General features: G+C 39.3%; 1 protein-coding gene and 2 long non-coding RNA genes across 6 annotated transcripts; 2 read left to right on the top strand and 1 right to left on the bottom strand.

The window, feature by feature from the left end:
- Nucleotides 1-14840: 14840 nt before the first annotated feature.
- On the bottom strand, nucleotides 14841-17413 carry LOC113430652 (uncharacterized). Its single transcript, XR_003373208.2, has 3 exons — nucleotides 17342-17413; nucleotides 16978-17058; nucleotides 14841-15013 (listed from the first exon to the last, which is right to left on the bottom strand). It is a non-coding gene; the product is annotated as an uncharacterized LOC113430652 (long non-coding RNA).
- Nucleotides 14985-16846, top strand: LOC148130235 (uncharacterized). The gene is made up of 2 exons (XR_015750137.1): nucleotides 14985-15036; nucleotides 16599-16846. It is a non-coding gene; the product is annotated as an uncharacterized LOC148130235 (long non-coding RNA).
- Nucleotides 17414-23858: 6445 nt separating the features above from the next.
- Nucleotides 23859-54801, top strand: DRAM1 (DNA damage regulated autophagy modulator 1). 4 transcript variants are annotated; one of them, XR_015750134.1, is made up of 8 exons: nucleotides 23859-25078; nucleotides 34377-34444; nucleotides 43211-43353; nucleotides 46813-46990; nucleotides 48372-48430; nucleotides 49638-49754; nucleotides 52639-52731; nucleotides 54478-54801. XR_015750134.1 is itself a non-coding variant. In XM_087968434.1 (7 exons), the coding sequence occupies exons 1-7, from the start codon at nucleotides 24825-24827 to the stop codon at nucleotides 54520-54522; spliced, it is 840 nt and encodes a 279-aa protein (XP_087824560.1). In that variant the 5' UTR covers nucleotides 23865-24824; the 3' UTR covers nucleotides 54523-54801. The 4 variants fall into 4 exon arrangements, 1 of the variants encoding a protein (XP_087824560.1); XR_015750135.1 differs by having other exon boundaries at nucleotides 23860-25078; nucleotides 48372-48445; XR_015750136.1 differs by lacking the exon at nucleotides 49638-49754 and having other exon boundaries at nucleotides 23862-25078; nucleotides 48372-48445.
- Nucleotides 54802-55070: the final 269 nt, after the last annotated feature.

Raw genomic sequence — 55070 nt, 5'->3', positions numbered from 1 at the left:
CCATTTCCGACAAGAGACCATCCAGTCTCTTCTTTAAAACCTCCAGGGATGAAGCACCCACAACGCCTGAAGGCAAACTGTTCCATTGGTTAATTGTCCCCGCCGTTCAGAAGTTTCCCCTTAATTCCAAGTTGCTTCTCTCCTTGATTAGTTTCCATCCATTTGTTTCTTGTCCTGCCCTCGGGTGCTTTGGAAGATAAATGGACTCTCCCCCTCCTCTTTATGGCAGCCTCTCATATACTGGAATACAGCTATCATGTCGTTGTGTCCCCACCCCGGTCCTTCTTTTCTCTTCTAGGCTAGTTACTGTTAATCTTCTCATCACTCCTTATCGCCCATCCCCTCCCACTTGTGACTGTAGGACTGTAACTTTGTCGCTTGTATCCTTACAATTTATATTGACCGTTTTCTCGTATGATTTGATTGCTTATTGTATTGTTGGAAGAAATATCCTTCTGGGTTCAGTTCCAAGTGGGAAAAAAGACACTGGAAACACGGAGGCTGTTTGGAAGGTTTAATATCAGGATCACATGGCTTGGAGCTCCAGAATGAAAAGGAAGAAATCAATAAAAGGGCTGAGGTGCTGAGAGTGCCTGGGTTTTATACGCTCTGTTGGGATTTGAACTGGAGCTTGTAGTCTAATTGTTGTCGGACCCCCATGCAGGGGCAACTCTGTAGGCTGTCCTGAGTTCCAGGCTTGGTTGAGCCTTGCTGGATGATTTATGCCCTTAAAAGCGCTATTGGCAATTGCTATAGCTTTACTTGGAGATTTTTGTTATGTAAAGTATTCTGGCCCAGGCCTTAATGGCCCACCTATTAACAAAGGTGGGGGTGAATTTAACAAAGGTGGGGGTGAGCTTCTGCTGAGTTTCTACTCTTTTTAGAGGAACTATTCTGCCTTTTTAATATTTCCTAGGCCAGGGGTCCCCAACCGCCGGTCCGCGGACGTCCCGGGCGCGGAACAAGCCTTACCGGGCCGCTGGTTGCTGGGCGCCGCCATCTTTTTTGGTAAAAAGCGCTTCTGGTGAGCTTTTCCGGGTAGAAGGCTCACCGGAAGCGCTGTTTCGTCATAAAAAGATGGCGGCGCCAAGCGCTCGGTGAGCTTTTCCGGGTAGAAAGCCATTTCTACCCGAAAAAGCTCACCAGAAAGCGCTAGCGCCGCTCATCTTTTATGCGAAACAGCGCTCCGATGACGTCACCGAAAGCGCCTTTTCGTCATAAAAGATGGCGGCGCCCAGTTGACGCTGGTACCGGTCAGCGGCGCCCAGCTGATGTCGGAACCGGGCCGCGGCGTCGAAAGGTTGGGGATCCCTGTCCTAGGCTATTTCAATTTTCTAGGAGAGGGTGGGTGCTAACTTCCTACAGTACCCAATCAATAAGTGTTGCACGTTATGATTCTTGATTCTTAACAAATGTATCTTTTATGTATATTAGTATTTATAGTATTATTGAGAGTATATATAGGGGGCGTGCATAAGCGCACCAACGTGCCTACCGTCCCTGTCCTATTGTTTCTCTTATTCTTTTATTTTTCTTATATGTACCCATTTCATGTATTCACAACTATGTATACATTTATACTTATTATCTTGTAAACAATTGGCAAATCAAATAAATAAATAAATAAATAAAATAAATATTTACACCAAGACAAATTTCTTGTGTGTCCAATCACACTTGGCCAATAAAGAAATCTATTCTATTCTATCGAAACCCAAATCCTGCAACAGGTCTTCTTACATTTTAGTCTCCAGGCCTTTAATCGTTTTAGTTGTTCTTCTTTGCACTTTTTCCAAAGTCTCAACATCTTTTTTGTAATGTGGTGAACAAAACTGGATGCAGTAGTCCAGGTGTGGCCTTCCTAAGGCTAAAGGAGAGAGAGAAGGGAAAGGATTAGGTTTTTTTTTTCTTCCCTTCCTTATACTGACAGCTAAGAGACTTAAGCAAGAAATTGAAAAAAAATCCACTTTGACATTAATTAGGCATCTAAGCTGAAAATAAAAGTCAAAAGGGATAATAAAGATTTCTGGATATTTAAAAGTTTTTAAAAGCAGGAAAGGAGGGGGGGGAAAGAATAAAAGGGCAGGATCTGGAAAAATGGAGGAGACTGCCTGGAACTAAAGAATGGAACTGTAACTAAAAGGAACTTACAGTGAAATTTTAACAAGATTCCTCAAAGATACATTTTAACTGAAACTTGGTAACAAAATAATAGGACCCCAGGAAGAGAAAGTAAGGAAAGGAAAAAAGAAGCAAGAAGAAACAGCCTTGGGTTATTTGGATTACTTGGTGATTTTTGGTTTTTGCATCTAGATGACTAAAATTAACCAGGTGGTTGTCTTTAAAATGGTATCACTCTTAGAAGAACTGAAAATGGAACTTAAAAAAATGGAAAGAAGATGCACAAGAAGGGAGAGGTTCTTTTGGTTTTGTATTTCAATTCTTAGAAAAGGAGATCTGGAACTATGAGAAACAAGAAGAAACACTTGCAGAACAAGAAGATTGGGACAAAGAAGAAACCATCTTTAATGATCAAACAATTTTAAGTGGGGGAAAAGAAGAAAAAGGGGGAAAGAGAGTGAAAGGTTTAAGACTAGAAAAAAACAACCAAAAAGAAGAACAATTTGAAAGATAAGTATAATATTAGAAAGCAACAGAAGAGGGGATTACAGATGAGAGAGTTAGAAGTAGAGATGAGGGGGTAAAAAGGGAGGGAGAAGAAGAGGAAGAGGAAGAGGGGGAAGAAGGCAAGGAAAAGAAGTTGTAAAAGACAGAAACAAATAGAGAAACAGGGAAAAGATATAAGGATTGTAACCATAAGCTTGTTTAGAGATAATGGGTGAAAATTTAATTGTAAAAGGGATTCTGCAAAGGTACATAAGATAGCATTGTTATATTACAAACAGAAATAATTTTAGAAAATATGACTAAAATGATGGATAAAATATATACTGTAATGTAGTGGAATGTTTGTTAATAAATAAATGAATTAAAGTGATTGAGATAATTAAATGGGAACATTTTAATCATTAGTAATGATTTATAAAAATATAAGTGAAAAATATGGGGGGGGGGGAGAATTAACTATGGAAAGTTTATAAGTGTTCCCAAGGAAGTATGATATTTAATTGAAAAGAAATGTTAAAGATGTTAAGATTTTAATGAATAACGATAGAATTGAATTGGAATGGAATGTGTGTTTTATTTACACACACACACACACACACACACATACATATATATATATATATATATATATATATATATATATATATATATATATATATATATATATATAATTTTTTCTTTTTAAGAATATAGTGTGTATTTTAAGAATGTACCAAGCAGAATTCGATTGGAAGTTATGTATTATATTGAATGCTATAATCTTAAAGGTATACATTGAAGCTTAAATAAGAGTTTGAATGGATAAAATTAAAAGATATAAAGGTGTCATACTCCAATTGGTAACTACAGGGAAAATTTGTTTAATGAAAAAAGATAATATGAAATTGAAACAGGACAGACAAAAGTATAAATATAATGATTTGAATTGAGATGAGATAATTAAAATAAAGTTGAGAAAATTAAAAGAGGGGAAAAACTATGTAGAAAATATAAAACGGTAATAAGATATGGAATAGAATATAAAAATGAGCATAATATTGAGTTTTGTGTCTGTATGAAGAAGTGATAACCTGCAACCATGCTATTTTTAAAAAAAGATGTTTTATTTGTGTTTTGTTTTTGTGAAAACCCAAATAAAATTTTCAAAAAAATAAATAAAAAAGAAATGGTTATGCCATTGCCTCCTTTCTAGGGTTGAAAGAGAGTGACTGGCCCAAGATCACACATCTGGTTTTGTGACAAAGGCAGGACTAGAACTCACAGTCTCCTGTTGCTAGTCTGATGTCTTAACCACTATAACAAACTTGCTCTTGTTTTTACTGTGGAGATTGTAATTCCATTTTTATTTGAAATATTTGTGCCTATGGGACAAACAGTCATTTACTATCAAATAAGCTCAGAGGAATTGCAGTCAGTTTCATCAGATAACAAACCTCTTTAAGATGCTCTTTGTTGTATTTGTTGCCCAACTCAGGTGGTAACCTATATGGCGGATGTATTGTGTGTAAAGTTTAGAGTGATGAAATGTGATTGTGGAGTGAAACACCTACTTGGTTGTTAGAAATACTGATAAAATCTTTCACCTAAACCACTTCATAGGGCTGTTATGAAGATAATGTAAGGTGATAAGTTGCATATGTATCATTTTAAATAATTGAAGAATGATAGGTTAGACCTGCAGAAAAATGTTGGAATGAATGATGCAAAATGTAACATAAAACATTTAACAAGGAGCACAACCAAAACCAGTGCAACTTATTAACTTAAAAAAGTAGACAATGTTAACAAACTGAACTAGGTAACCACCTCTTAGTCTACGGAATTGTATGAATCTAAGTCATGTGGTTAATTTATGATTCCCTGTGTCCTGCAATCCTTCTAAAAACGGGTTAACTGCAATTTTGAACAGAGCATGGCAACATTTTCTCTACAAGGGTCTTTTGAGTTATTGATTAATTTTCTACACTGCCTATCTAACCTGCATGACTCTGCATGAGTTAGCAGCAGAGGTGGTGGTATTCAGCAGGTTCTGACCAGTTCTGGAGAACCGGTAGTAGAAATTTTGAGTAGTTTGGAGAACCGGCAAATACCACCTCTGACTGGAGATTTTACAGTATCCTCCCCCTGCCACGCCCACCAAGCCACGGCCACAGAACCGGTAGTAAAAATATTTGAATCCAACCAATGGTTAGCAGGCCATTTGAACTTGAATGGAATTTGATTGGAAGCATAGATTTGCCCACTCTAGGTAGTCCTCGACTTACAACAATAATGGAGCCTGCGCACTACTCTCAGAAGTCGAGGTCTATATGAAATAAACTGTGTCATTAGCAACTTCCCCATCCTTGCTGTCTCCAATACACTCATTAAATAAATGTGTGGGTCATTAAGTAGAACATGGAGTAACTTGGGTGGGAGAGACCATGGAAAGCCTAGTGAAGGGATAGGCCTACCCACATTGGGCTGCCCAAGGTGTCCCCCCACCCTCTGAGCGTTGGTGGGATTCAAGGTTTTTTTTTCTACCGGTTCTGTGGGCGTGGCTTGGTGGGCATGGCAGGGGAAGGATACTGGAAAATCTCCATTCCCACCCCACTCCTGGAGGAAGGTTACAGCAAAATCCCCATTCCCTCCCCACCCCACTAACCTGCTTTCCAGCTCCGTTCTCCTGTGCAGGGCAACAAAAGAAGACCCAGCAGATCAGCTGGGGCTCGGGAGGCAGAGAATAGATGGGGGCGGGGCCAGTCATTTGCTGGTTCTCCGAACTACTCAAAATTTCCGCTAACAGTTCTCCAGAATTGGTCAGAACCTGCTGAATACCACCTCTGCCTCTGAGATATTTTGCTTCTGGCCCCTTAGGTTCCCCATAGCTCTATGGGCCTTTTCCCTGCCCCACCTCATCCCAATTGCATACTTAACTTTTTGAAGATACCCAAAGTTCAGGAAGTTGGAGTAGGGAAGGCCACTCTTGTTGTTGGACTATTGGCACAATTAAGGAGAAGAAATCCTGCCGGTTTTGCTTTCCTTGCAATCCTTTCCTCCCACAGGGCCAGCCGTGCTAGTGCAATGCGTTCATGGCACTGGGAGAACTGAGAATAAGTCCTGCTGCTTTTGCTTCTCTCACAATCCTTTGGTTGCAAGTTGAGGATTACCTGTAAATCAAAATACTAACTAACTATACCACAAAAAGAGCACAGCCTTTGACAATAACAAAGAATATCTGGCACAGATCTTAACTCTGGCAGCTCAATCTCCACAGGCTTTCCAGAAAAGCTAGGGCTTAGCCATTTTCTGGAATGCTTTAAGACTGGGGATCATTCTTACTTTGGAAAAGCAAGTTGTTCCAAGGCTGTGTCCCCTCCCATCACACCTAGAGGTGGGATTCAGCCGGTTTGGACCAGTTCGGGTGAACCGGAAGTTAATTTTACATCTGGTTCAGCAAACTGGTAGTTCCGACGATGAGCTGGCCCCACCCACCCCTCCCCTCCCAGAACTCTGTTTTGGATCCCAGGTAAGTGCAGGAGGTGCGTGGAACTCGGGGAGGTGGAAAATGCCCCCCAGAGGCTCATGGAGGGCAAAAATGGGCCCATTTCCGGCCTGCAGAGGGCCTCCGGAACCTGGGGGAGGCCATTTTCACCCTCTGGGAAGCCTCCGGAGCTTGGGGAGGGCAAAAAACGGGTCTCCTGGAAGTCTGTTTCCAGCCTCCGGAGCCCGGGGGAGGCTGTTTTTGCCCTCCCAGAGACTTGAGGGAAGCCTCCAGAGCCTGGGGAGAGTGAAAACAACCCCCCCATGGTGCAGGAGGCAGACTAGGCCACACCCACCATGGCCACGCCCACCCAGCAACTCGGCAGAGAACCGGTGGCTCAAATGTTTCAATCCCACCCCTGATCACACTCCATGATAGGAAAAGAACTTCAGGCACTCTATTCGCTTGAGTTGAGTGCACAGAATTTACTTGGGCTAGGCAGTTTCTGAAGGGTTTACGAAGAATAACCAGTGCCTGAATATGCCTCTACAATTTAACTAAGATTCACATATTTGGGGGGCATTGTAATCACTTGATTCAGTTTTCTAAAGCAAAATGGACACTCAGTTCTCCTCAAGTTTAGTTTAGTTTATTGTCATTGCACCTCATACAACGAAATTAAATGCCATCTTCAGTGTACATCATACGTAAGAAAACTATAAAACTAAAACAAAAACACACACCCTTCACGCTCTATGCAATTGAATTGAAAACCCCTGATGCTGCATTAATATTACACTATGCAGTAGAATTCAATATACTGTACTTACTGCTCTGGGATAGAAGCTGTTTTTCAGCCTATTTGTCCTTGTTTTTATAATCCTGTACCATCTCCCAGATGGTAATAGTTCCCCCCCCCCCCAAAAAAAGGATGTCCAGAATGAGATGGATCTTTGAGAATGTTTTGAACTTTCTTAAGGCAGCGGGAGCTATAAAGCTCTTCCAAAGAGGGGTGAGGGCAACCAATGATCCTCTGGGCAATGATATTAACCAGATGGTATTCAGCAGATTCTGACCAGTTCTGGAGAACCGGTAGCGGAAATTTTGAGTAGTTTGGAGAACCGGCAAATACCACCTCCAACTGGCCCGCCCCCATCTATTATCTGCCTCCCAAGTCCCAGCTGATCGGTTGGGTCTTTTTTTGTTGCCCTGCACAGGAGAACAGAGCTGAAGAGCAGGATAGTGGGATGGGGAGGGAATAGAGATTTTGCAGTATCCTTCCCCTGCCACACCCACCAAGCTACGCCATGCCCACCAAGCCATGCCCAGAGAACCGGTAGTAAAAAAATTTGAATCCCACCACTGATATTAACCCTCTGGAGCGCTGACCTATCTGCCACTGTGCTGCTTCAGGAAAGTACATATAAGACCATATATCTCAGTTTTCTCCCCCGTGGTGGCTGAGTGATTTGAGACTGCCCACTGACTTTATTGAAATGATCACTTACCTAAGGGATTGGTATGCATTGTGCAAGGATATGGGCACCAGATATAAACTACAGTGACTTCATGTATATCACATCATCGATATGCAAATTATAAAAATGCATCATTTTATGAAATGAAGTCATGGCAAGGTAATGTTTGTCCATCCCTTGTCACATCTGCTGGGGCCCACACACAAGCATCTAAGAGAAAATATACACTTGCATATATATACTTGCATACTGTTAAGCAGCTAAAGAAAGTTGTAAATTCGATTCGATATTCATCTGCAACTTATAGTGGTGTTGTTTTTAAATAGTACAAACAGTTTAAAAAATGGTTATGGTGGCACAATCTGAGACAGCGAAGTGTTGCCATCTGCAGGCAGCAAAGCATATATCACCATGGTAGGCTATCATGGGACTAAAGAAAAACACCACTCGAAGTGGTAAATGGTGAATTAGAGATTTACTTGGACCACATCACCTTTCAGTAACAATTATTAGTTCAAAAAACACTTCAGTTGGACTCTTCTCCTTCAGGGGAATCATGAGTCCTTAATTTAGGTCAGATACCAACATCTAGGATCTTGCAATCCCATTGTCTGTCTTTCATCATTCAACTGTATTTCATTACTTGCCAGCCAGCTGATTATGTATTTAAAACAGTCAGTGCCTCTCTTGGCTTCAGTTGGTTCTAGAATAAGAAATAGGGCAGAAAGTCATCTGCATACTAATGACTGTCCACATCATGCCCCAAGAACCAGAAATGATACATCATAGAAGACACTGGCAGAGCCGGTAGGAGGAGTCAAGCAAGAAATAAATTTAGAGTTTTTATGTAGTCGCAAGAGGTCAAAGTTCAAACCCCCCCTTGATTGGCATTTAACCTTATCTCAATTTAACCAGGTGCAAACCATTAGTCTGAGAAGGCTCCTGTGCATAGGCTTGTAACCAGTAATTTTAACCCCGGTTGTTGTGGACCTGGTTGTTTCCGCTGACACACATGGAGTTTACATATGGTAGTTTCCTGTATTATTTTTCATCTATAGACAGAATCTTGCCAGATTAAAGCAACTATTAGCATAACTGTTGATATACACTGGAAATAACTAGGGAGGAGCCACTTTAATCCTCTTCCTGTGGACCAAACTTTCCAAGCTCCACTGTTTCCTTTCCCCTCTGGAATGCAGTCTCTCCCTCCTGGAAATCCAGAATATATCCTACCACAGTCCATATACATCAAAGATACAGACAGAAAGCATCCTTGTCACTTTTCTGTGGTTAATGGATAGAATATAGTACTGCCAACAGATTTTTTAAAAGATGCGTACTGCCAAAAGACCATTACAACATATTTTTACTTGAAGTCAAAAGAGTCATAAAACTATATGTTCCAACAACAACTCCCAAAACAAAACAAAAAAGCAGATTACCCATATCAATAAGGAAACTTCAATCCAAAAAGAGATCACTCTGGCGGAAAAACAAATCTGGTCACGTTGCCAATTTCAAAAACCGATACAAAAATTTATGCCACCAGATAAAGACCGAATGCACCAATTATCACATTAAACAAGAGGAAAACCTTCTAAGCACCAATTCCACCCGTGCTTTTTACAATTTTGTAAACAACAAACTAAAAGACTCAAGGTCCATCCCTCCCTTGATAGGACCTGATGGTAAAGACTGCTGCACGACACCATTAAATCCAACATCTTTAACACATTCTTCGGCTCAGTATTTGTAAACAGCAATGGATCATGCCCAGTATTTCCTAGCCGTACCACAGATAACAACAATGATCTAATACATATCGATTTCACAGAAGACAATGTTGAAAAATCACTACGCAATCTAAAACCATCTCTATCTATTGGACCGGATGGAATATGTGCCTACTTCTTAAGAAAGCTATCCACTGCCATAGCCAAACCTCTAAGCATAATCTTTGAAAAATCTTTCAGAACCAGCTCCTTGCCTAACCTATGGTCACAAGCCACAGTCATCCCCATCTTCAAAAGGGAGACCCAAGCCTAGTTGAAAATTACAGGCCAATCTCCTTATGCTGCGTCACCTGTAAAGTCATGGAATCAATTATTAACCAATCCATTATCCTCCACTTAGAGACAAACAACCTACTCTCCAATAAACAATTTGGTTTCAGAAAAAAACTATCCTGTAATCTGCAACTCTTACACTGCAAAAACATATGGATGACACAACTCGACCAGGGCAAAGCAATAGAGCGCAATCTACATAGACTTCTGTAAAGCCTTTGATTCAGTGGTACACGACAAACTACTCCTAAAAATAAAATCCTATGGTATCTCTGGACAACTGAATAACTGGATAGAAGCATTCCTGTCAAACAGACAACAAATGGTCAAAATCGGGAGCGTCCTATCAAATCCAGTACCTGTCAATAGTGGTGTCCCCAGGGCAGTGTTCTAGGACCAACTCTCTTCATACTCTACATAAATGACCTCTGCGATCATATTAAGAGCAATTGCGTTCTTTTCGCTGATGATGTAAAGCTGTTCAATACCACAGACAATACTGCTACCCTTCAAAAAGATCTCGACTATGTATCTGAATGGTCAAACAAATGGCAACTTCAAATCTCAACAAATAAATGCTCTGTCTTACATATTGGCAAAAAAAATCAGAAAATAAAATACAAGCTGAATAGTCAAGAACTTGTTGATGACCCAAGCTCTGTAAAGGACCTTGGAATACTCACCTCTAATGATCTAAGTGCTAGAGCCCACTGCAACTACATAGCCAAAAAGGCATTAAGAGTTGTTAACCTAATCCTACGTAGCTTTTTCTCTGGTAATATCACACTACTAACCAGAGCATACAAAACATTTGCTAGACCAATACTCGAATACAGTTCATCAGTCTGGAACCCTCATTACGTATCTGATATTAGCACAATTGAGAAAGTCCAGAAATATTTCACAAGGAGAGTTCTCCACTCTTCTACTCGTTGTAGAATACCTTATGCCACCAGACTTGAAATTCTAGAACTAGAAAACCTTGAATTACGCCGTCTTCGGTCTGACTTAAGCATGGTATATAAAATCATACATTGCAATGTCCTACCTGTCAATGAATACTTCAGCTTCAACCATAACAACACAAGAGCACACAATAGATACAAACTCAAAGTAAACCGCACCAAACTTGATTGCAGGAAATACGACTTCAGCAACAGAGTGGTCAACGTCTGGAATACTCTACCCGACTCTGTAGTCTCTTCCCCAAACCCCAAAAACTTTAACCTTAGACTGTCTACTATTGACCTCACCCCCTTCCTAAGAGGTCTGTAGGGGGCGTGCATAAAGCGCACCAACGTGCCTACCGTCCCTGTCCTATTGTTTCTCTTATTCTTTTATTTTTCTTATATGTACCCATTTCATGTATTCCACAACTATGTATACGCTTATACTTATTATCTTGTAAACAATTGGCAAATCAAATAAATAAATAAAAATAAATAAATAAAAGTGCAGCCACGAGACTTCCAAGTTTTCACTTATGTTTTCATTTATGTTACCAAACTTCTAGCCACTAGAGGGTACCCAAATCCTTCGTCTTATGAGCTTCTAATCTAATCAGTAATTCTAATCAGTATTCTATAAAGAGATTGAAAGCAAGGTCAGGGTAGAACTCAACAAAATAAGAATCCAAGTTATCATAACCCAAGTTTTGGATTAAAGGAATTACTGTATGGATAAACTAGCAGGCTCTTCATGGGGGAGAAATGGCCAAACTCACTAATCGTTGCCTGAAATTGATATTAGCTCATTGTAACCCATTGTATCCTTTCCAGTTCTGAAATCAGCAGAAAGGGTGGAGAGAGACTATGATTTGATCTTTTGTTTAGAACTGGCTGATTTTCTGTACGCACCTCTTGACAGTTACTAGAGTTTTTACAAGTTTGTAACATGGGAGATTTCCACAAAGAAGCTCTTTTATTCTAACGATAGCATCCCAAAATATTTCCCTTATTTACTATCTCACCCACATAATTCAACATAGAAATTCAGCTATGCTATTAGAAAATGCCAATGCAAGTGTTTTCTAAATATTAACTAGAAAGAAGAAGAACGAGGAATGGAGGCAGCTGAAGCTGTAGAGTAGAAACGAAGAGAAAGCTGAAATGCATTTTGTTGGAAATTAAGAATGGGAATTAAAATTACAATGTGAAATTAATATTAATTGGCTTCCAATTCATCAGACAAAGGTGAGTATGGGAGCCCAGGTAGGCAGGTGGGCCCAACAGCAGAGGCATTAAAGCAGCGGAGAGAACCGGTTCAGTCTCTGCTGCTTATTGCTCCTATCAGCTTTCCAGAACCGGGCAGAACTGGTCGAATACCACCACTGATCGTGACCATATCTTTGTTAAGAATAGTGCCCCAAAGAAACATTCTGGTTCCATTTCTCATTCCATTTAATAAAACAGAATTTGTTTTGTTTGTTTGATAATTCTGGAGAAACTTTCCTGGGTAGAGTGTGATTGTCTTGCATTTATTTACTTCCAAGGTGATGCAGATGTACATGTGATTATTCTGTCTCATTGAACCAGCCTTCTTTTCAATGCTTCCAGTTAGTCCCCAGGAAAGACATTATGAAGGAACTTCTCCAGTTGTTGTCTTGGTCAGCTTGTGCCTAGGGATATTGTGTGTATACACAGCTATTCAGGATAACAAGAAACTCGAATTTTGTAAGAAAAAAAAAAAAGAACATCCATTCTCTGGACGGTATCCTTGAGGTAGGTCTTGTCATACCCAAAGCTCCAATTTCACACTACTTTAAAAGCCTCCTAGGCAGATATACTTTTTTTTTTTTTTTTTAGATGCAGGTATACATGAGTTTTGCATGTCCATGAGATTATAAACATAAGAATTGTAGCAGCCTTAAGCCATCCGGTGCAGAAATTTATTCAATCAGCAACATCACGTTTTGCTGATTGAATCCATTCCTGCACCGGATGGCTTAAGGCTGCTGCAATTTTTATTTTTTACAATCTCACAGGCATGCGACAAGTGATTTTGCTGACTGCATAAAATGGTGTTTCACATGACACAAATTTTAGGTGCGTGCCTCCCATGCTGAAATGTCGTGTATTGTATCATACTGCAAAATTTATAACTTTCTTTTGTTACTGAGGAAAACTAGGTAAGAATTGATTTGAAGATGCAACACCTACATACTTCATGCCATCGAAGTATACTTTGATATCTACTTTTAGCAAAATGACTAAAATACCTTGACCGATTTCAAAATAGGATAAATACCAGTAGTCCTCAACTTACAGCAGTTCGTTTAGTGACTATTCATTGCAGCATCCCCATGGTCGTGTGATCAAAATTGAGATGCTTGGTAACTGACTCCTATTTATGACAGTTGCTGTTTCCTGGCATCAACCTGCTGACCAGAAGTCAGTGAGGGAATCAGATTAACTTAACAAAGGTATTACTAACTTAACAGCTGCAATGATTCGCTTAACAACGGTGGCAAGAAAAGTCAAAAAGAAATGCTTTGCTTTGTAACAGAAATTTTGGGCTCAATTGTAGTTGTAAGTTGAAGACTACCTGTCGTACTGATCTTTAAAGCCGTAAGGGCATTTTATCATGTTATTTGAGGACTATTTTTCTCCAGTTACATCTATCCATCCCATCAGGACCAGCAGAAGGAGCTTTGCTTGGCAGAATCCAGAAAGGGAGCCTTTTCTGCCATGCCACTGGCCCTCATGGAACCTCATTCTCCTGAGATGAGATTGGCTCCAACCCTTCTGGCCTTCTGGAAGGCCCTCAAAACTGGGATGTGCCATCAAGCTTAGGGATCCCAAGGAAATTTAGAGCTCAGACTCCCGCCTTTTTGTTACATTTTAACTGTAGCTTTTAACTCTTTATAAATTGATTTTAATGGTGGAAGGTTATGATTGTTAGTCTCTTTTTTAAAACTATTTATGCTGCCCAGAGTGACCTGCAAATTTGTGTGAATGTTTTATCCTGCGTCTGGACTCTGGAGACGGTGAGGCTCTGGATAACAGGCTTCAGCTGAACGCTAGCAAGATTTAATGGCTTTAGGTCTTGGGGTCAGCAGGTTCCAAGACTATCAGAGGTGGCATTCAGCAGGTTCTGACCAGTTCTGGAGAACTGGTAGCAGAAATTTTGTGTAGTTCGGAGAACTGGAAAATACCACCTCTGACTGATGCCGCCCCCATCTATTCTCTGCCTTCCGAGGTCCCAGCTGATCGGCTGGGTCTTCTTTTGTTGACCTGCACAGGAGAATGGAGCTGGAAAGCAGGTTCGTGGGGTGGGGAGGGAATGGAGATTTTGCAGTAAACTTCCCCCAGGAGTGGGGAGGGAATGGAGATTTTACAGTATCCTTCCCCTGCCATGCCCACCAAGCTATGCCACATCCACCAAGCTACACCCACAGAACTGGTAGTAAATTTTTTTCAATCCCACCACTGAAGACGATGCCATTTTTGTGACTGAGGGGATAGCACTGCCCCAGTCTGGGTGAAAAAAAACCTGGACTTGTGACTCCTACTTGAAGAGCAGGTGGCAACCATGGTTAGGAGGGCCTCATGTTATGTATCAATTGTGCATGTTGCTGGATTGGAGAGCTCTGTTCGCAGTTAATCATGCTTAGTCACCCCCTGATGGATTATTGTAATGCACTCTACATTGGGCCACCTAATGCACGTGTAGTTATGTGTGCTTCAGCATGTTACACTTCTGTTGTATTGGTTCTGGATCCATTCAAGGGATTAGTTTTGACTTTTAAGTTTTTGACTTTTAAAACCCTTCATGGAATGGGACTGAGCTATCGGAGGGACTACCTCTCCCCAGTTACATCAGCCTATTCCATCAGATCCAGCAGAAGAGGCATGCTGTGGGTGAGTCCCATGGGAGGACTATTAGGGCATCACACTTGATAGGCCTCAGGAAATGGGCCTTTTGTTGTTATTGTTGTGGCTTCTGCCTCATGGTACATTCTCTTCACCTCCTAAAGTGAGGTCAGTTCCATCCTTAGTTACTTTCCAGAAATCCCCTGGGGGTCTCAGAGGACTGTCGAGATCTAGAAGTGGCTCCCTTGCTAATTTAAATGTATGATTTTTTTTTTTAAAAAAAACTTTTAAATAATGATTGGGATTCTTTTGCCTGCAGTTCGGCTGGTTGAGTCTCACCGGCTCATGATTGACTCAGACTTTCATCCTTCCAAGGTTGATAAAATTGTTAAGGTAAAATGTCAATCTGCTTTATTACATAAGCAAACATTGGTATTGCCGTCCCTCATGTTAAGCATACAAGTTCCATGATGCATCACTGCACATTCCCCTCCCACCAGGTATAAAAAGTTTTGGGTTTTTTGGTTTTGAGCGCTCTCTCATCTCTCCCCTGGAAGAATGATGTACCTAAGAGAGAACATAGACATAATGTAAGTTTACATTTCTACAATAAAAGAATTACTCTGACCATAAACATTTTTTAAAATTAATTTTGGCTAGATCCATTAAAGGTTATTAACAAAAATAAGGGCCCAGATTGTTAGGGTGGTAATATGCCAACTCTGTAAATCTCTCAGAGAGGGCTATAAAACACTGTGAAATGGTATATAAGTCTAAGTGCTATTGCTATTTTGACATGTTTAGTATCTTTGTTGTGTGCAGCCCAGTCATTTCTTGTAAAATTGGCAGCTAAATCATTTTGATAGATACCATAGATAGATAGGTAGGCAGGCAGGCAGGCAGGCAGGCAGACAGACATGTAGGGAGGGGGAGAGAGGGAGGGTGGGAGGGAGAGGGAGGGAGGGAGGGAGGGAGAGAGAGGAGGGAGGGAGAGAGAGATTTTAAACAAAGGATCAGGACTAGATCTAGGTAATTATTGGATGGGAGATTATCAAGAAGTCTTAAATCTTTAGACTCGATTGGGAAATTGAAAAAAAAGGAACCACTTTTAATTGAAAAAAAAAGGAACCACTTTCACATTATTGTGAAGAAAACAAAAGGGGCATGTCCAAGAGGTCAGCAAGTGCCAAGCTCTAATTAATCAAGAACTTAACTTAAAATAAAAAAGGATTCAGGTAGGAATAAAATAGATCAATATTATCCAAACTGTTCACTTTTACTTAAAATAAAGCAATCCATGCTGGATTATAAAGTTTCTGATTCTAATTCAAGTCACAAAGAGAATAAGAACATATCCACTTCAATTTATAATGACTGGATTCACACAATACTTTAAAGCCATGTTTTATTTAATCATGTTTTAGATTTAAAAAATTCACAATTGGCAATATTTGCCAGATTTGCAAACCAATTACACACAATGACATACAGTGACAAATAGCATGCAATATGTTAAATCCAATTCAAAGAAACTGTTTTATGATTTAATGCAACATATAAATAAATTATGAACTGAACCAAGCAATGGGTTGTTTGTTTCCTGAGAGTAAAACTTAATTGAAATTAATTGGTTATTTTAGATATAAAAGGTATAGGACTATAAGGTTATAGTTCATATTACATTATTACATATTCATATTATGACTATTCAGTTGTTTTTTAATTACAGCACTCCATGAGAAGTTATTTTAGGTGGCTGTTAGCTATGCTACGTTGAAATAAGACTTTGGACTTAAATATAAACTGCATACGGCAAACAGCAAAGGTAGTCCAGATAAGAGACCTTGGCTTATATAAAAAAGTGAAAACATGACTGAGGTAAAACTGGTTGCACTTGCAGTACGTTAGCTAAACTGTGCCCAAACTAAACAAACACTGCTCTTATTGTTATCATGTGGCACAGATAGTATTTTCAGATGAAATATCTGTCTCACTCTGATTAATAGAATAACTAACTTGGCACATTCCACAGAAAAATTAGTAACTTTCAGTCTTGCTATACAGGTAAAACTATCTTAAGGCACTAATTAATATGCTTGCTCTCTCCTTGTGCTGCTTATTTTTCATAGCTTTTTATTTACATTTTCCTTAGGTTGTCCAATGGACTTGGTTCTCCATAGGCTCTTCCAATTCTGTAGTTCCTTTCATGCAAAACTAAAGACTTATTTTTAAAATCATGGTTTTCGGACTTAGTCAAATAGTCATTTCTGTAGAATGCTGAACAAGAAAAAAATATCACATGGGAGCCTGATATAATTTTTACACACTATTCTCTATAAAATCAGATTGATCTGAGAAACAAAATTTCCAAATGAGATTAAAAGATATCCGCTACTATTATACTGCATTGGTTCCATGGATGATTGTTATTGCTTTATTGTCTGTTCAGTATTATATCTTTAATCTATACACAACCTAAAACCTTTAATTAGTGAGTGGTGCTGTAATGTAATAAATAAAAACCTACAGACCTATATTTTGCTGTAGGGATCAATGTAGCAAGGTTTATGTTGCAACAATGCTTGAAGGACAGCCACAATATCCATTTTTCACTAGGAAAAAAAGAAAAAAATATACAATACAAGGCAGCTCCACATGCAAATGCTATGCAGATGAAAAATCAGATCCATATCTCTGGGTTCTCACGATGTTATGGGGCTTGGGAAGCTGGTCCTGAGGAAACATTGTTTTATTTTTATTTTTATTTTATTTGGTTTGTCAATTGCTTACAAGATAATAGGTATAAGTAAAAACATCGTTATGAATACATGGATACATATAAGAAAAATAAAAGAAACAATAGGACAGGGACGGTAGGCACGTTGGTGCGCTTACGCTTAGCTTTGCAGCATTTCTTCTCGAACTGTGCAATTCCCATTAGAAGGAACTTCTTCCTTCTGGAATTTCTGCCCCCTTTTTAAATAGCTAACGGAAATTACATCATGCCTCCATCCCTACCCCCTCATCTCCCCAGTTAAACCAATCTTTTTTCCTTTGCAAAGTGGCCAGTTGTCCCTTGCACCGCCAACTTTTCATAGCCAATGAGAACAGACATGAAAAACAAACCTGGTGACTGAAGAATAACAGCAGGGTGGGTGGAATAGTTTTTGCAGTCAGATGAAATTGGTAGCTATTGAACCATCCAGAAAATTCCAGATCAACAACTTTGGAAAACTTGCAGGATCCAATCTGGGTCGGTCATCTGGACTAGACAGAGGTTTAGTCTTGCAAACTTCTAGATTTGTGGTGGAATCCATCCTCAGGAAATTTCTCTCTAGCAGAGTATGTACATTGGGCTATTCTGTGTGTAGTATTTACATGGTGCTTGGTTGTGTATGGTTGTCTAGTTGTTGATTGGGGTGTTAATGACTGGTCATTAAGTAGTTATCCACTGCCATAGCAGAACAGCTATCCACTGCCATAGCAGAACCTCTAAGCATAATCTTTGAAAAATCTTTGAGGACCAGCTCCTTGCCAAAACTATGGTCACAAACCACGGTCATCCCCATCTTCAAAAAGGGAGACCCCAGCCTAGTTGAAAATTACAGACCAATCTCTTTATGCTGCATCACCTGTAAAGTCATGCAATCAATTATTAACCAATCCATTATCCTCCACTTAGAAACAAACAACCTACTCTCCAATAAACAATTTGGTTTCAGAAAAAAACTATCCTGTAATCTACAACTCTTACACTGCAAAAACATATGGACTACACAACTCGATCAAAACAATAGACACAATATACATAGACTTCTGTAAAGCCTTTGATTCAGTGGTACACGACAAACTACTCCTAAAACTAAAATCTTATGGTACCTCTGGACAACTGCATAACTGGATAGAAGCATTCCTGTCAAACAGACAACAAATGGTCAAAATTGGGATTGTCCTATCAAAATCTGTACCTGTCAATAGTGGTGTCCCCCAAGGCAGTGTTCTAGGACCAACTCTCTTCATACTCTACATAAATGACCTCTGATCATATTAAGAGCAACTGCGTTCTCTTCGCTGATGATGTAAAGCTTTCAATACCACAGACAATACTGCTACCCTTCAAAAAGATCTTGACTATGTATCAGAATGGTCAAACAAATGGCAACTTCAAATCTCAACAAATAAATGCTCTGTCTTACATATTGGCAAAAAAAATCAGAAAATAAAATACAAGCTGAATAGTCAAGATCTTGTTGATGATCCAAGCTCTGTAAAGGACCTTGGAATACTCATCTCTAATGATCTAAGTGCTGGAGCCCACTGTAACTACATAGCCAAAAAGGCATTAAGAGTTGTTAACCTAATCCTACGTAGCTTTTTCTCTGGTAATATCACACTACTAACCAGAGCATACAAAACATTTGCTAGACCAATCCTTGAATATAGCTCATCAGTCTGGAACCCGCATTATGTATTTGATATTAATACAGTTGAGAAAGTCCAGAAATATTTCACAAGAAGAGTTCTCCACTCCTCTACTCGTTGTAGAATACCTTATGCCACCAGACTTGAAATTCTAGAACTAGAAAACCTTGAATTACGCCGTCTTCGGTCTGATTTAAGCATGGTATATAAAATCATACATTGCAATGTCCTACCTGTCAATGAATACTTCAGCTTCAACCATAACAATACAAGAGCACACAATAACTCAAGGTTAACCGCACCAAACTTGATTGCAGGAAATACGACTTCAGCAACAGAATGGTCAATGTCTGGAATACTCTACCTGACTCTGTGGTTTCTTCCCCAAACCCCAAAAACTTTAACCTTAGACTGTCTACTATTGACCTCACCCCTTTCCTAAGAGGTCTGTAGGGGGCGTGCATAAGCGCACCAACGTGCCTACCGTCCCTGTCCTATTGTTTCTTTTATTTTCTTTATTTTCTATATGTACCCATTTCATGTATTCATAACTATGTATTTACTTATACCTATTATCTTGTAAACAATTGAAAAATCAAATAAATTAAAAAAATAAATATTAGTAGTTGTCTGTTGTTTCATTGGGCTACCAAGCCCTGGACTCCAAAATAAGGACTTGATAAACTGGTGGTAAATCAGGACTTCTGTTGACTGATGAGGACCCTTTCCCAGGCTTCAATCACTTCCTTTCCTGGCTGTTTTTGTACCTGGGTACATTTCCCCCCCACATTTATTTAAACATTGTGTTGCTGCTTTCTGTACTAGAATACAAGTATTTTGTAGGGCTTTGCACTAATTCTGCTTCAAAGGAGAAAAATAAAGCTGGGCAGGGTGTGAATAAATTACTCTATATACTACACACTTATAATGTATTTGCCTTCCGACTAGAGACTGGTGCCATATCTAAATAAGGGATTACTAGCACAGCAACTCTTTAAAGAAGGCTGCATCTTCTTGTAGGACAGCAGGGAAGTCCAAAAAAGGCACATGATGACATAGCCCTAAAGTTTTGGGCCTTAATCTGATAAATTTTCCCAATTTCAGAAAGTATAAATCATAGTGCTTGGACTTTTATTATGGAAGTGAGATCAGGTGATTAAAGGTGTATCTGAGCACGTATTTACCTTTCCCTTGGTACTGAACAATCTCTGTCATTGCCACTTTTCTCCTAGCACTTGTCCTATTAATAGACTTTTTAAAATTCCTATTGCATTTTCAGCTGCTTCTCCCTATCTTGGAAACCAATCTCTCACTGGATAGTCAGCTTTCCAACCAGATAAAAGAGAAACAAGCAGAATTCCATAGATCTCTGGATACATATTATTTGGAGGAAAGATAAAAGCAACGCTAGAGGTACATTGAAAATGGCATCACAATAGCAGCATCAGCCCCATTATTCCTCACTGCACTATATAGGAAACAATGAGAAATTAATTATTGTTGACTGTATGCTAGTCTCATTCTATTTATCAGTCGAAACACTTTCCTTCTAAAGTAATTGACTCTGTTGCTGGCAGCAGAGTTTCAGTTTTCTGCTTCTGTAAGAGATAGTTAGGCATACTATCATTGTATGGTCTACGTCAGGGGAGTCAAACTCAATTTCATTGAGGGCCACATCAGAATTGGGTTTGACCTTGGAGGGCCGGTGGGGATGGGTATGGCCATGGTGGGCGTGGCCATGGTGGGCATGACAAGGGACCGCACCTCAGCAGACATGGTTTTATAAACTTATAAAAATAGGGAGACGTACATTTATTTATTTATTTATTTGATTTGCCAATTGTTTACAAGATAATAAGTATAAGTGTATACATAGTTGTGAATACATGAAATGGGTACATATAAGAAAAATAAAAGAATAAGAGAAACAATAGGACAGGGACGGTAGGCACGTTGGTGCGCTTATGCACGCCCCTACAGACCTCTTAGGAAAGGGTGAGGTCAATAGTAGACAGTCTAAGGTTAAAGTTTTTGGGGTTTGGGGAAGAAACTACAGAGTCGGGTAGAGTAGTCCAGACATTGACCACTCTATTGCTGAAGTCGTATTTCCTGCAATCAAGTTTGGTGCGGTTTACTTTGAGTTTGTATCTATTGTGTGCTCTTGTGTTGTTATGGTTGAAGCTGAAGTATTCACTGACAGGTAGGACATTGCAATGTATGATTTTATATACCATGCTTAAGTCAGACCGAAGACGGCGTAATTCAAGGTTTTCTAGTTCTAGAATTTCAAGTCTGGTGGCATAAGGTATTCTACAACGAGTAGAAGAGTGGAGAACTCTTCTTGTGAAATATTTCTGGACTTTCTCAATTGTGCTAATATCAGATACGTAATGTGGGTTCCAGACTGATGAACTGTATTCGAGTATTGGTCTAGCAAATGTTTTGTATGCTCTGGTTAGTAGTGTGATATTACCAGAGAAAAAGCTACGTAGGATTAGGTTAACAACTCTTAATGCCTTTTTGGCTATGTAGTTGCAGTGGGCTCTAGCACTTAGATCATTAGAGGTGAGTATTTTGTTTGATCTACTTGGTCACCTTATGACTGGATGAAGAAACTGACTCCACAGGAAGACTAGAACTATAAATTGTTGACATAGGTTAAAATAGCAGAATCCTGCAAGCCTGAAAGGTAAAATATTTTACTTTTCCTCCTTTTTATAACCTTTTGAGTCAAGGATGGCCTCCTGGAGCTCTTCAGAGTCCCTGTTTTGGGCATAGACCACTCTGGATGCCCATTTTGGGACTGGAATGCCTCCTGGAGGGCTCCGGAGGCTAAAAGCAGTTGTGTGTGGCGGGGTGCACCCTGCTGGCATCCCATTTTTGGTAGCAGAGACACCATGGGCTGGTCCTTTGCTATTTCTAGACTGCCCCACGGGCCAGATCTAATCACCCCGCGAGCCAAATTCGGCCCGTGGGCCTTGACTTTGATACCCCTGGTCTATGTCATCTTCTCTGAGCTAGTTTTTGCCTTGGTATCTCTCCCGATTTCCTTACATTGGAATGTTGATGAGGCACAGACAATGTCATTTTTGATAGACATGTGTTTGTGATTGGGAACTTCCCTTTATGTTATTTTAAATAAAGGGCTGGCCAAACATGCCGTGGGAAAAAGAACAGTCAGTTCACAGAAATTTACAAAAAATCCCACAATTGTGCAATGATTCATCTGTTTGTGCTGCAGCTTCTGGTACATGATTGTTTACTAGCTAGTTTGAAGATATTTACCAATGAGAAAATCAACCAGTATGCCTTTAAAGACTGGGCATTTTATTATATCAAGAATTACAGTAGAAGCAGAACTTATGTTAACAATATAGACAGCACGTCTACACCAACATTATTTGTGCAGCCCCAAAGAAAGATGGATATGGTAGAGAGGAAATGAGATTCAAAATGAAATGACTAACCATATGTAAATATAAATCATGGATCAAAAACATAAAATGGTAGATAAGAAATTTCTATCCAGGCTATTTAAACATTTAGAAATAACACAATTTCGCTCTATTTTCCAATTGCACCCTGTATACTTCTTCTCTTTCCCAGTATTCTCTCTCTCTCTTCTGAAGGTAAATCTCTCCCAAATTTGTGCATGTATATATGTTTCAGAAGGAAAATCAACTGGAACTATTGATAGTTTTCTCTCCATAATTGCAATTTTTGAAAAAGGGGCAGTTTTGGAATATCACATATTTTAAAGAAAGGGGAGGACTTATTTTCTCCCACTGCAACTTCACTTGATATTTAGCTCCTTCAGCATAGGAACTAACCTTAGACAAAAAAAAAAGCTTGGTAGAAATGGAAACTTTTAAATGGTAAATTTAATTGTTATGGGGACAGGGGGCATTTACGAAGGGATTAGTATGCATAAAGAGAAGAGGCTCAACCCTTCCCTTTACAGCTTTCTCCCTTGAATTTTTTTTTTTTTTGAGTTGGTAGTTAAAATAGGGCTCCTAGAGTTCAATGGATGTCAGCAGGTAATTTTTGGTATATCTTTGGTATCAACTAGTGATTGTCCAGATTTCTGGAACCCTAGTCTGCTAGCTCTAAATTAGGCTTTGGAAAATTAGCTTTGTGCTCACAAAGTGGCCCACAAATTTGGTTAGTATGAACTGAGCATTGAGCCTTTTAACTAGCTTACTGCTTAGGTATCATGTTGTCATCATGATATATAAACTCAACTGATGCCAACAAAGTTTGTTTGCCAACAAAGTGTAATTGTGACAGCAGGTAATACAGCATATATAAAGAGATGAAAGAATTATTCCCTAATTGTAATCATCCTTGTAAATTCTCCACCCACATTATAGATCATAATTAGGTAGCTGATGGAAGAACAGAAACAGTGTCATTTTAATATTAATAGAAACTCTTGGAAAGACATTAAAAAATTATACAGAAGTATAATTGGGGTGGGGCACTAATGTACTTTTAGATGTTGATAAATCTCAGCTCAGCATTTTTCACTATTGTCCATGCAGACTGGAACTTCTGAGAATTGAAGTTTAACACATGTTATACTGTAGTAGTAGGTTCAGTTATTCCATAATCAGATCAATATTTCTTAAACTTTTTTTTCAGTACACTTTTAAAAATTATGGAGGACTGCAAAGAGATTTTGTTTGTGTGGGTAATATTTATATTTACCATACTAAAATTAGTGCGTTCACTGTTGCTTCTCACGACAACTTGATGGGATTTTAATACTGTATTACTTTTCAACATGAAACGGTAAATAATTTTGATTATTTTTTTTCAGATCTCTAAGTCTTGGGGGAAACCCCCCCACCCGGGTCCTAGGATAGCACTTTTAAGAAGCACTGCTCCAGAAAAAGTTACTCCTTAGGCAAATTGGCTGTATCCCAACAACAAATTTAACCAAGTTCCTGAAGACCCACCAGTAGCATTTGAACCACAGGTTGGTTACGCTTGGTGTTAACCCCGATTCATTGTTTGTGATTCAGTGTCTCAACCACTTCCACTGATGACAGAACACAGGGCTCAGTTTATCCAGTTGAGTAAAAGGCCGGTCAAATTTTCTCAGCCAGCAGCATCACAGTAGTCCCGGAGCGGCTTAAGAGCTCGTTGGGAATTCTCTTTCCCACAGAAATCAGCCACAGCGGATGAAGAAGGAGGAGGAGGAGGCGTCGTGGCGTGCGGGTGTTTAGACAAGGAAACGAAAGCAAAAAAGCAGTCCGTTTCTTGGCCGGAGCGCCGGGCGAGGGGAAGAAGCCGCGGTTTACTTCGCAACATTGCACAATGTCCCAGAGCCAAGTCAGCTAAGGGTGGAGGGGGGAATCGTTTTGCTGAGCTGGTTGGGAGGCGTCGACGGCTCCTCCGAGTTCCGCTTTGAGGCTGCCCCGAGGGGATGTGGGTGTGCTTTGCTGACAGATCAAGTCGCCGTGCCCCTGACAGCTTTCTACCACGGGGGAAAACAAAAAGGCAGCTTAATTTTCTCGGAGGAAAACCGCCGCTGATGAAGAAAGCGGGAAAGCCCGTCTTCCTCGCGACGGGTTTAGGATCTCCTGCTCGAGCAGGGGGCTGGACTAGAAGACCTCCAAGGTCCCTTCCAACTCTGATTCCGATTCTAGCCGAGTGTGGCGGCGGGGAAGGTCGGAGCAGAAGGACAGGACAGGGCGGGGGCGGCTCTTGAACGGGAAGAGAAAAGCTGGGCGGGGGCGGCTTGGTGGGTGCTGGGCCCGGAGGCACGTGCGCAGGGGAGAAAGCGGGAGCTCCGCGGGTTCGGCCTCCCTTTGAGAGGAAGCCTTTCCTCCACCCCCCACCCACCAAGGGAGCAGTTCCTCTTCTGGAAGGGACGCCTGGGGGCGGCTTCGTCCTGCCCCCCTCCTCCTCCCCCGCTCTCGAGTAAAAAAGTTTTGTGACTTCAGCCGCTTTTATGACTTCAGCCGCTTGGAGGATCATAGCAACCCCTATGAGCTGGTGCGGCCTCTCCGCCGTCGGGCCTGGTGGCGGGGAAGGGCAGCCGTTAATCCCCCAGAGTGGCCGCTGGTGTAGCAGGATGTCCTGCTTCGCGCAAGGCGCGGCCTTCATCCCCACGTTCCTGGTCTCCTGGTCGTCGGCCGCCTTCATCCTCTCCTACGCGATCGCCGTGCTCAGCGGCCATGTGGAGCCGCTTTTCCCCTATATCAGGTGAGTGGGAGAGGAAGGAGAACAGCGCTCCCTCTTGGCCTCTGAGGGAAGGCCTTGGTAGATGGGGCAACATAGGGCTGAAAGACTGAACTTGTGGTCGATGGTTTAAATCCATCAAAATTAAATTAGGGGAGTAAAAGTTTTCCCTACTCTCGGTCGAGAGCACTTAGTATCTTGACTGTTGCCCCAAATGGGGCAGAAGTGTGGTGGGTCACCTGTCCTGGCCAGGCTGAAGGCTTCCCAGGTCTCTCCATGATGTTCTCTAACTCTCTACAACATGAACATCTGGATCTGATCTTTTCTGCATTTCACTTTAAGGACAGTCAGGTTGATTCATTCAGCTGATTCTGTAATGTGAGCTAAAAAAGGTTCTGGGGAGGCTTTGTGGCAGTGGTGGGATTCAAATTTTTTTACTACTGGTTCTGTGGGTGTGGCTTAGGGTCACATGACTGGGTGGGCATGGCTTGGTGGGCATGTGACTGGGATGGTCATATGACTGGGCGTGGCTTGATGGTCATGTGACTGGGTGGGTATGGCCAACTCAATGTCACTCACGTCCAGGGGTGCCTAACTTGGCCCCTCCCCTCCCAGCCATTCCTTATCACACCCAGCCTCAACATATCTATAGTTCTGTAAAAATGTTGTTCACCTTTTGTTGACTTTATTATCTATGTACTATAGATGTACTTTCATGGACCACTGAAAGGAGGAAATGGCTCACATGCTTTGCCCAAGAGGGTGATAGGCAACAGGATTTTAGGAGTTGCCAGAAAGGGGGGGGGGGTGTATTTTCCAAAGCACCAGAAGGCAAACAATGCATTTTCCAAAGCAAGATGGAAACTGAACAGAGAGAGAAGCAACCTAAAAGTAAGGAGAAACTTCCTGACAGTGGGAACAATTAACCAGTGGAATTGCTTGCCACCAGATGTTCTGGGTGCTCCAACACTGGAAGTTTTTAACAAAAGACTGGGCAGCCATTTCTCTGAAATGGTATAGAGTTCCCCCCAGGGTCCCTTCTAAGTGTTATTCTGTTATTCTGACACCTTTCCCAGGACCTCTAGTCAGATTTTGGCACCCTCAGTTTTCCTGTCTGAGCAGGGGGTTGGACTAGAAGACCTCCATAGTCCCTTTCAACTCTGTATTTATGCTCTGGACTATTGACTTGTAAACCCTGAAAAATACCTGGGCAAAAGAAAGGCAATAAAATTAGGTGTAGGGACAGTGTAAAATATATGATAAATAATGGAACAATTAAAAATAATAGCACTGAGTTTTGTCTCTCACCCTCTTCTTTCTTTCTTTCTCCCCCTTCCTCTTTCTTTCTTTCTCTCTCTCTCTCTCTTCCTCTTTTCTTTCTTGCTCTCTCTTCCTTTCTTGCTCTTTCTTCCTGTCTTGCTCTTTCCTTCTTGCCCTTCCTTCCTTCCTCCCTTTCCTTCCTTGACTCTCTCTCTCTCACACACACACACCTTTTCTGGGAAGAACTTATTGGGCAAACTCCAGAGCAGCACAATGAAGAAAGCAGCAGCCCTGGAACATCCATCCACTCTCCCTTTCGAAGCACATGGACGGCAGTGGTGGTGGGCAGGGGCGCCCTGAAACGCAGGGAGAAAGCGAATGGAAAGCCTTTCCGTTTCCATTCTCTGCTGCGCTGGGGCTGGAGCTGACGGGGGTGGCGGAGGCAGTGGGAGGGGTGCCCCGAAAGGGAGGTCAGGAACTCCTGGGGCTGCCTCCCCCCGCCCTCTGGACTGGCCTGAAAAAGATGCCCCACCTTGGTCTCCTCCTGCCTGGAAAGTCCCAGGCGGTGGGGGGGAGGCCCGGAAAGGCCCCGGGCGGTGGGGGGGGCAAGGACCTAGCGTGATGCAGGCTTACCTGTGAGCAGGGCAGGCAGATCAGGGCTGCTCAGTTGGGGTGCAGGCACCACATGGGGAAGTCAGGTTAGTCAAGCCATGAGGGCCCAGCGTGCCACATAGGAAGGGAGGAGTGACTGGGCAGGGTGGGTGGCGGGCGGAAAGCTGCACAAGCGAGTGAGCATCGGGCGGGTGGGGCAACTGAGTGACCAGTGACCAGGGAACCGGTTTGGGGGGGGCAGCCAGAAGTCGCTACCAATTCCGCGACCTGTGCCAAATTCTTGCTACTGGGTCGCCAGAACTGGTGCAAACTGGCTGAATACCACCTCTGCTTTGTGGGGCTACAGGATGCTTCCTGTAGCCCCCACAAAACCAAAGGCTTTTCTGATCTGTTTTTTTTTTTTTTTTCCAAAACAAAAACTCACACTGAGTTGGAGCAGGTGGTGCTCTTATGTGTGCCTTCTTCTCAGATACTAATGCAAAAGAATTTAAAAAAAAACTTATCTGGTGCTTGTAACGCATAGAAAGTGTAAAAATTAGCAGCCTTAATGAAATAAGGACACGCACAGTGTGGCTTCGGGAATTCTTTCCAAATGCTTTAAAACAGTTTAACATGACTGAGAAGGAAGAAGGAGCAGGGTTTAGAATGGAACAGTCTTTTTATTGTGAGCTGCCAGTCAATTGTCCAGTAGGAATGCAATGGGAAATTTTTTTTTTCTATGCAGCCCCATCTAGATTTGGCAATTTACACCAATTTTTACTTTACCAAATTTTACACCAAGTGCAAAGCTTTCAAAACTACTTCCCTTCGATCTTACTTCAGGTAAGTAGCACAGCTGAGACACGGCAATCTGCTCTGCCGCGCGAATCAGTTGAGCAGATATAGGTGAATATACGTGTGGGTGGGGCAGGCCCACATGATTGTCGGAATGAACTGGATCGGAGCCAGCGGAGCCAGGGGTTCGCCCGAACCAGTCCAAACCGGCAGAATCCCTCCCCTATGTTCTAAAAGGAAGCCAAAGTGATTTCAGTGCAGTAATGATTCTCTCTACTATGTATAATTGAAATTAGATTTCATCTGCATTTGATTAGTGTTCTCAAACAACTAGAAAGATAGCCTAATTTAACAGAAATATACTCAGAACGAACACCGTCTTTTATTACATCAGGTATATCATGCAGGATCCAATCTAGGTCTGTTACTGGATTTGTTCTTCCAAGATTTTGGACTCATGCCGGAGCCAACCCCCTGGGAACTTCTCAATCCCCAGGATGTATGTTCTATGACAGGGGTCACCAACCTTTTGGATCTCAGGGACCACCAAACTCATACTTTTAAATCCCGAGGACCACTAATACAATTTTTTAAAAAGCTAATATATTTAATATAATTTTTATGTTAATTATAAATTTTTATATATATAGAGAGAGAGTAGAGTATATTCAGCTTTGTTCGGGTATTTTTCCACGTCATTATAGTTGTACTTTTAAAGTTGTAGCAATGTTTCGGCAGAATCTCATCTGCCATCATCAGGCTTCTGTATTGTGTTCGTCTGTGAGTCAGACTTTCACAGCTGTTTCAGTTTTAAATTTCACTATTCACTCAAGTCCCGATAAAAGAAACTCTTGAAATCATCAAAAATAAATACCAACCAGCTAAACACCTCATGGAACTAGCAGAACACTGCTTAACCAATACATATTTCATATACAAAGGACAAAGATACAAGCAAATTGAAGGAGCCCCTATGGGATCACCACTGTCACCCGTCGTTGCAAACCTGTTCATGGAAGAATTCGAATCCAGAGCCCTAGCTAATGCCACCCACAAACCCAAACTATGGTTAAGATACATCAATGACATTTGTGATTTGGCCCCATAGAAAAGAAAACCTAAACAATTTCCTAACACACCTAAACAGCACACACCCCAAAATCAAGTTCACCATGGAAACAGAAACAAACAAACAACTACCATTCCTAGATGTACTAATCTACAAAAAAACTACAAAAAAACAGATGGCACACTAGGACACACCATATACCAGAAGAAAACACACACCAACCGCTACCTCAATGCCCAATCCCACCACCTCCCAGCACAGATAAACTCCGTGGCCAAAACATTAATTGCCAGAACCAAATGCCTGGCAGACAAGACACACATAAAGACTGAACTCTGGGGCTTCCGGTTTTGCGCGGCTTCGGTAGCAGCAGGAATTCGCGCCTCTGCGATCCCTGCCGCGTTTGCTGCCAAGGTGCCCCCGATCTAAATAGGTCTGGGGGCTATGGCTGCCTTGTGGAGGCAGCTGAAGAGAGAGGGGATCCAGACAGAGGTTTGGGGGTAACGCAGACCCCCTTTCCAGCCGGAATAACCCCTTTTTCCTGAGGTGGTGGAGCGGCGGTCAGTAATGGCCGCCTCAAAGAAGCCAGCAGCCGGGTAAGATTTGTGCTGGAGGAAGAGGGAAGAGCTGTGGAAGTTGCTTCTGACTGGGATAAAGTTAAGAGAGAGAGTTCCTGCAATCTCGAAGGCTGTTAAGGATACTTTGTTTCTAGAAAGAGACACAAGCGGCGAACATTTCAAAAGAGTAAGTTTTTTTTTTCTTTTCTTGCCTTTCACTCTCCTCCCTAACGTGACAGCAGTGGAACCATAAGAGAAATCCGGGAATCTGTTCTGGAGGTAAATGAATATTGAAGGAGCAAGGATTTCTGAATATTCAAAGGGGAAAAAAAAAAGAAGAATTTTTTTTTTGGCTGTGAGTGGGAAGGGAGAGGAAAAAAAAAAATTGGAGCAACCTGAAAATAAGGAGAAGACTGCCTAAAACTTTAAAGAGTTAATTTTAAAGAGCTATTAAACAGCAATAAGACTCCCTAAAGATATATTTTAAAGAGAACTTTGTGATCAAACTTTATCCCAAAAAGAGAAAGTGGAAAAAGAGAAAGTATTAAAAAGAATCAGCTGATTGGACTGTTTGATGACTTTGGATTTTATGAGAATTATCTCAGACTAAAAGCACTTGGGTGGTTGTTTTGAAAAAAAAAATTCTCTGTACAATTGCATCAGTTGTGGATGAACTAGAACTTATACATCAAAAATATGAAAGAGAAAAGCAAGAAGGGAAAGATGTCTTTGGCACTCTTTTTCAGTTTATAGAAATGGCGGTCTGTGCTTATGTAAAATCGTATGAGCAGGATAAAGAAGAAGCCATTTTTGAAGAACATGTGACTTTGGTTGGGGAAGAAAAGGAGGAGGAGAAAAAGGAGAAGAAGACTTTAAGACCTGGGAAAACAATCCAAAAAGAGAAGAAGAAGGTGAAAAGAGGATATCGTGTTAGGAAACAACAGAAAGAGGGAAAACAGGATAAAAGGGAGGTGGAGAGACAAGGGGGTAAAGAGAATAAGGAGAAGAAGAAGCAAGGGAGAAAGGAAGGGATGAGAAGCTTTAATGGTGGGGAGCAAAATGCAAAAAAAAACACAAGTTTTTTAGAGATAATGGATAGATTTTATTGGAAAAGGGATTCTAGAAAGGTACATAAGATTGCATTTTTATATTTGTATTTAGAAATAATTATAGAAGATTGGAAATAATATGTAATTTAAAATGTGATAAATATTTAGTATAATTTAGTGAAATTTTTGTTAAGAGAGGGAGTACTTTAATGAAATAATGATTTAAGATCGGTGATGGGGGGGAATAATTTTGGAAAGTATAAGAAGTGTTCCCATAATGGTATGATAATTAATTGAAATGTGTAAAATGTCTAAAGATATAAATGATTGTTAACACCAATGATTAGGCTATGTTATAATAGTGAAACTTCGTGAAATGAGAGGTTTGAAGAAGGAGAGGGGAACATGTAATGTAATAATGATTTATAATATGTGATGTGGGGGATGGGATTAATATGGCAAATAGGTGCTCCCATAGAAATATGTGACCTAATTGATAAGAAATGTGCTAGATGTTTAAGATATGAATAAATATTAATATTAATGAATAGATTTGTATTGGTTTTGATGATATTGTATAATGTCAGAATGTACCAGACAGAATCCCAACGTAAGTTATGTACTTTAAATCAAGTATTATAAATATAGGGGAAAGAGACATAAGCGTCATACTCCAATCAGTGTACAGGAGAAGGTTTTTCTTTTTTTTTCTTTTAAGAAGAAAGATAAACGGATAGTTGGAAATAGAACAGACAAAGAATAAATATTATGATTTGAATTGAGAGGAGATAAATAAAATTGAGAAAATTTAAAAGAAAGGAGAAGCTATATAGAAAAATGAAAATGTAATAAGATATGGAATGGTATGTAAAATGAATATGAATTTGAATGTGTGTCTGTACCAAGAGTTTTGACCCGGGATTAAGCAACTTTCAGAAAAGAGATTTTTTATGTTTTTATGTCTTGAATTTTTGTATGTTTTGTATGTCTTTAAAAATTAATAAAAATTTGTTCAAAAAAAAAAAAAAAAGACTGAACTCTGCACCCTGGCTAAAGTACTGACAGCCAACGGCTTCCACAAAAGCAAAATCACAGGCCTGATCCACAAAAACACACTGAGACATAATGGAGACCTAGAAGATGAACAGACCTATGGAACAGCTGTCCTGCCCTACATAAGAGGTACTACAGACAAAATCAGTAAGATACTACACAGGCATCACATCAAGACTGCCTTCAAAACAGACAGAAATATAGCAGCCATGCTAAGAAATCCCAAAGATAAAATTGACCTGGAAAACCAAGGCATATATGAAGTCCCCTGCGCATCATGCCCTGCCACATACATTGGACAGACCAATAGAAGAATAAGTACCCGCCTGGATGAACACAAAAATGCAGTAAAAAAGCTGGAACACACTTCCTCACTAGTCCAACACATGAAAGCCACAGGTCATAGCATCGACTTCAGTGGCACCAAAACCCTAGCCACTATAGAAAGCCCCAGCTACAGGATTATCAGAGAAGCCGCAGAGATTGAAAAAAGACCTGAAAGCATGAATAGAAGAGATGACTCCACCAGACTGTCAATTATCTGGAAGCCTGCACTCTCAAACAAAAAAAATCTCCACACCACAAGCCAGCCAAACACCTGGGCACAAACAGACCCCCCCACATACCTCCAGCTCAAACACACCCCAACCAGGTACCCAGATGAAACCTAGCTTCCTAATAAATGATAGCCGTCCGTTTACTCGAAGCCAAGCCGCACTAAAAGCCTCCAATACAGGAAACAACAATGTTGCCAGCCAATCAAGACAAAAAAATGCTACAAAACAGACAGAAGATATTAGAAACACCAATCAAGCAGAACACAGCAAACTCCAAGACCAATAAACACAGACCAAGACTCCCAACCAATCAGGATGAAGAAAAAACCATTCTGGCACAGCAGTAGGCTAGCACCAAATTTAAAACAGAAACAGCTGTGAAAGCCTGACTCACAGACGAACAGAATATGGAAGCCTGATGATGGCAGATGAGATTCTGCCGGAACGTCGCTACAACTTTAAAAGCACAACTATAATGACCTGATTGCTGATACAGAGGTGTTCTGACTTTTTGCTGCACTTTTGGCTTGTTGGTTGTCTTTTTTGAATGGCTGATGTCAACTCTTAGTAGTCACATTCATAGAAATTGATCTGACAAAGACCGGTGTCCATGTCCTTTATCTTAAAATCACATCTCATCAACTCTGCAGTAAAAACAGATTCTGCGTGTGCCAGATTGGGACCAGTGACATGTTGCTTTAGTTATATAGGTAAAATGCAGAATAAAAGGATATTTTTCCTTCATGACTGGTTTGCATTTTTAACAGTCAGTGCTGAAGTTAATAACATGTACTTAATAATATTTAACATTTAATAATGTTTCTTCTAAATCCAATACAAATGAATCTAATACAAATGAATGACATTGAACAATTTTAATTATTTGCAATGCACTTGTTACATTAAGTGTTTCAGAAAAAGTTCCAATTGTACTTTGATCAGAGGTGCAGCAGATTCCATTCTCATCTTACATAGAGCTCTTAAAGGTTTTGAAGTGATCACAGTATTTAGTATTTAGGAGGTATCAGTCTTTAGTTGCAAAAGCACTTCAAATTTCTTGAGTGTTTCACTTGCAGCTTTGGTTCTCAAACTTATTTCTAAACAGTGAATTAATTAACAAATTATGAGTATTTTTGAAAGTTACACTAACACAATTAATATTTCATTGCCATAAATATTGAAGGTATTCAGCTGATGATTGGCAGAGGCCGATTTTCTATATTTCTGTTTGAGATAAACTACACGTGACAGGAAAATTGGGTGTATTTTACTTCAGAGCAGTCACAGAATAGTCCACACTAAATGAATTAGCTATGCCTTGTTTTGGGGGGGAGGGAATGGAAAGAATGACAGAAGTATTGGCATGCATATTATTAGATTTGTAAAATAACACAGGATGAAGATATCTGTTGGTATTTTTTTTAAAAAAATAGGTATAATTGAAATTTTTAACATTAGATATATGTTCATGGTAAGTCTACTTTCTAACAAACGGAATTAAAGGCTATGGAAATCATATAGAAATGAAAAAACAAATGAACATATTTCCTGGGATTTGCTTCATGTACTTGGGACTGAATATGTAGTGTCATACCCTGTTTTCCCTGAAAATAAGACCTAATTGGAAAATAAGCCCTAATGTGTCTTTTGTAGTAAAAATTAATATTAGACCCCGTCTTATTTTCAGGGAAACATGGTACATAGAGCGGGAACTGTAAACCAAGTGCTAAGTGGCTATTTGGCATGCTAATTTTGGTATCCCCAGTTGTTAGCTCAGAAATGTAGAAGATGGAATTAAAGCCACTAAAACTGTCAAATCATAGATTTAGCCATCTCTTGGATCATTAGCTGTGCCCAACAGTATATTGTAAGCTGCCCAGAGTCACTTGGTTAAGTGGAATGGCTATAGAAATTCAATGAATGAATGAAATGAATGAATGAATGAAATAAAATAAAACTAAAATATTGCTAATCCACTCATTTCAATATTCTCATCCATATTTCAGTATGTACTTCAACACTTCAAATGAAAAATAAGCCATGCCTAAGTGTGTACCAGAACACCCTTTCTAGGAAGTTAGATCAATTGATAAAATTAAATATCCATCCAAGTACATAGGCATAGAATCAAATTGCAACCTTAGGTCTGTATGTCAGATGATGAATCAGAATTTTTATGAATTACAAGTGCCTAAGTTATTAAGCTTTTTTGGGACATTTCTCACAAATAATCATAGAAATTATGCCTTTCTCTGAGTTATATCATTATCAATTTAATTAGATGTATACAGGAGTGTGTAGTTTCCAGGAGTCAATTTTGATTTGAAAAATATATTACTCTAAATGTATAATTTGTATATTAACAGTTGTCATTTTTATCTTTTGTGCTAGTGATACAGGAGCAAAACCTCCAGAAAGTGGTATATTTGGATTTATGATTAATGTTTCTGCATTCTTAGGTATGTAGCTATTTATACCTATTTGTTAACTTAAGAGTTGTAATGATTAAATATTTCTAACAATTCTGTCTCCAGATGGATGTGACACAAGAACCTGGATTAACTTAATTCATTTATACATAATACTTCACAAATGTCATACAGTATATTCACCTGGAGTAAAGTAAGCTTTCTGTATTCCATAATCATAGTAACTCAAGAAGAAGTAGAGAGTGCAGGTTAAAAACAAGAACTTTTATAGAAATGAGTTCAAACAGCTGTGTGCTCTTAAGCTTAGGAAGATGTATAAAACTTCTTAGGAAGATGTCTAACAAGTAAATAAGTCATGATGATAACAGAATCACATCTTCATAACTGCATAGAATTCGGAGTGCTTTCAATTGAAGTGTTTCATTTGAAACACTTTGTCAAAGATGCTGTATAGCTAGTCCACCTTTCTTCCTTAGTAGAGGAGAGTTGCAAATGGAAGACAACATCTTCATCCATACCAGTTACTGTATGTGCAAAAGGAAAGTTGATTGCAGAGTAAATGCCTCAGCTTTTCCCACGTCATAGTAGTGGTGCTTTTAAAGTTGTAGCAACGTTTCAGCAGAATCTCATCTGCCATCAGAGAATCTCATCTGATGGCAGATGAGATTCTGCTGAAACGTGCTACAACTTTAAAAGCACCACTACTATGACGTGGGAAAATACCCGAACAAAGCTGAAGGCCATACATGTAAGTACCCGAAAACTTAAGAAAACAAATATATATATATATATATATATATATATATATATATATATATATATATATATATATATATATATATATATATATATAGTCCTCAAGTTAACAACAGTTCACTTAGTGATCATTCAAATTTACAACGGCACTGAAAAATGTGACATGACCATTTTTCACACTTATAACCGTTGCAGCATCCCCATGGTCATGTGATTTACATTCAGATACTTGACAACTGATTCACATTTATGACAGTTGCAGTGTCCCAGGGTCTTATGATCCCCTTTTGCCACCTTTTGACAAGCAAAGTCAATGGGGAAACCATATTCATTTAACAACTGTGTACTAATTTAAGAATGCAGTGATTCACTTAACAAACATGGTACGAAAATTCGTAAAATGGGGCAAAACTCAATTTGTTACAATTTCTCACTTAGCAACATAAATTTTGGGCTCAATTATGGTTGTAAGTTGAGGACTACCTATACTTGAAAATCATCTAATAAATCTTGATTGTGAATCATGGCTGTATATCTTGACTATCAATTTGATTAATCACAGGTATCCTTGTCTAAATATACAAAATGGAATAATTTAGTCTGCCCTATAATGTATATCTAGAATTATTCATTATTAAACAATTTCATACATGTTTTTAAAGTAGCATTTTGTCTTTTAAGGTGTGTGTGATTAACTGAATATGACTGCAGCTTTGAAAACATGGGCATTGTGCAAATACAATTATCAAATAATTTATAATGAGCATAATTTTAATTGTAATATTCATAGGAGTAAGGTTATGGTCTAACATCAGCTCAAGCAAAGAGCTCATGTTGGTCCTGCCTGTTCTTGTGACATGTTGAATTATGTTGCTTGATCTGTAGCAGGGGCTATATTCTCTGCTTAGAGTCACTTTTACTAATGACGTTTGTTGTTCTATAAAATACTATTTACATTTATGATGATGTGTACAGAGAAACAGTCTTCATTGGGTTTTCCACTATTGAAGATAGGCTATTGAATTTCATAGATGCACCCTGAAATATTCTAGATTGAATACAAGAAGAAGGCAGACTTTGTTATAACTATTTATGTCTTATTTGCATTTGAGTAATATTTACATACAGATAAACTATTTTAATACTTCCTATGTGTCATATCTTAGAAAAGCATATGATTGGTTCTAAATAAATGACACCAAGTCAGGATAGAATATATCGCCACAGTTCTGTATCATCTTCCTTTGTTATTTTAACCCATTTGCTTGTGGATTATGTTCTAAGTCTGTTCTTATTTTAAAGGCCTGAGTGTTTCGTGAGAGGATACTTAGGGACTGCTTTTTCTACTGCAGTATATTTCCTTTTGTGTATTCAATCTTTTGTGTATTCAACCTCTTCTCCTTGATCCATATTTTGCTCTCTGAAACTAGATGATATTTGTTTTTAAATCATTATTTTGTTTTTTACCATTATGTGGCTCTTATTGGTTTACAGAGAAAAACATCCAATAAATCAAAATTAACAAAACAGTCATCACAAAATGAAATATTTTAAAATGGGAGCAGATAAACAATTCCACAGTACTGAACTGTCTGTCTGAATTAGGTAAATTAAAATGGAAAAGCTCAATTTTAACTTGCTACTAAAAGGTTGAATTGGAGCAATCTAATCTGTAGTAGTAGAAATCTAATCTGTTGTGGTAAACTATTTCACAAGAGATCTGCAGTCATTTTCTAGCCTCAGCTGTGCTGATTATCTGATAGTGAGGGAGGTTTCTTTCATAGTGGTATGATTACTGTGTTGCTGTTTCTTGTTATCTACTGCTTTTATTAACGGAGTAAAAGTTCTGCAGTAGTTTTTTAGAATTTCATCGTTGGAAGGGATGTTAGAGATTGTTCAGACCAACCCTCTGCCAGTGCAAGATTCCATAAATCATCTTCAATAGACAAACATCCAGCGTCTGATTGAAGACTTTCAGCAAAGGAAAAATCAACATATTTGTAGACTCCACAAGGTGGTCACTTGTCCATCAGAAGTTCTTTCTGATATCTAGCCTGATCATACTTTGTAGTTTTAACCATTGGTTCTGGTTCTGTGTTCTGGGACAGTGGAGAATTAATCTGTTCTCTTTTGTATGTGACAACTCTTTATAGACCTGGAGACTGCTATCATATTTCCTTTCAGTTTTCTGTTCTGTATGATAAACATACCCATTATTTCTTATAGGACATAGTTTCTAGATCCTTCACCCTCTCGATATTGTCTTCTGAAGTTGTTCCAGTTTGTCACTGCTGTTTCTGAACTATTGTGACCAAAACTAGGCACAGTATTTCAACATCTGCCCAGAACAGAATAGACAAAACCAATTACATATTGTGATGTGGACTCTATACTTCTGTTAGTGCAGCCCACTTGTTTTTAGCAGCTACATTAAGTTGCTAATTTGAAATTCATAAGAACACTCAGGTCCTTTTCATATACATACCACCAAGTTTAGTCTCCCCAATCTGATATTTGTGCCTTTAATTTTTTTTCTATTGAAATGCATAACTTTATATTTTTCATAGTTAAATTCTGTCCCATTCATTTTAGCTCACTGCTGAAGCCTTGTAAAACATTTAAAATCCTTTCCCCACTTCACCCAGCTTTGTGTAATTTGCAAACTTTATAAGTATCTCCTCAACTCCTTCATCCAAGTCACTGATAAAACTATTGAGTAACACACATCCCAGGGTAGAGCTTGTGGTGCTTCATTTGATATTTCCCACCAAGTTGGAACATTGCAAGCTTTTTGGGGGGCTGAAGTTATTCAGGCAGTTATGAGTATTCAGGATCCAATCTGGGTTGGTCACCAGGACCAGAAGTTTTGTCTTCCAAGCTTTTGGACTCATGCTGGAGCCCATCCTTAGAGGAACTTCTCTCTGGCAAAGAGTGACACGTATTTTTGCCTTCCTTTGTGAGTCATGAGAAGAAGGTTGCAAAAGAGGATCATGTGATGACCCAGGGTGGGATACAAAATAAACACAGTCACAAAAACAGGTAAAGTCCCTTTTATTCCTTCCCTTTGTTTTAATGCTCCAAATATCTTTGATATCGCCGTTAAGAAAAGGAGGAAATGCCATTTAAACTAAAAATGCCTATAAATTATAAAGAATAAAAACAACACAAACCACACTGAAGCAATTAAGGAAACCAGGCAAGATAAGGGCTTGAAGACGTCCACAGATATCGGAACACACACTGGGAAGGAAGCCAAACTCAGAGAGAACGACAGACGAGAGATATTTCCACGCTTTGTTTCCAGCACTGGCCCATATACCCTGTTTCTCCAACAATACGGCCTCCCCCAATAGGAAGTCCCAGCATGTTTTATAGGCATGAAATGAAATTAAGCCCCTCCCCCCAAATTAAGGCCTATATTAAAACATGCGAAATGGGGGAATGGTGGGGGGGGCTTGCCATTAGGAAGTACTTTTGTTGCATACACAGATATGGTGCTGCCTGCGTTGACCCCGATACGAAATGCCCCACCAACGCCGAGGTCAACATCCAAGCCATCGCCGCCTGCCCGAAGATGCAAGGGGGGGAATTAAGTCACCCCTGAAAAGACAGCCTAGCCATTTTTTCGGGGCTCAAAAAAAAATAAGACCCGGCCTTATTATATGAGAAACACGGTACATGTCCATCCTTTTAACCAGTTCTCACAGCTGCAGCCCATGAAGAGGATCAAGGCCCTTTCCTCCCCTGTAGACCACACCATTTATGTCTCTCCCTTATCCTCTGCTCCCTGTGTGCCCTAGGATGGAGAGGGGATGGGCCTGGGTCTTTCTCTGACTGCCCAGCCATCCTCTGTCCTTCCCCAGCTTCCTCCACAACCTCTGGAGCCACACTTCCACTCCCTGTCAGCTGTTCATCCTCTCCCTTGGAGTCTGTCTCCAACAGGAGCATGACAGATCAGGTGATCTTGAGACACTGCAACGGTCATAAATATGAACCAGCTGTCAAGCATCCAAATGTAAATCACATGACCATAGGGATGCTGCAATGGTCATAAGTGTGAAAAATGGTCATAAGTCACTTTTTCAGTGCTGTTGTAACTTTGAACATCACTAAATGAACTATTGTAAGTCAAGGACTACCTGTACAAGCTAAAAAGAAATGGGAAAAAAGAAAGAAAAACAATAGAAACGGAATTAGAAAAGAAATAAAAAATTATATAGTAAACAAAAAGAAAATAAATATATAAAAAGAAGTGACTTCTCCCTTTACCTTAAGTACAAGTAAAATTTTAAACGGATCACTTTTTCTTAAAATACAACTAATCTCTTCTTCAAATATTCTGTCTCTTACCTATAAACAAAGCCATGTAGCCCAGTTATTTCAGTCTGACGTCAAGATCCTTCAGTATGTTCAATATTGAAATATTTTGCTTTATTCTGTAAGTCAAATTTAAGTGTTCTCCTTTAATTATAAATCTCTAGTTCCCTCTAGTATCCAATTTTTATTTTATTTTATTTTTTTAAATTAAAAGCATTTTCCCGCTGGTAGAATTAGTTATAATTAATTTCAAAATCTTATTTCAAATTTGTCCCAACCTTTGTTTGTAATTTTCTAAATCAAAAGTTTTAATCATTCTTTACTGCTTATTTCTCCATTTGTAAAAAAAAAAAACCAAAAAAAAAAAAAACCCTTAAACTTTTAGTTAAAACTTCTTTCACAAAGGATTGAAGGAGATTCAATGCTATGTTGATCCAAAGATCCCTAATAACTGAAAAAGCAAAAAAGGGGCTTCCGGTTTGAAGTCTCTTCGGCGACAGACAGAAATCCACGATCGTGTGCAGTTTCGGGGTGGGCTCGCCGCTGGAGCAACCCAAGCCGGCTGGTTTCGGGGCTAAGCCACCTCATAGAGGTGGTGAAGAGGGGGAGGGGGAGACCACCAGCAGGGTTGAGGAGAGCCACATCTCTCCTCCTCAGCTGGCCATAACTCCCTTTCCAGAAGGCGGTTGCAGCGGTGGTCAGAAATGGCCACCTCAAAGAACTCGACCGGAAAAGAATGTGCAGGAGGTAGATAAGAAGTGAAAGTTTTGGCTGACCAGGTTAAATTGTAAAAGCAACAACTAAGGTACCCTGGAATTTAAACTTATAAAAAAATAACATCGCTCCCAAAGAGGAGTCGGAAGCAGCGAAGGAAAGTGAAAAGGGAAAGGTTTGGCTTTTTTTTTCTTCTCTCTCCTTCCCTATACTGACAACTAAGAGACTTAAATAAGAAATCGGAAAAATCCGCTTTGACATCAATAGGCAATTAAGCTGAAAATAAAATAAAATGCCAAAGGGATAATAAAGATTTCTGGACATTAAATTTTTTTTTTTTCATAAGCAGGAAGGGAGAGAAAAAGAATAAGGGCAGGATCTGGAAGAGGGAGGAGACTGCCTGGAATTAAAAAGAATCTACAGTAAAACTTCAACAAGACTTCTAAAAGATACATTTTAACTGAAACTTTGTAACTAAACAGTAACCCCAAGAAGAGAAAGTGAAAAAAAAGAGCAAAAAGAAACAGCTTGCGTGTATTTGGATTATTTGGTGATCTTTGGATTCTTGGTTATTACATTTGAATGACTAAAATTAATCGGGTGGTTGTTTAAAAATTTATACAATGGCACCACTTCTGGATGAATTGAAAATGGAACTTAAAAAGTACAAAGAAGATGCACAAGAAGGGAAGGGTTCTTTTGGCGTCGTTTTTCAATTCTTAGAAATGGAGATTTGGAACTATGAGAAACAACAGGAAACGTCTGCAAAACAAGAAGACTGAGAGAAAGAAGAAGCCATCTTTAATGAACAAGTAATTTTATGTGAGGAAGAAAAAGGAAAGGGGGGAAAGAGAATGGAGAATTTAAGATTTAAAAAAACAACCAAAGAAAAGAAAAATAATTCAAAAAATAAGTATAATACTGGAAAGCAACAGAAAAGGGGAATACAGAAGAGAGAAATAGAGGTAGAGAGACAAGGGGGTAAAAGGGGGAGAGAGAAGAAGAGAGGGAAGAAGGAAAGGAAAAGTTACAAAGGACCGGAGCAAGATATAGAGAAACAGGACCTATTTAGAGATAATGGGTGAAAATCTAACTGAAAAAGGGATTCTGTAAAGGTATATAAGATTGTATTGTTATATTAGTAATAGAAATAACTTTAGAAAATTGGAAACAATGTATAATTAAAATGAGGTATAAAATAGTTAGTGTAATTTAGTGAAATGTTTGTTAATAAAATAAGTGAAATAAAATAAATGAGAAAATTGAATTAGGAAGGAACAGGAACATTTTAATTAGTTAATGTTTTATAAAATATAAGTGAAGGGGGGGGAATTAATTATGGAAAGCTTAAAATTGTTCCCATAGAAGTATATTTAATTGAAAAGTAATGTTAAAGAAGTTAAGACTTTAATGAATATTAATATTAATGATAGAATTGAATTGGAATGGAATGTGTTGTTTTAATTACATACATTTATATTTTTTTTCTTTTTTTAAGAATATAGTGTATATTTTAAGAATGTACCAAGCAGAATCCGAATGGAAGTTATGTATTATATTGAATGTTATAACTTTAGGGTATATATTGAAGCCTAAATAAGAATGGATAAACTTAAAAGATATAAAGGCGTCATACTCCAATCAGTAACTACAGGAGAAATTTTGTTTAATGAGAAAAGATAATAGATACCGTGTTTCTCATATAATAAAGCCGGGCCTTATTTTTTTTTGAGCCCCGAAAAAATGGCTAGGTCGTCTTTTCGGGGGTGACTTAATTCCCCCCCCTTGCATCTTCGGGCGGGTGGGCGGCAACAGCTTGGATGTTGACCTCGGCGTTGGTGGGGCACTTCGTATCGGGGTCAACACAGGCAGCACCATATCCGGGTGTGCAACAAAAGTACTTCCTAACAGCAAGCCCCCCCACACCATTCCCCCCCACCATTTCGCATGTTTTAATATAGGCCTTAATTTGGGGGGAGGGGCTTAATTTCATTTCATGCCTATAAAACATGCTGGGACTTCCTATTGGGGGAGGCCGTATTGTTGGAGAAACAGGGTAATTGAAACAGGACAGACAAAAAATACAAATATAATGATTTGAATTGAGATGAGATAATTAAAATAAAATTGAGAAAATTAAAAGAGGGGAGAAGCTATGCAAAAAATGTAAAATAGTAATAAGATATGGAATAGAATATAAAAATGAGCATGAACTTGAATTTGTGTCTGTACAAAGAAATGTAACCCGGGATTACGCTACTTTAAAAAAAGATGTTTTATTTGTATTTTTTTTCTTTTTGTGAAAACTCAAATAAAATTTACAAAAAAAAAAAAAGCAAAAATAGGAGGTCTTAGTGTCTTTTCAAAGATGCCAAACATGGCTTGAGCACGTTGATTATTTTCTTATCTCCCAGAGCTCTAAACCCAACAGAGATCACTAACTTGGAGGAATAGCTGTCTGAAGCATTTTAGGCAATCTCAAGTCCTTTCATTGTCTGGAAAGGAATTATTTCTAGTGATCCTCAGAATGTAGCACAAACAAATTCTTGGGAACGCAGAGCCCTGATCCAAATTTGATTTCTTGATCAGTTTAGAAGGGACTGGTTATTGGAAAATAATTTTGGCGGTGAAGTACAATGTCATGACAGTTACAGTTTAAGAACTCTGTATACCATATTTCCCCCAAAATAAGACCATGTCTTATATTAATTTTTGCTCTAAAAGACGCATTCTGGCTTATTTTCTGAGGAAATATGGTACTGAATGTGTTCGTCTGGCTGACAATCTTAACTGGGACTTATTTTGGGGGGTAGGACTTATATTAGGAGCATCCTATAAAACCGTGCTAGGGCTTATTTTCCAGTTGGGTCTTATTTTCAGGGAAACACGGTCGTATATTTATTATTAAGTAAAATTATTCTCTGTGTTGTCAGGACCAAACTCACTTTTGTATTGCATTATTGGTCTTTAAGACAATTTGTGTACATTTTTCTCATTTATTTTTTTCAGGTGCACTTACAATGTACATAAAATATTTAATTGTAAAGAAACAAAACGAAGTGACTCATTTTGTTTCCCCTTGTTTCAACTTATTGACATTGTACGTTGGAATTCTGGGTTCTATTGGATTGGGCATTGTTGCAAGTTTTCAGGTAAGTAAGAAAGATACATTTATATTTTATTTATTAAACTTATATCCCATTTCTTCTTCAATGGCTTACAAATGATTAAGAATATTATAGGAACATTAAATGCATTCATGTGACCAACCTTTTAAAATAACTTAGTACATATCAAGAAAGAATCAGAGCAATATACAAGTAGTTGTCAATTTACAACAGTTCATTTAGTGACCATTCAAAGTTACATCAGTGAAAAAAGTGACATACAACCATTATTCACACTTACAACCTTTGCAACATCCCCATGGTTATGCGATCAAAATTTGGATGCTTGGCAATTGGTTCATATTTATGATGGCTTCTGTGTCCTGGGATCATTTGCGATCTTCCGACAAGCAAAATTAATAGAGAAGCCAGATTCACTTAACTAACTTAACAACTGCAGTGATTCACTTAATAACTGTGGCAAGAAAGGTCGTAAAATGGGGTAAACTTCATTTAACAACTGTCTCACTTAGCAACAGAAATTTGGGGCTCAATTGTGGTTGTAACCCGAGGATTACTTGTGGTTATTTCCTTTTCCAGAGAAAGCATCAGTTTACAAAACAGAAGAATCAGTACAAATACAATATACTAGTACTTCCTGCAATGTGGTCACCTAGGTGGTAACTTGAGGCTGTCCTGTAGTCTAGAACTGATTGCAATCAGATGCTCAGTTCACTAGAGGTAATGAGTACATGTTCAGCAGAGGCTTCCCTCTAAACATGCCCTCCAAACAAAGACAACATTGGTGAGATACCAAGATACAAGATCCTTCTTTTCATTTGCTCTTAGCTTAATGGCATAATAACGCCTTTCCTAAATGTCTATGAAGATTCTCAATCATCCAGGTCATGGTTGTCCCCAAAGTGCTTTTTCAAGAGGCAACTGGACTTTCTGGTTTTACTTTGAAGATGTTTCGCTTCTCATTCAAGAAAAGCTGAAGGAGCTTCTTGGATGAGAAGCACAATGTCTTCCAAGAAAAAAACAAAGTCCAGTTGCCTCTTGAAAAAGACCTTTGGGACAATGCCTTTCCTAAATAATTTAAACTACAATAGATGTGCATATTATGTAAAACAAAACTCCAGATATGCATGTTACCGATAATTTTTTTGTTCTTGACACGAAATGGTAGTTTCCAAGAATTGCTTTGCTAATTCTCCAAATCTGCTTGAAATAGATGAGGGACTTTCTGAAACAGATTTAAGACTAAGCAAGGAGAAGTATACAACTGGAAAGATTACATAATATCAGCATTTGCAGAAAATTTGAGAGAGCAATAATGAAACTACATCCATGAAGTGATATAATTGTAAATTCTGTCTTACTCATTTCAAGAGTACAGATACGTTATTTATTAGTCTCACGGGGCCCATTTAATATGGGTCATGAAGAAGGCAAGTTATGCTTGGATTGAGTTGACATTTAAGTAGGATGGAAATGATATTGTTATAAACCTGAAGTTCGTGTTGAACTGTCTTCAACCTCAAACTGAACTATGTTATGAAATCATTCACAAAATATGACATAAACAAAAATGAGCTTTCAATAAATAAAATCAAGATTAAAGGAAACATCTGTGCATAAAACAATAGCCAATGTTGTATTTACAGTTAACATATAAACTGAATAAGATCTTTCTCTCTGCGTCCTCCAATTTCCCCAGCTACTTCCTAGTAAATCAAGTCAGTGGTATTTATTAAAAAAAATCTGTCCTCTTCACAAATTACCATACAGGTACTTAATACCTGATGGGACCCAGAAGAAGGGCCTTCTCTTTGGTGGCTCCCTCTCTCTGGAACATCATTTCCCCAGAGATTAGAATGGCCCCCACTCTAACTGAACACCTGGTTTTGCCAGCAGGTCTAGAGAATGCAGAGCGGGATGGAGTGCATTAAATGGCTGGTGGGATATGTTGTTGCCAGGGTGGGAGATTATTTTATTATGTTATTTTATTAATGTATTATTCTCTCTTTTATTAGTTTTACTGTTTTTATATTGTGTGTGTGTATTTTTTTTCCCTTGTAAGCTGCCTTGAGTCTCATGTGCGAATAGGCAGCAATATAAATTTTCAAATAAAGTAAATTTCCAAATAAAATATCTCTACCCATTTCTGCCCTTTTGGCTGTCCTACAGTCTGTCACCACTGCCTTCTCCTACCATCCCCAGCTGACCAACATTATTGTTCTGCTTATTACTGTCTGGATGGGTATAAAGCAGACAGAGCAACTCCACAAAGCATCCATACAAAGTATTTTTATTGGTTCATCAGACATCCTTATCAACTCACAGTTATGACAAGGTTCTTCTTAATGTCCAATCCTTTGCATATCTGCATTATAGTAAATGTAGTTAAGGTATCCTGGGAAATGTAGCCCATGTCTTGTAATCACATCTGTAATCCTGATTGGTTACTAAATTGACCCTTGTTGGGTTGGGGGAAGCTCCCTCACTCTTGCCTGAATCTATTACCATGCAGCTGCTTCAATCATCATGGGGATGAGAGTTTATTTTTCTACACCATAATGCAGATATGCAAAGGATTGGACATTAAGAAGAACCTCATCATAACTGTAAGTTAAGGATGCCTAATGAACCAATAAAAAAGACTTTGTGGAGTTGCTCTGTCTGCTTTATACCCATCCAGAGAGTAATAAGCAGAACAATTATTGTCCACTGCTGCTGAGGAGTGGCTGGCCAAGGCAGCAGATGGCCTTCATGAGGCCTCCACAATGGCTCTGAAGAGCCAGCAGCTGCCTTGGCCTGGCATGCCTCACAGCAGGAGGAGGAAGATACAGCAGGTTAGCAAGAGATGGCAGGGGCGACAGAAAGCAGAGCAGCCAAAAGGGCAGAGATGTGGGAGAGATAGGGGGAAGTTGAAGCTCACCATGCACTTGTAAATGCAAGCAGGTTGCCAAGTACCTGAATTTTGATCACAAGGCTCTGCAACAGCCATAACTTGCAAACTGATTGTAACTACCATGGCTTATGATCTGTATTTGCATTTACAACTGTCACTCCAGCCTCACAATCACATGTTTGCAATTGGAATGCTTGACAACTGGATTGTATTTATGACTGATAGAGTGTCCTGTAGGCCCTAATTGTGACCTTTTTTGCCGATTTCCAACATAAAATGCCCATTGGGAAATCTGGATTTGCCTAATGACCTCGGTATTCACTGAACCACTGCATGATTTACTTAATCACCTCTATAAAAATTACCACAGAATAGAGTTCAGCTCAATTTACCACCACAACAGCTTACAGAAATTTTGGTTGTAATTGTTTTCATGATTTGAGGACTATTGTACTATTAGGTTGCTTATAATAACCAAAAGGCCTTTCTAATACTAGTCTGACTACACTTATTTGCTCCCTGATTATAGTCTTTTCTGCACATTGATTGCAATTCTAATAATATACAATGCTTTTCCATTCTCTCTTCAGGAATTAGCAGTTCCTGCTGTCCATGATGGGGGAGCTCTTTTGGCTTTTGTCTCTGGTGCGGTCTACATTTTTCTTCAGACAGTTATCTCTTACAAATCACGTCCACAATGGAGCACTCCGTGTGTATGTCACACAAGATTATTTCTCTCCGTAATGACTTGGGTAGCTGTCATTCCCAGTATCCTTTTTACAGGATATTAATATGTCAAAGTTCTTAACAATAGAAGCACCACATTTTTAAGTCAGCTTACTATTTCTATATTCAGTTTTACAGTATTTCTCTGAAAGGGACAAAATTGTACAGCTCGTAACATGCGAAACTGAGATATAAGCTATGTTTATAAAACAATCAGACACTGGGAGAGACGCATTAGACATAAGATACCCAGAGGTATAGCATGTTCCAGGTACATGTTGAAACCATTTTCAAGATACGCAGACAGTCCTCGAGATATGACTGTCATGGAGCCCCTCCCCATTATGGTCTCATGTTCCAATGGTATTAAATGAACCATTTTACCTAATGTCTTGTACATCCCCAGTGCAATTGTTAAACGAACATATGAGTGATTAAGTGCAGCACTGGGTGCCTCTGGGATGGGGGAGGCCCTTGAAGGCCTAGTGCTGGCCCAGCCCTGCCTGCCTGGCCCTCCAAGGCCTCTCCCACCCCAGAGGCACCCAGTTCTCTGCTACCTGTCCCTGGGAGTTCCCCAGGCCTCAGCCTGCTCCCAAGCCGGCCATTCAGCCAGGCAAGGGAGCTTAAAGCTGTCACACATAGGAGATTTACAGCTTGTAAGCCAAGGCCTGATTCCCATCCACCTGCCCAATGGACCTGCTCCTCGCCCAGTTCCAGGGCCCAGCAGTACCAAACTTAACTTTTCAATTTTTGCAGAGATGCCTCCTGGTCAGTGCAATGCAATGCGAGGCTCAACTTAGATTTCTTGCCGAGGCTTGCCAGCCCTTGTGCTATTCTCCTAGCAAGTAGCACTTATCATGAGGTTGTAGGGGCCTGCTTTTTCTTCCTTTTTCTTTTTTTCAGAAGGCTCCATAAACTAGGGAGCCTCTTTAAAAAAAACAGAGCCTTCTATAGAAAGAAGTACGGCTTGCTGGGGAATAGCACAAGGTTGCCGTGAGGTTGGAGCCTGAGCTTTGCATTGGCTTGGGTCTTCTGCAAAACCAGAAAGGATAATGGTGAACTTTATCATTATCTTTAAAAATTTAAATACCCATTCTCGATACTGAAATTAGGAATCCAAGAGATTTCAGAATCTAAGGAAAGTTTACATTCATGGCGTCTTTATATTGAGTGGGCTTGCTAACATGCCCATGAACAATGGTTATTGTATACCACCACAAATCGTAAGTTTATAATTCTATTATTAACAGACATCAGTTCTGCCTTCATGTACACATGCCATTATTACTATTTTTATTTCCGTTTGATTAATGATATTTCCTTTCATTATTTCATATGTTATGTATTGTATATTGGTAAAAGGAATGTAATTTTATATGTTTTTTTTTAAATCAATTGTTTCCTCTTAACTCCTTTTTCTCAGTGATTGCATGTGCTTCATTAATATCCATTACAAAAATAGATTGGATTCCAGGTGAAAAGGTAATCATATACTAGGTAAAAAATTAATATTTCTACCCCAGTTTAACTTTATGTATTAGTTTTTTTTTTTTACTAAAATACTTAAGGAAACAGATAACCAGAGCTGCTTTTTTTGCATGTTGCTAATACTATATAATAGGTTGTGACATATGTTTTAAATTTTAAGGTTTGCCTAGATTAGTTGTGGCGAATCTATGGCACGCTTGCCACAGGTGGCACGCAGAGTCCTCTCTGTGGGCACATGCACCGTCGCCCCAGCTCAGCTCTACCAGGCATGTGCACACTCCTCCTGCCAGCCAACTGGCCTTCAGGTCGCACATGTATGGGGGTGCACGTGCAGGCAATGGGGCGCATGCGCAAGGGCGCATGCATGCACAGGGTGTGTGGGTATGTGCGGGGCGGGGGTACATGCACAAGAGCGCGCCTTGCATTTTGGGTATGTGTGCCACTGGCCTAGATAGATACGTGTAGGCTTTTAAACAGTGCTTTTTGATTCTTAACTCAGTGGTGTTTAACTTTCTGTAAATATAGGTCACCTGAGATATATTTGGTCAGAGTCTTAGATTTGCTAATAAATTACTCCTATCTCATGGTTTTTTTTTATGAGAAAATTGTGATGAAATTAAGAGTTGTAGCTATAGAGACTAAAAGATAACAGAGAAGTTTGGAACACTTAAATCATTTTAGGAAGCAAAACCTCCTTTAGAAATATTATGGAAAATAAGAAATCAGTAGCGGTATTAAAACCAGGAATCATCATTTATGCTTAACTTCAATAAATGCGTAAATTACAAATACATTTGTAGATGAATAAAACTATTGAATCTTAACTCTTGTTCAGGTTCTTTTCTTGGCTGAAAATTTGTTGTGCTTCATTCTCATCTTCCAATTTGCTTTTTAGAAAAATCATATAAAAATCTAGATATTTCATCTATATTAAGATATAGATGAGGCATTGTCCTTTTTTGTACACATTTTTCTTTGATAAACACATTTTAAATATTGTACTTTTTTTTAGCAAAACCAAGACCTACATTGTTAAATTCTGAAAAGTACAGTTTTCAGTGTGCAAGTGCATTCTGGTTCACATATAGATTTGAGAACTGTGAAATTATTATTTTTTTTGTAAAAGTTCAAACAAAACAAATGTCTCCTGTGTAAAGACTTGCACTTGGAGAATTGAGGTTTGTGTAAATTCTCCTTTCAGAATAATCCATGGCTATTTGCCTCTCACCCAAAGGCCAGGAATGGAAGGTTGTCAGTCTAATATTCAGAACAAAAGGACACTTTGCCCGAACTACTTGCAAATCTGAACTCTGACCAGGTATGCCTCATGCAACCTATATTGATAGAAATTATCTCTCTCTTTTTAAAAGAATTATTGCCTTTTTGCTCTGAAGATATAGATGCACATGCATCCTTAAAATAATATACTCTGGTCTGGCAGATGATTTGAGATTATTCTTCCTAGAATTTTCCCTTAGATTGGTGAAAGGTGAAATATTGTTCTACAGTTGTATAATATCTCAGCAACTAATAGTAGTATTGTTAGTATTAATGTTCTTTTAATTTGTTTTTAATAGTAATTGTGGTTGTCCAATTTATCTTTTAGTTGCCCAGAGTCAGTGTAAACTTATAAATTTATAGGGCCAGTTTGGTGCAGTGGTTAAAGGCATCAGGCCAGGGAGTGGGAGACTGTGAGTTCTAATCTCACTTTAGGCACAAAGCCAACTTGGTGACCCTGGGCCAGTCGCTTTCTCTCAGCCCTGGGAAGCAGGCAGTGGCAAACTTTCTAAATCTTGCCAACAAGAAAACAGCAGGGACTTGTCCAGGCAATATCCAGGAGTCAACAAATGCCTTAAAGGCATAAAAATAAAATAATAATAATAAATCTATGTAATAAGTGAATGAAATGATAGCTCAGAATGAAATGCATGCTGTCATGTATATGAATAAGTGTCAGAATACAGGACAAGTACATTATTTTCTCATATTAGGGCAGTGTGTGTGTTTGTGTGTTTGTGTGTGTATGTGTGAAGAGTGGTATGGTGGCCTACAGGTGGAGCTCTTGCCTCACAATCAGGAGGCTGTGAGTTTGATCCTAGGTAGAGGCAGATATTTCTCTTTCTGGACATGTTGAGGATATATCTGCTGAATATAACTCCACATTGGTGACAGGAAGGGCATCCAGCCAGTAAACACTCAGCTCCGTTCAGTTGCCCAGACTCCATCCCGCAAGGGATTATGGGGTCGTTAAAAGATGATGATGATGTGTGTGTCAGCATTTTTCTTTCTTGTGAAAAACAATTTTGTTCCTGGGACACAAAATCTAATCAATATGGCCATTTTAACACTCGTTGTTTACAGAACATCCTTAAAAATCCATGCCATGGTGAAATCTTCCTTTCATTCTTCTATTATAGTGTACAAAGCAAACCTTATATCAACTTATAAATCCCCATGAAACTCTCAACTGGAGCCCTTTTTGGGGCCCTCTGCTGTTTGACCAATCCATTGCTATTTGTTTTGTCCTAGCAGATGATCCAAAGAAGGTGCTTATCTAGTTCCTAGGAAAATACCACAAATTTTCCAGCTTGTTTTTCCCCCTGTTAAAAATCTTGTCATAGAAAACATTGTCATGATGTCAAGAACTTACATTTCATTTTTTTTAATTAAAAAAAAAACCTGAAATAATTCAAATAATAACAACTTGAAATGGCCGAGAGCAATGATTTTCAAGAAAATAGCAGTAGCAATAGACTTATATACCGCTCTATAGTGCTTTTCAGCACTCTCTGAACAGTTTACAGAGTCAGCGTATTTCCCCGGACAATTGGGATCCTCATTTTACTGATCTCAGAAGAATGGAAGGCTGAGTCAACCTTGAGCCATTCAGAATCAAACTCCAGACTGTGGGCAGAGTTAGCTTGCAATACTGCATTCTAACCACTGTGCCACCACAGCACCAGTATTTGTCATATCTTGTATGGGTGCTTGTAGAAGCTTAGTAATGAAAAATGATCCAGGTATAGAGTGTTTTATGTTTTAATATTAGGTTTTCACCAGAGATAAGCCACGTAGGAAATGTCTAAGTGCTAAGTGTACTGAAACTCAGTAAAGCAAGAAGATTGTTTTCATTTGATTACAACAGTGGTTCATGTAATGGGCTTCTTTCAGTGAAATAGAGAAAGAAGCAGGCTTCGAAGTTTTCTCCTCTTCCCAAATCTCTTTTAAGATTGGGGGACAATCTTCCAGAACAACATGGAGAATGCAGGAGGGTAATTACTGACAATTACATTCTTTTTCCACTGATGAGACTTCTGCTGAATCAAAGAGACTCCTGCCTGTGAAGGAACACTAATTGGATGAAATTCTAAATCAATAAGTACTTATCTACCACACTGTGCATCTGGTATATACCGTGTTTTCCCGAAAATAAGACCTATTCTGAAAATGAGCCCTAGATTGATTTTACACATGTGCCCAATATAAGCCCTATCCCCCAAATAAGCCCTAGTTAAGACTCTGCCCACTCTGTTGCACCTGGTTGCAAGGCATACAGATACGAATCAAGCGAGGGTGAGGATGGGTGGTGGTGGAACTGCTTACCTTCGGACAGTTGCAGCCAGGACTCGCACATTCCGACACCTGCCTTGCCAGCCCCCTTCTTCTGAGGCTGTTTGCTGCCGCTTGCGTGCATTGCCCCGCCTCCATTTCACTGTCAGAGACCTTCAGGAAAGGCCTCTGCAGCTGATAAAAGAACTCCAGATTGATGTGCACAGCGCCCCCTGGCCTCTGTTTTGCCATCAGAGGCCTTCAGAAAAGGCCTCTGCACCAATCTCCAGATTGGTGCTTGCCTCAATCCAGAGCTTATTTTTTGGCTGTAGAGGCCTTTCCCGAAGGACTCTGATGGCGAAATGGAGGCGAGCGGCAACAAAAGGCTGCAGTAGAAGTAGGTCGGCAGCAGCCACATGGGCTCCTCCTGGGCAGGGCTGTTAGTGCTGCCACCACAAGGTGAGTCAGTAGAAGACATCCCCTGAAAATAAGACCTGGTGTCTTATTTGGTGGCAAATATAAAGACCAGGTCGTCTTTTCGGGGAAACACGGGTAATTTGCTATCTCTATACTTGACTTACCTTTTGTTTGCCATTGCAAACAATTTAATGGCTCTATTTAATGGATTTTTATGTATATATTTCTTCCACTAGGATTATGTGTACCATTTTATAAGTGCAATCTGCGAATGGACAGTAGCCTTCGGCTTTGTGTTCTTCTTCTTAACGTATATCAGAGACTTTCAGGTAAGCATGCACGACTATCAGGATGGTAAAATTCACTGAAGTAATTCCTGTAGTAAGGGATTTGAAACCAGATAAGCCTGGTTGCAAACCCTTCACGGCCCACAGGTTGCAGACCCCTGGTATAACCTCTTTATAGAGACACTGATAGTTGCAAATTACATCTCTGAGTGCTTGTCTAAGCTGAAGTCCAGTGACTAGTGTACTAACCACTCATCTGCAAAGAGTATGTGGATTTACTAGAACATGGGAGTTTATTAGAAATTTTGAAAGTTGGGAGAAAGTTGGGTGAAGCCCTAACTAATGCTTCAGAAATTTTCCAAGCTTATTTGGCCAGGAATTATTGTAGAAACAGAAAGGGGGAAAAGAAACAGGGGCTGAGGTATTGACTCAAGCAATAAAGCCTGAAAAATTTAAAAAAAATGGAACTAACCAAACTAACAAGCTGTGTGAATGCAGCTGTTAGATCTTGAAGTGACCTAGTTAAGTCATCTTTCATGCCACATTTTTTAGAATTGTTTCTGAAAAATTATCACCTATGCTTAGAACTCAATAGTGTTAGTACCCCAGAAATGTATATTAGTGAGCCTGTGGTGTACTATATATAGTCCTCACTTATTGTCTGCCTTGTTCAGCAACCATTCAAAGTTACTGTGGTCCTGTCCCTCAGACACATGATCATCATTAGAGTCAGTACGCATTGTCTTGTGCCTGACATATTATTTCCTTTTCCCCCTTGCAGAGCAGAGATTGGAAAGAAAGGGATTACAAGAGAGTAAGCAGGCACACAATGGGGCAGTTTGTGTAGTATGCTCATCGCTGCCAGCATCTGTGCATTGCTTTCAATATGTATTCCCCATTGTATGCCTGCTTACTTTCTTGTAATCCCTTCCTCTCCAATAAATGTCAATACAGACATTAATTCCTTTCTTGTTAATTATCTCAATGCTGGGTGAGCAGGATAGTGGTTTTGAGGCAAATTAAAGCCAGTTTCATCTAATAGTAATAGCACTTATAAAAGCGCTCCACGGTGCTTTGCAAGCCCTCTCTAAGGGGTTTACACATATTGTCCCCAATAATCTGGGTCCTCGTTTTACTGACCTCGGAAGGCTAGAAGGCTGATTTGTTAAGGCATCATGTTAGAAACCAGGAGACTGTGAGTTCTAGTCACCATTTTAGGCATGAAAGCTAACTGGGTGACTTTGAACCAGTTGCATTCTCTTAGCCCAACCCACCTCACAGGGTTGTTGTTTTGGGGAAAATAGGAGGAATGATTATTAGGTATGTTGTCTGTCTAGAGTTATCCATAAAATGAGGAAGGCAGAGTATAAATAAAAGTCAAGATATGAAACTGATTAATCCTGTCAGTTATGAGCCAGCTGTCCCAGCACTGTCTAGATAAGCATTTGCAGGAAGTGGAGAAAATGAAAGCACAATTGTGACCATATGATTTCCCCTTCGGAGGTTGCTTTGCTCAGTGGTAGAGTTGCTGATCCCACTGATTCCAATTGTGGTACCTAAATGAAGACTACCTGTATTTAGCCATTTGCATTGGAACACAGTTATGGTTATGGCATTTAAAATATTAGCAAATTGTTTTAAGAGTTCATTTCAGATTTTAGTTGCAGCTGTTTGAGGGAGTAAATGCATCTCCCCTAATTCCAAACTTGGTATCTCCTGTTTATAATTAAATGTGTGCTTTGTAATGATTTGCTGATTTTTGCCTTTTCTTATAATTTTCTCTTCTAGGGAGTTACCATACAGATATCAACAGAAATTCAGGGAAACCTCTGACCACTTTTTGTTACAGTTAGCTGGATTGGTGTGTGTGTGTGTGTTATAAACTGTTGCAATGGCCAAGATTGACCTGGCATCAACTTGATGCATCACTGCTGCAAATTGTTATAATTGTTGTCAAGAAAAAAGGTTCTTTTTAATTTTAGGCTTTTAATTTTCCTGTGTAACCAATCTACTAATAATCTTTTGTATTATAAATACCTTTTCAGTTTTTTTTTTAAATAGAGGACCTCTGAAATATGTAATCGCTAAGGAATAAATGTTTATCTACTGTAATATCTCCTTTTTATCTGTTTGGTGAATAAAGATAAAGAATAAAGAAACTCAAGCTGCAATTCCAGCTACCAATTACTTGGAAGATTCCGATTGAATTCAATGGGCCTTTCAGGTCAGGGGTTCCCAATCTTTTCTATATAGCCCACAACCCTAGAACACTTCTGATAAAGTCTGGCATCCCTTACAAAAGTAAATAATTATATGCATATAATTATGCATATACGCTATAATTTTGAAACTTCTAAACCCAAGTTTTCACACCCCCTGAA

The sequence above is a fragment of the Notechis scutatus genome, chromosome 6 (genome assembly GCF_049901735.1).
Source record: "Notechis scutatus isolate UNSWTSFEM ecotype Mainland chromosome 6, rNotScu1.2, whole genome shotgun sequence".
In the NCBI taxonomy this organism is placed as follows: domain Eukaryota; kingdom Metazoa; phylum Chordata; class Lepidosauria; order Squamata; family Elapidae; genus Notechis; species Notechis scutatus.
This window is presented reverse-complemented; position numbering and strand designations above follow the sequence as displayed.

What these genes read in the sequence shown, in the direction of transcription:
- DRAM1 (XM_087968434.1), top strand. Translation starts at nt 24,825, where the DNA reads ATGACTTCAGCCGCTTGGAGGATCATAGCAACCCCTATGAGCTGGTGC. An exon ending in TAATGTTTCTGCATTCTTAG is followed by an intron (nt 34,445 to 43,210) that starts GTATGTAGCTAT and finishes TATTTTTTTCAG; the next exon opens with GTGCACTTACAATGTACATA. An exon ending in GCATTGTTGCAAGTTTTCAG is followed by an intron (nt 43,354 to 46,812) that starts GTAAGTAAGAAA and finishes TTCTCTCTTCAG; the next exon opens with GAATTAGCAGTTCCTGCTGT.